The sequence below is a fragment of the Daucus carota genome, chromosome 5, assembly GCF_001625215.2.
Source record: "Daucus carota subsp. sativus chromosome 5, DH1 v3.0, whole genome shotgun sequence".
In the NCBI taxonomy this organism is placed as follows: domain Eukaryota; kingdom Viridiplantae; phylum Streptophyta; class Magnoliopsida; order Apiales; family Apiaceae; genus Daucus; species Daucus carota.
Window position 1 is genome coordinate 15678043 of NC_030385.2, and position 72089 is coordinate 15750131.

The window sequence follows — 72089 nt, forward strand, 5'->3', positions numbered from 1 at the left end:
TAACAAAAGTTGGACTCCTGATGTACTTTGGAGTTATTTCTTACTTATTTAGCTGAATATATTTAATACCACCTTGCTTGCTTTTAACTACTAACCCCTTTACTTCATTTCAAAAGTTTATCTTATCCTTTTATGGGGAGCATAAATGCAATAATGGGAAGATATTTTATTTTATTTTTTGCATAAATTAACATCATCATGAAGCTTTTGGAGTTGGCATATTTGGCATTACGCTGCTAGGATGAAGTAAGTGCTCTAGATTTTGTTATTTGTCTATAATTTTCATCATTTCAATCTGCAACAATCAACTACTTAACTGGATAGGGAATGAGTTGATTTGGGTTTTCAGCTTAGTACCTAGTTTTGAGTCCATCCTCCCCAACCTTGTAGTCATACTGCATGCCATGAAAGACAAGTATATGGCAAACCCATCTCATGCGACCTTCAATTTAAAGATACCTCCGTTTGCTGACATTATGTGATTCATTTTTACAATTTCTTATTCTGTCATTAAATTTTCATAAAACCTTCTATCTTATTATGTGAAAAATTGGGAGCTGTCATTAGCTTCAATTTGGAATCCTGTAATATTGTTAATGCTTGTAAACTTCTTAGTTTAAATTGTGACTGCTAAGGCGCAAACATATCTTAAAAAGTAGCAGGAGTAAGACTTGTGTAAGTCTAAATGTAAAGACAACCCTATCTGTTACATAGGGATGATAACTCAACAATAGAACGGGACAAGTAAATAACACTACGCCTGCACCGGAATTGGAAGATACGAAGACAAAGGTTGAAGAAGCCATCTACAGTCTTGAAGGAATAAGTTCACTGGAAGAAGTTCATTAATATGTTCATGCCTCAGTGAAGAATAAAGATTGAAGTATTCAAGATTGTGGAAGCAATGAAGATGTTGTCCAAGTACTCGAAAGATTTCAGTGCAACCCCTGAAGCAAGATATTTCTATATATCTTGGTTGGTTATTTATAATCAACAAACTGAAGCATAAACTAACCCGGAACCGACTGATCAATGTTTGCTGACAAAGACGGTACAATGTTTAACTTCAGTGTTAGTCGCTTGTGAACCAGACCAGTGCACTAAGCGTCAGCACGTACGGAGCTTTGCAAAGTATTTATCGATCGAAGAATTGATCCAGTCATATCAAGTCATTTGTTCCACAGCCAAGCCAAGCCAAATGCCAGCTATGCCAAAGCTTACTGCTCAAATGCCATATGTCAAAGCTTCCACAGAAAGCCATATCAGGAAGTGACATTTTATATATATGTGCACTTATATATTTGTATATGTACAAATATAATTATATATGTATATATGTATATTTAATTAAATATAATATATATAATATATATGTATATATGTTTTTTTTAAACATATGTATATGTATATTTATATGTATATATATTTAAATAAATATATATGTATATAGTGTATATATTTATATTTTACATAAACATTTATATATTTAAGTGTATATATATATATATATATTATATTATGTGCATAAATATGTGTATATTTATATCTATAGATAATTATATATATATCCCTATATATATTTATATTTATATTTACATATAATTTTATGTATATTATATATATTTAAATATATGAGAATATATTTAAATATATGTATATATATATATTACTATATGTTTATATAAATATTATTTATATACATTTATATATATATCTTTATTTATACATATATTTATATAATATTATGAATATAATATAAATATATGGATGGAGCAAACTCAAGTCAATCTCAGTCAAAGGAGTGATAACAAGGAAAGCTCTTACTATGTGAGGAACAACATTTGACCGAAGTCAACAGCTCTTCCTCACTTAGAAAATTCTCTAAGTACATCACAGTGAAGACATAGCACTCTTGAGGCGCAACCTTTGACCAAAGTCAAAGTTCGTCCCCAAGAGATGAGAGATAACAGGGGAAGCATTACAATGGTGGAGCAAGTTCATATTTGCCTTAGAATTTCTCTAAGTCACCATATACCTCTTGCACACTCTATGGCGCAACATTTGACCAAGGCGCAAGGTTTGACCCGGGCGCAACATTTGACCCAGGCGCAACATTTGACTCGGGCGCAACATTTGACCGGTCAAATGTTGCTCCTCTACTAACAACTCTTGGCACTAACCCTTTGTGACTTAGAATAATTTCTAAGTCACAACTCTACACTGGAATGCACTGAGGAGGCGCAACCTTTGACCGTAAGTCAAAGCGCAATGTTTGACTTCTCCACTGGACAATATTGGCGCAAGTTTCTTTTGGCGAAAATATTCTAAGTGCTTACAGTGGATCTTCTGTGATGGGGCGCCAAGTTTGACTGGGACAGGGGCGCCAACTTTGACCTGGCAAATAGCTCAAGATATTACTTAGAATAATTCTTAGTAATACACACCACTACACTGTATGGCGCCATGTTTGACCAAAGGAGGCGCAAGGTTTGACCACAGCTTACAAGCGCAACTTTGAGTTTCTTTTGGAGTTAGTTTATTTCTGGACAATTTAATTTAACTACAGTTAAATTGAATTCGTCCAGGACGAACTCAAGTCGTCCAGGACGAACTCGTTAACCATGGTTAGTTTATGAAAAGCCTATAAATACCCATGGATTTTGTTCTCATTTGTAACACTCTCCACCACCTTTATGGTGGAATGGCTTTGTGCCTTGCACACTACTACACACAAATAAATCATAGCTTAGTTTTGTATTATATATATATTTAGAAGCTAGGGTTTGTGAGTGTAAGTAGTAGTAGCCATTGTAGCCAACCTTCGGGTTTGGATTTATAGCACCCTTCGAGGTATTTATCAATATACAGATATACCTTGGAAAATATTGTGTGTTGGTTTAATATTTTCATATCCTCAGAAACCGACCCAATAAATATCCGGAACACGAAACCCATTACAGAACTGCAATTTGTTTATCCGCAAGATTCGAAAGAATTTTAAATTGTAGTGAGTATCGTATTCAACCCCCCCCTTCTACGATACTTTGGACCTAACAATTGGTATCAGAGCAGGCTGATTGATATACAAATCAAGATCCTTATCGTACGGATAATCAAGAACCTAGCTTTTGATATTTGATTAGGGGAAATGTTCTTCCGGTTTGTGTTGCTGAATTTGTCCGTAGGCCTAAGCAAGGATTATCTGTCGGATACTGAACTTTGGACTGGGACTTATAAATTTATATTTTAAATTTTAATAAGTTTATTTTATAAATTTGATTTAATTTATTTTAAACTTATTAATTGAGTTTATTATGAATTAATTAAATTTATCTTATAAACTTAATTAAATTTACTTTATAAACTTTACTAAATTCATTTAATAAATTTGAATAAATTTATTTTAGACTTGTAAAGTTTACTCTTAGACTTTATTAAGTTTATCATAAATTTTATAAATTTATTATTTAAATTTTTATAGTTTGTGATTTAAATTTAAGTTAAAATATAAAATATAAATTTAAGAGGATTTAACTGATTATGGATATAAGTTCAAGTTCAAGGGTTCAATTTAGTTTGTTCTGGAAGCTATGATTTAACTGGAGACGAGACACTTGAATATTTTCAAAAATTAAATTTATACAATAAATTTTAATATATTTACTAAATGAATTTGAAATAAATTTATTCTAAACTTATTCAGTTTATTATGAATTTATTTGAATTTATTTTTTAAATATAATTAAATTTATTTTATAGATTTGACTAAGTTTATTTTATACTTTATTTTCTTTCATCTTTTAAAACTTATTTTTAAATTTATTTTCTTTATAATTTAAACTTAGTTTAAATAATCAAGTGTCCCGTAACCTTTTTAATTATTCTACTTCAAGACAAATCAGATTGACATTTAGTTGAGACAGATCAGGCTGACAGATTACAAGACAAACACCGGGCTTTCAAATACCAGATTCTCAGAACCGATAATGGAAGTACATTGATGACCCAATCCAATTGATTACTCAAAGGATTATTAGAAGCAGTTTTCTATGTTCGACAAAGATGATTGTGATTCGAAGAAGATTCCATTGAAGACTGATTGGACACTACTGACAGTGAATTTTGAAGAAGGTACTTCAGGCCTTGTTCTGAGTAATTACTCCTATTTGATTATCAGATCACCAGATCAGGATGGGAATTTGCTACATCTGCAGTGAAGCATCTTTCCAGGGCTCGAAATGTCAACTTTGAATGGCACCACTGGTAGTAGGAAAAGAGAAGTTTTTACGGACGAATCTTCAAGGGATTTCAATCTAACTCAGTGATTCGGGGATATACAATTACACAGTGAATTGTAGAAATGCTAAATCCATCCAGAATCAACTGAATCAAAGACAGAGAACTGTGGAGGTTTAAGGATATAATTATCGAGTTACTACCGCACCAAATCAGTTTCGTGCATTTATGTCAGAACCTTAGAATTGAACAGAAGAGTTTGTAACTGCTGAATTTGAGGAAGCTCAAGTCGACGAAAGTTAACACTTTTGAAGAATGTGAGGAAAGAACTTCAAGGATTAGCATAACACTGTCTGAGAAGTTTTAGTCATGTCAGATTCAGACGGAATTCATTGGTTTTAAGTGGTGACTCTTCGGGGTTTAGTTCGACAGGTTGTTTGAAAACTGAGTTGGTCAGCGCACACAATATTTTTGGTATCTTTAGCAAAAGAAGGTTGCTATACATATTGAAGCCTCGACAAACAAGGATGATAGGGCTTGTATAAAATTCAAGTGGATGTTTTGAAAGAAGCATCACAACAAGTTCTTATGCTATTTTAGGAAAGGTGTGAGATGGATCAATTGCTGATGAGAAGGATGATTATGGTTATCTGGCTATCCTAGCATTCTCTGAAGATGACTCACCTCGCACTTCTCAAGTACGAATTCTTTCTAACTATGCAATAATTATTTCTTTATATTCAAAGCATGTTATAAATCTCTGAGTAGAACTGTTTAACACACAAGCACAAGCATGATAGCATCACAATTGATAATGTTAAACTAGTATGCTAGATCACTGTTCTGGTAACTAGGATTGATGATAATCTTGTGCATGTGTCTTTAGCAGATTCTTAACATGTGTATGAATATTTAGGATTTGATTATTTGCAATGGTGAGATTAGAAGCTTTCCTTTGGAACACAACTCTTAGTTTTAGGGGTTATGATCCTAGCATGTATAACTTTGTTAAAACACTTACTTTCAGATTCCCTAGTACAATTAGATTTGCTTATCTAATCTGAATTGTTTGTTAAGGATTTTATGTTGTTCTATGATGGAATGTCTACCTTGTGTCAGTAGAACTTTTAGAACTTCATGTTAGATCTAAAACTGACTTAGGTAATAGAGATAGTATAATGCCATATAGCAATAGAGTGGGATTAGTATGAATTGATAATGTGATTATTAATTTGTCTATGATCATTATGCTTTTAGGGGATTATTGAATATCTGTAATTCTGCTTTCTACCTGTTACACTTGTGTTAATTGGTTTAAGTAGAGAGTACTGAATCTTCTGAATTGCATAACTGCCTATCTTGCTCTTGTCTTATCTTTGATTGTTTGCCATGTGTATTCAACATCATGTCTGCTTATTTTCATGTCATGAATGCATGTCTTTGTACTTGCATTGATTTTAGAAAATCATGTTTGAGAATCACATTGGGGCAATGTCTAAATAAGAATTAGCATGTTAAGGTTGCTTCTGTTGTTACCACTGTTAAAGAAAAATCTCTAATCCATCCGGACCCAGTTATGATTGGGGACCATAGAACTCTTTCCATTTGTGATTGCAGGTTACATATGTTCCATATGATTTTTGGTGCACTCTGTTTGCTGAGTAGCTGAAATCATATGATTCACAAAAAGTACCCTGTTAGCAAATGTGATCATGTGAGCAGTTCCGTCAATAATCTTTGGAAGATGACAACAAAGATTCTCTTATGGAACATGCTCCTTTTATGAAAATGTCATCATGGAAGTATATCTTTCTTGGAAGAGTCAAAGCACACAAATTCTGAGTATCAGACTGTTCTCTGACAAAGGACATTATGTCAGTTCATGGAATAGTGCTTTATCTCAAATCAGGAAAGATGTGAATCTGCTCGTAGCTAATATGGAACTTCAACTGAAGATGAAGTGAGCTATTTCGATAGTAAAGCTTCATCGGATGAGTGTTAGCTATGGAACATGAAGCTCTCACACTTGTATGTCAAAACAAGGAGCTCTTTTTATTCGTAAGAAGAGAATTAGTGAGAGGACTACCTCATCTGGGATTCTATATGGATGAAGCTTATGAGGTATGTCAATAGGGAAGTCGAAGGAGCATCACAAAGAAGCAAAGATATGATCAACATTTCTGAGCCGCTTCAGATGATACATATGGATTTCTACGGATCAGTTAATGTTATATCTACAACAAAGCCAGATATCTTTTTGTGATGATCGTTGACTACTCTAGAGTCTTTTGTGTTGTTCATATGTGTTCGAAGGACAAGATGTCACAAATGAAGGTTGATCAAGATGAACCCTGATCATTGATAAATCCAGAAAGACACCATTCTTTCCAGTGGCCAATCAGAAGCAAACACTAACTCTTGGTATGTGTTTGGAGGAAAATGCCTCTTTGCAAGTCTTGCATCTAAAGCTCAAAGAATATTTTCCTTGGCTACTCAATGAAGTCTACAGTCTACAGGGTGATTGTGATTAATCAACAGAAGGTGATTGTAAGTCTGGACAAGAGATTGAACGACACTTTGCTCCAAGCTGTTAAAGGTGATATTATTGGTTTAATAATGATTCAGATCCAAGCAGAATCTCTTTGCAAGGATAAGGATTATTAAAGAAATCCCAGCAACAGCTTAGGGGGAGCATTTGGTGGATCCACTAGTCAAACTCAACACCACATTGAAGATGAACAAGACATATGAAGAACGTATCTGCTTAGACAAAGGGTTTGAAGTCAATATCATTCCCGGTTCTAGTTCTTAAATGTTCCTAATGGTGAAGTGAAGACTGGGAGAGCTATTGTGAAAGGATGTTGTTTCTTTGGGTTTCAATCTGACGTGAAACTTGAGGAAGATTCAGAAGCTCTTAAAGGGATCCAGATTGAGTGATTGCACAACAATATGATCTCAATCAAGTTGTAAAGCAGATTGTGCGGATTCTGATACCCTGACCTAAAGACAATTTGGTACATAGTACTTGTCGGGTATTCAGATTCCAACTGGATAATTTTGGCTCTGTTACGAGGGACAAGCCAATTTGGTTGCTTAGAGTTACTACAAAGGAGAAGGTTATGAAGATGATGGAAACAGAATCTTCAAGTTCAGGACTCTACATCTTAGGGGACTCAACGACCTTCATGATTAAACTAAAGCACCATTGACGAGACTTTGGTTCAGGATATTACAGTGAGCTAGAAGATAAAGCTTCATACAACATTTCAAGGACTTTCTTCATCAGCTCTCATTGAGTTGCTATCCAAGACCTAAGGATCGTCACGGACATGATTAGTGATATGATGAGTTTGTTGGAAAGTTGCAATTCTTTATGGTCTACTAGTTAGCCTAAAGAATGATGGCAATAAAAAGAAGTCAAGGATCTTTTAAATATGCACATTTTGGAAGATTCTAGACATGCCAAGACTTATGCCAACAACCACTGGACTTGATCAGTACAAGAAAGATACATCAACTGAAATGTCAAGTCTCAGAGGTATTCAACTTATCACTTTACTTAACTGCAAGTAGATCACATACTATATTTTACATAAGGTATTATTTCATTCATGAGCATGTCTATCGTATTTCTTGAATGAATTCATGAGTATTAAATTGTCTATACATAGGACTTGTGAATTTATTTAAAATCCAATACCTCGTGCTTTTTGCTATTCTATGTGATTGCCATGTTTATTGCTTTGCATGCTTAGATGGTGATTATATGTTTTAGCATGAGTGTTTGTTATCTCAATTATTTAAATTGTGTTGCATGACAATTAAGTGACTTATTTGTTCATGATTTAAATGATTAGGGATGACATGGAGCATGACTTAATTATGTTATTTTTTCTTGATCTATACCTCTTCAACAATTGGTATCTAGTAGAGAAATTTAGCATAATCTAGTTGTGATATATCTGTATATGTGAACATACTTAGGATGATTCTCTAGGTTGAATTCACTTATATTGATATATAATCGGTTGCATGACTTATTTGTTTCTAGACTTATGACTTGTATCAGTAATTGGTATCTAGTTTGAATCTATTTAGAATTTAGTCATGATATACTAGTATTTGTGGAGTTACTTAGATTCTCTCTAGGCTGAATCCATTTATATTAGTGTATATACTTGAAGCATAACTATTTGTGCTAGATATTTGATGATTTATTAATTGATATTTTATTTCATGTCTAACTGTATATAGTTGTGATACTTTTAGTGTTAGTGATATTTTTGCATGCTTATTTGTAGATCACTAATATTGATTGTCAATATTTTCTGCGAGGAGTTGTGTGAGTCCACTTGTGTTTAATGATTATTTGTATAAGACTCGTGAACTTTTCTTCAACTTTCCCTCGGGCTTGCGTATATCTTTGTATGATTGTCATGATTTTAGTTGTTATATGCTGATATGATAATTATATGATATTGCGTAGGTAATTATTATTTTATCTTAGTTAAATTGTGGTCCATGACAATTATATGCTTATTTGTTTCATGATTGACTTTGATAGAATAATAGAAGCATGATTAATTCATTTTTGAAATATTTAATTGGTATCTCATTTTGATGCTTTATTGATATTTTATTTGTGAATTGACTGTGATGTATTGGCACTGGTGAAATATTGTTGCATATTTCTTAAAACCACTAGTGCTAATATATTTTAGGTGTTTAATATTCTGAGTACAAGGGAGACAACCAAAATCTTTATTCCGTCTCATATTTATGTTCTAGAGTGGTGAGTTTCTTTAAAGAAATTTTCTTATCATTTGATTTCAACAATTGGTATCCACTACTCTATTTCATAAATACTTCTTAGAATATTTTGCATCTATACATGAAGCGTCCTAAGACGAGACATTGATTATCTTGTATTTGTGTACTTGGTAATCTTTGTCACTTGCAGCGTCTGTTTTGACGATGTGCTAGTATGAGGCCTTTTCACTTATTAGTGTGGCGAGTGCTTTATACACTGTAGCGCATAAATTTTCTTGTTTCCTTTTTAAATTGAAGTGAGAAACAGGAGTCTGTGTTTTTTTTTTTTTAAAGACAAGTTCATTTAAACCTTTTATGCATAGATTCAGACTCTCGTACTCAAACCAGTTTTTAATGGAAAACTTTGATTCTTTCATCGGTTGTGATTGTCATTCATTATGAAAATCATTTTTATAATCACAACTGATTCATTTTTCCTCAAAAGATTAAATGCAATTGCTTTCATTCAAAATCATAGATTTTCTAAAGTGCATTTATATCTCATTCTGTTCTTCGGAACTTAATCAGCCTCTTGGCTTTCCTAGATAGTCATAAGGTTGAAAACCAACAATCTTTATCCCAGACTATAAAACCAAATTCAGAACACATCCCAACTTTCCCCCTGGAGTAATAAGGAACTTTTCAAACAAAAAGTCAACGAGGGAGAAACTGTATTCGTTGCAGCAAATAAGGATGTGAGGGATAGTGTACCCACAGCTCTACCTCTCAAGGAAAAAAAGGTGTTTTCAAACTTGAGGTAACTGTTGCTCATCTGTATTCTCCCAAAAGAATATAGAGCTGAAAAGGCAATAAAACAGTCTCTGGAATCATTCTCTCAACAGGATGAGTCCATTGAAATTCGCTCGTCAGCCAGAGCATCTTGTATTGAGTCAAGCACATCATCAGTAATCACTCTGATGAAGAGCCTAAACAAAAATCTTAAGGACACAATACAAGAGAGTGCACAGTAAGGTTAAAGGTTTTGTTCCAGAAGCAACTTCTTCATTTACCATTTTACGGTAGATAAGATGGTTGATGCCTTTACAGGTGTAAGGAGGAAACGAGGATCTCAATTGCCAAATCTTCAGGATTCTCGTCTCCCTCCCCAGATAAGAACAGATCTGGATCCAATCGGAATGGATTTCCTATTTATAGGAGATCGGCAACTCTCTGACTATGAGTCAATTTATTGATGAGTCAGTTAAGGATCGGGGATTTACGAAACCCCATTGCACCGCCAGTGACCTCTCTTGAAGGGGCTATGGTGATTTTCTCATGCAGGTACAGAAGACCATACTTTGAGTGCTGAGAGAAACACTGTGAGCCAAACACTGAGAGTTAAACACTTGGTGAACCAGTGAGATATCAGAATGAGAAATATGTGAGCATGAGTGAGTGCAAACACATAGGATTTTGAGAAGAGTGAAACACTTGTGAGGTACATATAATAATAATTGGTATTGAATCACAAGTTGTTGAAAGAATTGACGGAAGCAACTATGGTTCATTCCATTTCACGGTGTGAACTTCTAGTTGATGATTCTCTTGAATCAAGTGTCTTCACAGACATTGAGGACGACTTAGGCCTTTGCCATGATTAAGCCTTTGTCTAACCTCCCAGAGCAAACAACTCTGGATCCTTAATTGGATAAGCCACTTAGTGGTTGGCAACTTGTGGACCATGATTCGGATTTATCTGATGAGTCTACAGGGACTGGGAATTACGAACTCCCATTGCACCACCGGTGACCCCCTTTAAGGGTGGCTAAGGTGATTTTCTTGCAGGTACTCAGCATTTTGGAAGCTTAGTATTTGTGTGGAGGGATACACTTACAGAACTCGTGAGTGACACCCTTACCCAAAAACCAAGAGAAAATTGAGTGTTGAGTGATACACCTGCAGAACATTTTAGTGAGACACCCTCTAATTACCAAATTTATACCTAAAGACAAAGTGGATGTTGTTACTGGAATGTCAGTTTTACTCATTACTTTTCCGTTTGGAACCTATTCTTTCAGCATAGGGACCAACCCAATCAAAGTAAACCCTTCTTCTGAACTCTTTCTTCGACCCCAGCTTTAGCGTTGTTTAGTTCTCTACGGGGATATTATCTTGTGGTACAGGATGTATTGGACACGTTCCTTGACCATATTTGATACCACATATCCTCGGAGGATTCCACAACTAAGGGGGAGAATATATTTAGGGGAAGAATATATGAAAGGGGGAAGAAAAAGTAAGTTAGCTTTCTTCTACTGTCTACAACTAAGGGGGAGTAAACTACTCTTTAGTGGTGTACTACTGAGGGGAGATTCATCTTTCAACTAAGGAGGAGGATTGATCTTTCATCTAAGGGGAGACAACTACTTATCACTAAGGGGAACCTGATCAAGGTAACGGGAGGAGAAGTATAAGGTGATACATCTATTCTTCAGTAAGTGGTAGACAGGAACTTATTCATTACCACTGAAGAATTCAATGAAGCTGCTGATTGTTCTTTGCATAATGGAATGTTTTGAATTCTCTTCAAGACAGACTATGAGGATTATCTGACAGGTAAGCAAGAACCAAGGAAATACAGGTGATATGCACATCTGTTGTTTCTATTCATGAAATCTGGAAATGTATTATATGATCCAGAAACGTTGTAGCATTATTTACTAGTCCAGGACTTTACTTTTTCTAGTGTTAGTTGAGTTATCCTCCAGAGGATTTGCTTGTTATGATTAACAAACAAATAGGGGGAGATTGTAAGTCTAAATGTAAAGACAACCCTATCTGTTACATAGGGATGATAACTCAACAATAGAACGGGACAAGTAAATAACACTACGCCTGCACCGGAATTGGAAGATACGAAGACAAAGGTTGAAGAAGCCATCTACAGTCTTGAAGGAATAAGTTCACTGGAAGAAGTTCATTAATATGTTCATGCCTCAGTGAAGAATAAAGATTGAAGTATTCAAGATTGTGGAAGCAATGAAGATGTTGTCCAAGTACTCGAAAGATTTCAGTGCAACCCCTGAAGCAAGATATTTCTATATATCTTGGTTGGTTATTTATAATCAACAAACTGAAGCATAAACTAACCCGGAACCGACTGATCAATGTTTGCTGACAAAGACGGTACAATGTTTAACTTCAGTGTTAGTCGCTTGTGAACCAGACCAGTGCACTAAGCGTCAGCACGTACGGAGCTTTGCAAAGTATTTATCGATCGAAGAATTGATCCAGTCATATCAAGTCATTTGTTCCACAGCCAAGCCAAGCCAAATGCCAGCTATGCCAAAGCTTACTGCTCAAATGCCATATGTCAAAGCTTCCACAGAAAGCCATATCAGGAAGTGACATTTTATATATATGTGCACTTATATATTTGTATATGTACAAATATAATTATATATGTATATATGTATATTTAATTAAATATAATATATATAATATATATGTATATATGTTTTTTTTAAACATATGTATATGTATATTTATATGTATATATATTTAAATAAATATATATGTATATAGTGTATATATTTATATTTTACATAAACATTTATATATTTAAGTGTATATATATATATATATATTATATTATGTGCATAAATATGTGTATATTTATATCTATAGATAATTATATATATATCCCTATATATATTTATATTTATATTTACATATAATTTTATGTATATTATATATATTTAAATATATGAGAATATATTTAAATATATGTATATATATATATTACTATATGTTTATATAAATATTATTTATATACATTTATATATATATCTTTATTTATACATATATTTATATAATATTATGAATATAATATAAATATATGGATGGAGCAAACTCAAGTCAATCTCAGTCAAAGGAGTGATAACAAGGAAAGCTCTTACTATGTGAGGAACAACATTTGACCGAAGTCAACAGCTCTTCCTCACTTAGAAAATTCTCTAAGTACATCACAGTGAAGACATAGCACTCTTGAGGCGCAACCTTTGACCAAAGTCAAAGTTCGTCCCCAAGAGATGAGAGATAACAGGGGAAGCATTACAATGGTGGAGCAAGTTCATATTTGCCTTAGAATTTCTCTAAGTCACCATATACCTCTTGCACACTCTATGGCGCAACATTTGACCAAGGCGCAAGGTTTGACCCGGGCGCAACATTTGACCCAGGCGCAACATTTGACTCGGGCGCAACATTTGACCGGTCAAATGTTGCTCCTCTACTAACAACTCTTGGCACTAACCCTTTGTGACTTAGAATAATTTCTAAGTCACAACTCTACACTGGAATGCACTGAGGAGGCGCAACCTTTGACCGTAAGTCAAAGCGCAATGTTTGACTTCTCCACTGGACAATATTGGCGCAAGTTTCTTTTGGCGAAAATATTCTAAGTGCTTACAGTGGATCTTCTGTGATGGGGCGCCAAGTTTGACTGGGACAGGGGCGCCAACTTTGACCTGGCAAATAGCTCAAGATATTACTTAGAATAATTCTTAGTAATACACACCACTACACTGTATGGCGCCATGTTTGACCAAAGGAGGCGCAAGGTTTGACCACAGCTTACAAGCGCAACTTTGAGTTTCTTTTGGAGTTAGTTTATTTCTGGACAATTTAATTTAACTACAGTTAAATTGAATTCGTCCAGGACGAACTCAAGTCGTCCAGGACGAACTCGTTAACCATGGTTAGTTTATGAAAAGCCTATAAATACCCATGGATTTTGTTCTCATTTGTAACACTCTCCACCACCTTTATGGTGGAATGGCTTTGTGCCTTGCACACTACTACACACAAATAAATCATAGCTTAGTTTTGTATTATATATATATTTAGAAGCTAGGGTTTGTGAGTGTAAGTAGTAGTAGCCATTGTAGCCAACCTTCGGGTTTGGATTTATAGCACCCTTCGAGGTATTTATCAATATACAGATATACCTTGGAAAATATTGTGTGTTGGTTTAATATTTTCATATCCTCAGAAACCGACCCAATAAATATCCGGAACACGAAACCCATTACAGAACTGCAATTTGTTTATCCGCAAGATTCGAAAGAATTTTAAATTGTAGTGAGTATCGTATTCAACCCCCCCCTTCTACGATACTTTGGACCTAACAACTTGGCTCGAATGATAGCGTATAAACTTCTAGATGGATCTAGGAAGTAGTGCTTGAGAATTTAAGCGACCCCATTTGGGCGCATCAATTGAAAGTAGCCAAAGCTTTATCTGCACAAGATTTACCTTAAATATTTGTATAGAAAGTGCAGAATTTGCTTATCAAACAAGACCTTGTAATGTAAGCTTTATCACAGGTGCTTTATCTACTTCATACTTTTCATAATATTTGGAAATCTTTTAATCCAGAAACCATAATTGTTGATTAAGTTTGTGATTAGTAGTGATTGTTGGTTTAATAATTTGTGATTGATACTACAATTATTAGTGATTGGTGGTGTATAAAACTGTGATTATTGCTTCTACTTGTAGTGATTACTGATTTGCACCTGTGATTTTCTGAATTTAGTGCATATGCGATTTCTGAATTTGTGGACCAATTTGGAATTCCTTTCTGGGAGTTTTTTATGGCTACATTGGTTGGAAATTTACCTTTCCCTTTTACATATGATATAAGATTTTTATCCTTGCACATTATAACTTATCAATAAGATTGAGTTCCTTTCCTTATTTCCATCTTTATGAAAGAAACATAGAGCAATCATTTAAGTGTTCTCTAAAACCATTTAATTTCTGAATTACGAATCCCTGGGCAAGCAAGACTCATGGAGAGAGATTTTTGATGTTGTGATTGCAAAAGCTAATAAACCTGACTTCTACATGTCTGAACATCCATTCCGATAGTTTTCCTTGGCTTTTCAAAAAGGTAAATTCATAATATTAACAAATAAAATGCTATAGTTTTTGTGTACTTCTCTATTATATGAAGCTCTGAATATAGCGGAACTCATGTTGGGCACATATAACTAATTAAGCATTGTTTTTTCATATACATTCAGATACCATGGTGGAAACTGGAAAGGCTTTCCATGGAGTACAGACATAATGAACCTGGGTAAAATTCAGAAGCATTTCACTTATAAGCAGGTTTTATTCTGTATCTTTAAGGTGTAACACCACTTTCTCCGAACCTACAACTTCGTGAACTTTTTCCTTGCATGTTTTAAAGTAACACGTCATCTGTATCAACAAAATATTTAGAACCTGAGTCAAATTGAAAGGCTCCTTAACAGATCTGAAGGGTCTTGACCTGCACACAGGCTCATTTACTTTGCGGTAGATAAAATTTTATGGACAATCGATGAGGCTACTAACGTCTATTTTGACATGTAAATCGTGTCGTTTACTAAATTATCATGTCTGGCTTTGTCCTTAATCAGTTAAATATTTTTATCTTTGACATAATTGAACAAAACCAGTAGTAATTATTGCTGGTTATATTAATATTATAACCTAATTACTTCTGGTTTTGTTCAATTATGTCAAAGATAAAAATATTTAACTGATTACGGACAAATCCAGACATGATAATTTAGTAAACGACACGATTTACATGTCAAAATAGACGTTAGTAGCCTCGTGGATTGTCCATAAAATCTTATCTACTGCAAAGTAAATGAGCCTGTGTGCCAGTCAAGACCCTTCAAATCTGTTACGGAGCCTTTCAAGTTATGTAACGTCGTTCAAAACTTATGACCACTTCAATTTGACTCAGGTTCTAAATATTTACTGATACAGATGACGTGTTACTTTAAAACATGCAAGGTTAAACTTCACAAAGTTGTAGGTTCGAAGAAAGTGGTGTTACACCTTAAAGATACAGAATAAAAACTGCTTATAAGTGAAATGCTTCTAAATTTTACCTAGGTTCAATCTGTCTTTACTCCGTGGAAAGCCTTTCCACCATAATATCTGAATGTATATAAAAAAACAATGGTCAATTAGTTATATGTGCCCAACATGAGTTCCGCTATATTCAGAGCTTCATATAATAGAGAAGTACACAAAAACTATAGCATTTTTCTTGTTAATTATGAATTTACCTTTATAAAAGCCAAGGAAAATTATCAGAATGGATGTTTAGACATGTAGAATTCAGGTTTATTTTCTTTTGCAATCACAACATCAAAAAGCTCTCTCCACGAGTCTTGCTTGCCAAGGGATTCCTAATTCAGAAATTAAATGGTTTTAGAGAACACTTAAATGATTGCTCTATGTTTCTTTCATAAAGATGGAAATAAGGAAAGGAACTCAATCTAACTGATTAGTTATAATGTGCAAGGATACAAATCTTATATCATCTGTAAAGGGGAAAGGTAAATTCCAACCAATGTATCCAGAAAAAACTCCCAGAAAGGAATTCGAAATTGGTCCACACATTCAGAAAATCACATTTGCACTAAATTCAGAAAATCACAGGTGCAAATCAGTAATCACTACAAGTAGAAGCAATAATCACAGTTATATACACCACCAATCACTAATAATTGTAGTATCAATCAAAAATTAATAAACCAACAATCAGTACTACAAACTTAATCAACAATTATGGTTTCTGGATCAAAAGATTTCCAAATAGTATGAAAAGTATGAAGTAGATAAAGCACCTGTGATAAAGCTTACATTGCAAGGTCTTGTTTGATAAGCAAATTCTGCACTTTCTTGACAAATATTTAAGGTAAATATTGTGCAGATAAATCTTTGGCTACTTTCAATTGATGTGCCCAAATGGGGTCGCTTAAATTCCCCAGCGCTACTTCATAGATCTATCTAGAAGTTTATTCGCTATCATTCGAGGTCCCTGCAGCTTTGAAAATGTGATTTGAAGCAGCCAAGTCTTACTCCTACGGCTTCTTAAGATATCTTTGCGCATTAACAGTCACAATTTGAACTAAGAAGTTTACAAGCATTAACAATATTACAGTATTCCAAATTGAAGCTAATGACAGATCCCACTTTTTCACCTAATAAGATCAAAGGTTTTATGAAAATTTAATGACAGAATAAGAAATTGTAAAAATGAATCTCATAATGTCAGCAAACGGAGGTATCTTTAAATTAGAGGTCGCATGAGATGGGTTTGCCATATACTTGTCTTTCATGGCATGTAGTTTGGCTATAAGGTTTGGGGAGGATGGACTCAAAACTGGGTACGAAGCTGAAAACCCAAATCAACTCATTCTCTATCTAGTTAAGTAGTTGATTGTTGCAGACTGAAATGATGAAAATTACAAACAAATAACAAAATCTAGAGCACTTACTTTATCCCAGCAGCGTATGCCAACTCCAAAAGCTTCATAATGATGTTAATTTATGCAAAAAAAAAAAAAAAATCTTCCCATTATTTCATTTATGCTCCCCATAAAAGGATAAGATAAACTTTTGAAATGAAGTAAAGGGGTTAGAAGTTAAAAGAAAGCAAGGCATTTAATATATTTTTAGCTAAATAAGTAAGAAATTAACTCCAAAGTACATCAGGGGTCCAACTTTTGTGAAGAAAAGACATTCACAAACCTGTAAGTGAGTTTTAATAATTGCTTTTCCAACCATGTAGCCAGAAAAAACTCTCAGAAAGGAATTCCAAATTGTCCACACATTATACCAGAAAGGTCGAACAGAGGATTTGGTGCCCACCAAAGTCATCTAAATTAGTCCACACAATACTTGCTGAAAAACTTCCAGACAAATACTCCAATATAAGAGCCAGCGCTCTACAATTTATTTCATGTGTATAAGATGTATGATCATGTATCTATATATAAACTGGTATGACTCTGCAAGATTGACAAAGAGAAAGCTATTTTATATAGAAGCCTTTTCAAATAACAAATGAGAATGAGAATATCAAAACTATAGTTGGTTTACAGCTTTCTTCCTAATAATGTCGTTCCTTTAATCTAGTTAAAAGCACTAATTCCTAATAAACATATAGCATTAAGTACTAATCACTAAATTATATATAAATATAAATTTTAATTTACAAGCTCAGTAGTAATGACTAAATCTTATATAAATATTAATATATAATCACTTATATATAAAGCATTAACTACTAATGTATAAAGCTATAATCACTAATATATAAAGTTAATTGACACCTCTGAAGTATGTAAGCCCTGTTTGATTAAATGTCAAATCTCAAATTTATTTTATCATTTTGAGCACATATTTAGTTATTTTGAATTTCTCTAGTAAATGGATTATACAAAATAAGTTTTGGATTGACTATATTATACTATACTATAATGATAATAATGATTTTAGTGCTCCCTGTTAACAATTCAGCTGGTAAGTTGCTCAACTCAACGGTATTTGTTCCTTGTAGCTAGTTGATTTTGAACAAATATTCAGTTTAGTGTAACTTACTAGCCAAGGGTTGACACAACATTTCTCAAGCCAACTACTTTGGTAGTAATTGCAGGTACATTTCTCAAGCTTTCATTTTTCTTCTCTCCTCCACCCACAATGCCTACCAATTGATGACAACATTCCCACCCTCATTACCATTAGTAATCAATTGCAGAGTGCTTCTGCAAGTCTTGTTCTGCCGCTGCTCAACTTCTCGAAACCACCTACTTCTATCCTCTCATGATGCCACACAAGTCCCCCCTGACAACTGAATAATTCTTCTTAATGGATCCAATTTCTTAAATTCTAGTATTATTGTTAGACACCCCCTCCCCCTCTCAACCAAGTATATACTATACTATACTATATACTATACTATTAAATCATCAAAAAGTGACACTAGATCACTAACACTACTAAATCAGGACAAATGCTAATCATTAACACTTATTAGCGACTCATTTCTTAATGACAATCACTTTGAACTGAAGCCAATTAGTAAAAATCATAAACAATCCAAATCAGAACTAATAATAACTAAAAATCACAAGCACTAACGACTAGATCACCACAAAATCACTAATTAGCACTAAATAACCACAAATTGACTTGAAATCATTAACACTAATCAGTAATCAACATTAGAAGCAGTAATAACTAATTGTAGGTATATTATCATAAAATTTAACATATAAATTTGTAATTTGAAAATGCAATTTAGGGGAAAAATAGTTTAAGAGCAGAAATTTATGAAAATAAAAATGAAAAATTATAGATACCTAAATAACATACCTTCTTTAGTCCTGGCCATAATTTTTTGCTTTCACAGTGTTATTTAGACAACTAGTTGTTGCTATGAGAAGACGTAAACATAATTTGTTAGTTTTAAATAAGATTTATAACTAAAACCCTGAAAAAATTGACGCTCACCAATATGCATTCACAAAATAACAGTTTTCCAACTATAATACGAGGTTCGGAATGTAGTACGGTACCTATTTGAAGAATTTGAAGGTGATCTCCTTCCGTTTTAGTAGGATGTTGATCTTCACTACGAATTTCCCGAGTTTCTGCAAAATTTGTTCAAAACGAAGGAGTTTAGCTTGTAAAAGTTGCAGAAACTGCGAGAAATCGAAGAATACAAGAAAGTGAGTAGAGCTTTTGGTGATTATACTTGTGTTTGAGAGAGATGAAACAGCTTGAGAAGCGATAATTGTTTTGTATCTATATGTGTGTATATTTTGTTTGTTTTTCTTATTTCAAACTAGTCGTGCTGTATTGTATTTGGGTAGTTAGGAATTGGGCCAAGCTCTAATTTTTTGGGTTGGGGGTTGGTTTGTAGTTTGTACGATAAAATAGTTTGTACAGGAATAACACCCTATATATATATATAGGGTCCTGCTCCAATACAAACTACTAATATACGAACTAAATACAAACCGACGCGATTAAGTAGAATGGTAAAGATTTTGGGACCTGGGATGGACCCCGAGATGGGCCTAGACGGGGTCTAAGTGGGGCCTAGTAGGGGCTGGGCGGGTCTAGTGGGACCATGGTGGGGCCAAGTTTTGGCTCTTTAAGGCTGTCTGGAGCCAGTCCAGGGGCTGTGAGGAGCCATGACAAGGCCCTAGCGGGCCCCGGGTGGATTAAGTGGGGGCGAGGGTGGGCCCCAGGTGGGTGATGACAAATAGGGGGTGGGTGATGATATATAGGGGGTGGGTGATGTCATTTAGGTATAGTTTATCTTGGTTTGTATTTTAGTTTTTATTTTAGTGGTTTGTATTTGAACAGTTGCCTATATATATTTAGCGATTAGCAGTTTTTAGTGTTACTAAACTTTAACAACCCCATCTTCACCAAGCCCACCTCTGCCTCCACCTCCTTCAGCTCCGCTTCCGCCGTCACCTTTGTCATCCCCACACCTCCACCTCCATGCCGCCCGCCCCCTCCATAACCACCACCTCCATGTCCACCTCCATTATTTCTATCACCACCAAATTCACTCCTACCTCTACCATCCCCTCTCCAGCCTCACCTCCGTCACCTCCAGCCTCACATCCGTCGCCTGAAGACACAGCCACATCTCGTTGTCACTGTCACCAGGTTCTGTTCTGTACCAGCTATTTCACCAATTTCTAACGTGACAATCACAAATTATACAGCACAAATCACTAATTTGCAAAGCGAAAATCACTAAAGTATATAGTATGAGGTGTAAACAGCGGACTTGTGGAGACGCGACAGTGGGTGAATTCGCTTCTTCCTCTGCCACTACCATTGCACCACCACCGTTGACACTTCATCACCAACATCACCACTACCAAAACGTGACATCATCAAACACCAAAAGCACCGCAACTTTATTGTTAAATTATATCTACATGTGTGTATCTATCTCAATGGGAACAAAATTCAGTTGTAGCAAACTATAATGATTTACAACGGGACAAGTTGAGAGAAAGACGGAGGAGAGAGAGAGTAGATCTGAGTAAAGAAAGAAAGAATTGATCACTGTGTATGAGTTTTATTATTTTTATATATGATTTGTAATTTGTATTTTAAGATTGGTTTGTATTTGAGCACTCTCCTATATATATATATATATATATATATATACATATATATATATATATATATATATATATAGTGCTCTCGACCTCACAAAAATGATTTGTACTCCCGCAAAATGTCTACATAATCCTTTATATTGGGGATCAAGCACAGTGTAAATTTTTATTCATCAAAACTTAATGACTTGTCCACTAATTAAGTCACGTTTTCTCATGTATATATCCTCTAAGAATATGTCTCCAGTAGATAACCTCCACCCAAACACTAATTTCATAGTGTTTGGGGAGCTTCTAGAATCCTTACAAAGCTAGAACTGTGAACTTCAGAATCCTGTATGAAGACAGCTTCTAGTCTTCAAGTATATCTTGAATTCCTAAGAGTTAGAATATCCTGAGAATCGTGTTCCTAAAGGTCAGGAAGCCGCCTCGCCTCCTTCTCCTATTAAAAGTCTGTCAACAGCTTCTTTCCCAGCAATAAGCATTTTCCCGTGTACCTCCTATCTCTCAACCGAATTACTAGACCTCCCAAGTCCCAATTGACCACATGGAGCTTGATCATTAATCTCATATATTCATCACAAGATATGAGATGACATCTTCACGATCGAACCTAAACAGGTTCTCAAGCTAGTAGGAACCACCTACAACTTCACCAGAGGTGCATACCTCCGAGCTACTTTCATAGAGTTTCACTAATGAGCTTTCACAACCCTTCTACGAGCTCCCTAGATTTGACCATCACCTTATCCTTCATACAGGTGCCTTGTCAACCAAGAATCTCCTTGTTGAAACTGTTCTATTAGCTATTAGCATAAAACAACTTTATTATCAACTCAAAGTCCATCATCGCATAGTGGATTGGGTCATCATCAAATTATCAGCCTTCAATATTGTCATTCATGAGATATCTTTAATGTTAATTTTCGTTAATCAAATGTCATATTTTGAATGTTATTTGGAGAAGTCAATTTTAGAAGGATGTCATTGATAGTTTCTCTTAAATATATTACTCTAAATTTTTTAATTCTATTATTTTGAAAATTAAACATATACGTATACTAAATATCAGTTGTTAAAATCGGAGTTAGGTTATAATCAAGTGAAATTGGGATAATCAATTTAAATTTAATTAGGATTTAAGAATTGAGTGTCATCTCCAACAAAATAACAAAAATCTTATTCATTTAAATCCAAATGCATCATTTCATTCCTCTATTTATCATCGATCTCTTGCTTTTTTCTGAATCAAAATTGCAGGGATGGAGCTTCTCGTTGAGTTAGAACACAAGTAAATAAAATGAAAGTATCGGTTGACACAATTATTTTTGGGGAGCATTTGTGCAAGTGACTTTGGCATGATGGCTAGAAACTTAGAAGGTCAACTAGTTTACACTAAAACAGGCACCTTCTGGCACATATTTACTCCAAAAATGGCTGAAGTTATGGCAATAAAGGAGGCGGTAAGTTGGTCCAAGACAGGGGGAGAGGTAGAGATGGAATCAGTTTGTTTAGGAATAATTCAGGCGATAAGTTGTAGTGTTCATACGGTGTTGCCAACGAGATTAGTTATCGAAAAAGTCGAGTCCTTCTCAGAAGGTTAAACAAAGTCAATTTATTCTTCGTTAAACGGTATGTTAATATGGTTGGTCATTCTCTAGCACGAGCATCATATTCTTCTCCCGACTGAGTGTTAGCAGGGATGGTCTTGTTGAAATTTAGGATTGTATTTATTGATTTATCCATCTAATGAAATATTTTGATTTACAAAAAAAGTTATATGATTAAATAAAGTATCTGCGAACCTGTTTTAATTGATCATTTACTGAAATTAAGTAACTCATAAAGTTATAATCCAAAACTTTTAAATAAAAACACTTTTTTTTCCCGAATACTACTCCCTTGAAATTCCCTTGAAATTTCAAGTCATGCCGAAACATAATTGTGGTGTACTCTTTTTACGCTAGTCAAGGGCAGGGTTTAAGCAGCAGCGGGGCAGGGGTTTTAACCAAGTCCACTAAAAAAAAACTATTCATATAAGAGCATCTACAACGGTACTTCTAAATCATTCTCTAGACAATAATATAAAATGTGGCTCCTAGTAAGTTAATACACCGGAAAACGTGAGAAATCCAATACTACTCTTTATATTTGGCTCCTTATTCATATTTTATATTTATTTTATATAAATGAGAGGAAAAAGTTAACTAAAAGAGAGAGAAGATTGAAGAAAAAATTATTTAATATTGAGTTTGGAAGATTGAAGAAAAAATAATATAATATTGAGTTAGGAGCTACTTAGATGCTCTTTAAAAGAAAGGAGAGAGAGCATGCTTCTAAATTTTTAAAGAGCATCTAGAAGCCGATTGGAGCACTAAATTTTGATTTGCTCCTAAATTTTAGACTTAGGAGCTTGTTTAGAGATCGCTCTAAAACTGCTTTCTTTTCCTGCAAGTTCATCCATGGCGTTTTACACATTTTTTTAATCTTTCTTTGCTGAATTAAATCATCCCACATAAAATCCTTAATTTCTTTCTCCAAAAGTTTCAATTTTTCTCCAACCCATGTTGAAAACTTTGAAATCTACTTGTGTGCAAGCTCGATTGCATGGCTTTACGACGCCGTTTCAGTCTCATTTGAGATATGGGTCGTCTCAGATCACCTCTCCATTGCTGAGAATGGTGAATTCTGTTGGGAATTTGAACCCTAGTTTGAATAAAAGGGTTTATTTCTGCACGGATTCAAGTGATGGGTCGAGTGTAGTGATGGAGAGTAAAGGGGTTGAAGAGGGTGCTGCAGAACCTGATTCAAAGTCTTCGTCTGCCATGGTGCCCACTGTTTTTAGGCCAGAAGATTATCTCACTGTGAGCTCTCTCTCGCCCCCCCCCCCCCCCCCCCCCCAAAAAAAAAAAAAAAGAATTACTTACAATTGTATATCATTATGTATTTGTGAATTGCAGTTTTGCTAAAAAGTTGAAACCTTTTTAACTTCTGTACATTTTAAAGTTTTTTTTTTAGCTTTTTGCTATGTTGTGTTTGCCTATCATTTATTCTCTCCCCATTTTTAGAAATAAATGAAATTGTGTGTTTCTATCATGCAATGCTTAAATTGAATTACTGTATTATCTATGTTCTTATTTAAGTTTTGTGGTATGTGATATTTGCTTTTGTTTTTTGATTTGTATACATTCCATTTATATATTGATGGATTTTGATTGGAATTGAGAAATACATATAAAGGTGTTGACTTGGTGCAGTATCACAACTCATATATAGAATCAGTTATGTGGCTTATAAGTAATTTTATTCTAGACGGGCATGAGTAAATGATTAGCTCTTGCTCAAAAGTCGAGAAGGTTTAATGTTGTATTGTTAGTAAAACACTGTAACATGCATGTTATGCAATTATCATATATATCTTTTTGCAATTTGAAGAAATTAGAAGGTGTTTGCTAATGCATATGTAAAGACCATGGACGCTATGGTGGAGTTTTATTTTGATATCTTGAGTTTAGTTGACTAATCACGAAAAGGGGTTGACTGATGTTTTAAAGTCCGTAGGTAGATATTTGATTTGTCAGAATCTGTCTTTGATAATTGCGTTTAGTTACGTCTTTTAGAATTGTGTAAATTATAATAAACGCCTGACAAGAAGTAAATAATAAGACTAAGTCTAATGCATAGCTATAGTTAGTCTTATATCTATATATATGACCAAAATTATAAAAACTTAACTCCAATGCATGTAGTTGGTCATATAAGTATATAAGTGGATACTTGGTCTTATTTTTATAAAAAGGCGCAAGTCCAATGCATAGCTATAGTCAGTCTCTATAGCTATATATAGGACCAAATTATAAAACTTTACTCCAATGCATAGCTATAGTTAGTCTTATAAGTGTATAATTGGATACTTGGTCTTATATTTATAAAAAGCCTTGCTTATGTTGTATAGATCACTATCTAAATCTATCCATTTTGTAAGACCTTTACAATAAATATATTGAAGTTTATACTAGAAAAAAAATGGAACAATGTGTTTGCTCCTTGAAAATTATAATCCCAATGTAAATTTTGTCACAACCAGATAATGAGAGTTTCAGAGGTAACATGTTCATGTGCAATCTTTATATTTTCAAGGACTACTCACTATTGTTTTTATAATTTACCTCCCAAGTACCTAAGGGGCGTAGACAGAAAACGAAATAATTGGGGTCAAATATTTTTAATATATTTTTATGGGAAAGTAACTAAACAAAAAAATAATTAAAGAGCTGTATTTACAGTTTCGTAACTGTCCTTTACGACTTTTCGTATTTTGAATACGTTGAATACTGGATTTAAAACTGGGAAGTTGAGCTTTGTTTTGCTTTAATTATTGAATATGGGGTCAATTTCTATATTTTATATGGGTTCACAATTTATTTTAATTATATGTGTGTGTGTGTGTGTGTAAAATTTCAATGGTTCAAGTGACCCCTTATAGTTACATGTAGCTACGCCCCTGCAAGTACAGTTATGTTTTTTGGTGATGTATATGCATGCAGCAAGACTAAGAGCATCACCAACAAGCTCCTCACTACACTCCTAAGTCATATTTTTAGGGAGAATGTGTTCAAATTTCACTCCAACAATCTCCTAAGTCTTCCTCAAATTGTTAGGAGCTTCAAAATCCTCCTCATACTTAAGATTCTCTCTCCTCTCCTCATTTCATTCTTTATTAATATATATCAAAGTTGGCCAACTTTTACTACTATCACATTTCTTTATTCAAATACTACAAGCCTATTTAATAATATATAATAGTCTAGGAGACATGGATAAGGAGATTGTTGGAGAAGAATCATATGAAAGTGTCCTAAATAGTTAGGATTCAATAATTTATATTATTTTTGAGGAGGATGTTAGGAGATTGTTGGAGTTGCTCTAATAATACCTATTAACTATATTAACCTTTGCCTCCCAAGTACCTTTCATTTCTCTAGTGATGTATAATGTATATGCTTGCCAGCAGGACTAATAATACCCGTTAACTTTCTAAAGACCGAGTATATTAATATTGAAGATTATTTAGACAGTTCTTTGTTCTGTGCAGGTTATTGCGCTTCCATTGCCGCATAGACCACTATTCCCAGGCTTTTATATGCCTATATACGTAAAGGTATGACAGCTTAATGTTATGTAAAACTTGACCTAGTTATAAATATACACTGTTTTCTAGTCCTATGTGAACTTAATTAGAAAAAAATTAGAATTTTGGACAGTCTTTAATCAATCTCTCATAATAATTCACTTACATGGCCAAAGCAGGCCATATGATTGTTGCACTTAAGGCAATGCTGATGCCCCCTCATATGTTTTCGAGTGAAGTGAGTGAATTACTACTTTACACTTGTTATTTTACAGGATCCTAAATTACTAGCTGCTTTAGTCGAAAGTAGGAAACGACATGCCCCATACGCTGGTGCTTTCCTTATTAAAGATGAACCAGGAACTGACTCCAGTGTGACATCTGGGTCGGATACTGAGAAGAGCATATATGAGCTTAAAGGAAAGGAATTGCTTGATCGTCTTCATGAAGTTGGAACATTGGCTCAGGTCTGAATTTAAGCAGATGCCTAATCTTCTTTGCTTTGATATTTTATTGTCCAAGCATATATGTTCTTTACCTGTGATGATTATGATTTTGTCACTAGATAACAAGCATCCAGGGAGACCAGGTGGTTCTTATTGGCCATCGGCGTCTTCGAATTACAGAGATGGTGAGTGAAAGAGCTGATGATATCCTTAAGAGATTTTCTTGGGTCATATTTGAACTGCTTATTGATGCAAAGATTAATAGACTTATATCAATTCACCATTCGCAGGTCAGTGAAGATCCTCTTACAGTCAAAATTGATCATCTTAAGGTATTTATAGATTATTTTATTAATATTTTGTTCTTAAAGTCGTCATGTGTGCTTGTAGTTTTTACTATATTACGCTTTCTTGTTACTACAATTATGTTTCAGGATAAGCCATATAACAAGGATGACGATGTTATAAAAGCTACATCATTTGAGGTTATATCAACTCTGAGAGATGTTCTGAAGACGAGTTCTCTTTGGAGAGATATGTTCAAACTTATACTCAGGTGCACAAGCTCACTTATCATGCCATATTTGGTCTATTGTGATGTACTCTTGTAACTATTGCTAATGCTTACCACTTGCTGGAGTTGCTCCATGCAATTGCTTTACTTTTTAGAACTGCTTAAGATTTTTGAATTGGTCTATATGTATTATTCTAACCATTTACTAAATCTTTGCTATAGTCATCTCTTTGTTCGTATCTTATTTTTCTCTCTTGCTAGTTGATAGTGATAAGCAGGATTCTTCTTGTCAAATAAAAAGGAGCAGGATTCTTGTTTCTTAGTAAATACTCCCTCTGTTTTCAAATACTTGACGTTTGACTTTTTGGCACACAATTCTAAGAGCTTTGACTGCATACTTAAAATTATTATTTTTTTAAATTTTCTTTTTCTGAATAAAAATATTAATCTTATACTTTAATTCACAAAAAGAAAATTTTAAAAATATTAATTCTAGCTATGTGGTCAATGCACCTAAAGATGTGTGCACAAAAGTTAAACGTCAAGTATTTGAAAACAGAGGGAGTAATATTTAAGAGTAATCCTAAATGAAAGAGAAATAAGTAGAGAATGAAGGAAAGTGGAAGGATGTAGGTTGCTTTGTATATTGACACTAACGAACTTGAAAGATACGCAAGTAAGAAAAAAATCGACTAACATGTTACAGATATGTTTTCTATATTATGATAAGAATGAATCTTAGTGAAAGAAGCTTGTATTTCTTGGTTTCCATAAAACAAAAATGTACAGTTGTCAGTCTAAACAAGCGTGCACAGCTATTACTTTGACATTGTACAGTTGCAACTGTCTGGTACATCCACCTCACTCATACGACATAGGGTGCTATCACTGGTTTGGTACTCTTTGAATGTGCATCAGCTTATTAAAATCTCAATTTCTCAAAATTGATTTGACTGTATTGAAAGCATAAGGAGTCCTTTTTGTCTACTAGTTTGCAGATCCATGCCAGTTAATACACTAAGTAGTCTTTTGATAGTACCAATAGTCTTTTAACTACATTATGCATCTAATCTTCTGAATATGTATGCAGCATATTGGTGCTAATTTGCAGATATACCATGCTAGTCTATTCACCAAATAGTCTTTTGATAGTACATTCTTGTAACTACACTATGCATATAATCTCCTGAATATCTATGCAGCATATCGGTGATTTCAATTATCCACGATTAGCAGATTTTGGAGCTGCAATATCTGGTGCAAACAAATCACAATGCCAGGAAGTGCTTGAAGAGTTAGATGTAAGTATCATCAAAACATACTAGCAAAAGAAAAGGCATTGTCAAAGCATCCTGAAATTCTTGCATGTTGCCCTTCAGATTCTTGTTCCAGTATTGCATATGGCATACTGCAGTCGAACCATTTTACATAGTGCTCAAATAATTGAAAAGATCGGTAAAAGCAAGTAATATAATAAAGTAGAAGAAACAGAGACAGCTTTCAAATGAGAGCAGTACATGTAAACAATGTTATCGAAGTATAAGTAGCAGCTGCTCTTTCTTCTTTGTAATATCACATTTTAATTTATACTCCGTCCATCCCATTTTACTTGACCCGTTTGAAAAAAAAAATCCAAATTAGTTGGCCCTCTCCTTTTTCGATGTATATTTATCAACAATTTTGCAAAATTGCCCTTTGTGATTTGTCATTTTCTATGTAGCCGCCTTCTAATTTTTTAATAAATTAATATATTAAATGTGTGCAGATATGGACAAAGTTATGAGTTAAACTTGTTAATATGTGTGAAATTTGTAAAAGGGTCATCTAAAGTGGGATTACTTCCAATATTAATATTGGAGACTCTCATAGATGAAAATATTAACTGGTGATTTCTGAAGAGCTTTAGTCAGTATTGGGAATTGCCACTGTCCTTCAATAAACTTGTCATTTAAATGTCCTGCTATCATCAATCTGGTGGCTTTATACATATATTAAGGTTTACAAAAGATTGAAGCTTACTTTGGAATTGGTGAAGAAAGAGATGGAGATTAGTAAGATTCAGGTAAACTACTTTACGCTGTTTCTAGTTTTTTCTTTGTAGCATTGACATTCCCATCTTAATTCTTTGTTTCTGTTATATTCTAGGAATCAATAGCGAAAGCAATTGAAGAAAAAATTAGTGGCGAGCAGCGGCGTTACTTGTTGAACGAACAACTTAAGGCCATTAAGAAGGTAAATCATTGTACTCCATATTTTTCTCCATGCGGAGATAATATTCTTCTTCATATGGGATGTGTTTATAATTGCTCAGAACTCAATTAATCGGCCTTTCTTCAGCTTCAAATCTGATGTTTTACCATTATGCAGGAATTGGGACTAGAGGCTGATGACAAAACAGCACTCTCTGGTTAGTTTTGTTTCAGCTAATATTGAAATTTACTGAAAGATGTTTAGTACAGTTGGAAGTCTTGCATCTCTTAATTGTCTAGCCGGTGCTACTGTGGGATCGTGCTACCTGAGCTAGGGAATGTTGCAAAAAATAAAAAATTGATCAAGTCCTCTAAGTGGGTATTGATATCTAGTATCATATTGCAGGCTAAGCTTTTAGTTAATTGGTTTGTCAGAAGTTAAAAGAGGACAAAGTACTTGAGATTAAAAAAATGATGAAATATGGTCCAATAAAGTGTCATGATTGAGCCCATATAATAAATAAAAATTGTGATTCAAAGCAAACTAGAACCATAGTTGAATATCTTGTATTGAGCCAAAATTAAATATGTTTTAGGTTTTTGCGGTTTAGGTCCTTTAATGCCAATCGTAACTCTTAGAAACTATCTCTTTTGTATGTAGCTGTTTGGAAGAGGGTTGCCTTTGATGACATAGTACTTGTATCTCCGATCACCTTCCCTTCTAACTCAGTCCTTGATCTTTGTTGTCGAGTATTTTTAAGAGTATCGTTCGCAGGGAAGGACTGATATCAATATCAATCTCAAGTCTTTTATCTCTTGTAATTCAGAAGTGTAGAGAAGAATTTGGTGGGCTTTATCTATCAACTAATTAATATAATAAATCAATAAATATAAAGAAATATGAGAGAAAACAACCCAAGAATTAGAGTTCTTCAATGGCTACCATGAATGCCTAATTTGTGTCTCTTGATTGCTAAAAACAATCCTTCTAATATTTATAAAATCCTCTCCCAAGGTAGATTATAATGCCTACAATAATCCCCTAAAAGCCACTCCCATGGTCAATCAAAGTATAATTGTAAACTATTAAGAACCAAGGATTTTAAGTTTCACAATTCTCATATCAATCTCCCGATCTAATACTCAAATTGTGTCCATCATATCATGTACTAGAATTATAACTCCTCTCCCGATTCGTTATGACTCCTAGAGATTCGATTACAAGTTAGCTACTCCTGTAATTGTATAAAGCGCTCCATGACAGATTAACAAATCAAGAGAAAGCACAATCCAACTAAACAAACATAATAAGCCAAAGAATACTACCCAACTCTTGGATCAAGGGATTAGCTACTCATGATAAGATGAAACAAATAAATATTTATACTACAAACCATGAGTATAGGAATTAAAGTACGAAGAATACAACTTGAAGAAAGTGCTCGAAGTCCGGATGAATCCCTTCACTCCTTCCAATATCTCTCACAAGTGCTTCTCTCCCTTTTCTCTCTGGAAGGCTATCTCTATACTATTCTATATGATACAACATACTCTACTATCTCTACCAAAACCCTAATATATAAGAGTTTTAATGATTTACAAGAAAATAAAATAATATCCTAAAACGAGTTGGATTTAGATGCTGAAATTCGTAGGCTGCTGTTCAGGCCTGATTCTGGGCTGATCCAATTGAATTTTGACTGTTGGTCCACTTTAAACTTGTAGAAAATTCCAATATCTTCGCGTGGGCTGTTGAATCGCCCGATTTTGATGTTCAGAACTCAAGTTATGGCCCAAACAAGATTTGTTTGGCAGACTATCCATAAAATCCGAATTTCCATCTGATTAAGCCCAAATAAGCTTGATTTAATCCAACTTTTGGAATATTTATTTTCCTGCCATTAAACACTTAAAATCCATTAGAAATAACTTGATTGTTTACAAAATACTAAAATTATGGGAATAAAATCATATAAAAGCATATATAAATATATGCTCTATCAATCTTCACTCTGTGCAAGCCAAGATACAAACTCTAGAGCAGCAATCGTTAATTACTAATTAGCATTACATATAAGATCCTTACATTAGACAACTTTCATGGTCTATAATTTCAATTCCTGAATTTCCAAGACTAAACTGGGCACCTTCCTCGCCTGAGTTTCCAGGTTACGATCAACCTTGAACAATTTTGATGAATTTTATTTCCAACACACATTGTATACACTATCCAAAGTTAACTGACTACGTTCTCAAAATCTTGTCCTGTGAAACAGTATGTTGTGTGGAAAAATTGTTCTCATGTTGAATAAATTATAATTCTATATAATTGAGGATCCAAAGAGATTAAGAGACAACTTAACCAGTGTATATATTAAGATATCTTGAAAAACAAGCTATGAAAAACAGTGGCATACTATGGTATTTGGACTTATTCTATGTACTGAATGTTATATTACCTCATGTAACTGTATATGGTCATGATTACTAGTTTAATTTGCTCTTATGGGCTTGGGACCGGTTTATAGTCATACTTTAGAAACTTGTTTGTATCCTTTTTAAACTTGAAGTATTGTTCTCGCGACTAATGACTTGTCTGTGCTTCAGCAAAGTTTAGAGAAAGACTCGAGCCAAATAAGGAGAAATGTCCACCCCATGTTCTTCAAGTTATTGATGAAGAACTGACTAAACTACAGTTGTTAGAAGCTAGTTCAAGCGAATTTAATGTAACACGTAATTATCATGATTGGTTGACTGCTCTGCCTTGGGGTAATTACAGGTAGATAAATTGTCTTGCTTATATATTTTGATATATATTCTACGGCTTTGATACTATATGCAATATAAATTGCTGTTAATTAGTTTATCATTTGTTTCTTAGGAAAGAATGTCTATTTGTTGGCGGTGTAATAAAGCATGTTTGTTTATTTTATTACTTACACATTGACTTATGAGTTCTTTTAGCTGGTTTATTCAGTGGGACTCGATAAATGAGCTCCAAATTTTACCATTTAAGCTCCACTTGTTGACCTTATGGGAGTGGTACATCATGCATATAATATCGTACCATTTATATCAAAATTTAATACATCATGGACATGATATTGTACTGGAGCTTAATAGTAAATTGTGGAGTGCATTTTGTCGTCTCCCTTTATCCATGTCTGCAGGCATGACGACTAGTCATTTGGGGATTAGTTGTTTTGAAAACGTTATATGTTTTTTGTTCTACATCTTTCCTTAATTATCGTCCAATTTATGTGTTATTTTTGTTTTATGCGTACCTCATCGGGTCCTTTTTCCAGTACTTACTATAATTGTTTTAGCTTACAAGTTGTTATGGAACACTTATTATATACCTCATTTCTCACCTTCAAATTAAAGAGGTGTTGAACACACTTATCTGTATTAACTTATGTCTTGTAGCTTAGAATATTATAAGCTACTTTTAAGTTGGCTTTGCTGGGTTCCACTTTGTGTCTTTTCAAGTACTTCTATTCTTTTTATTGTGGGACGAATTGCTTTGAACTTTGTACTTTCTTCTATAAAAATGCCAAAGCGGGTTTTGCTGATGATCTTTATTTTCGGGTCCATTTGATAATGCCTGAATGGAGCTAAACAGAAATTCAGTTGTTAATCTGTCAGTATTTTTTAACTGATTAGAACTGAACAGCTGAAGTTTAGTTAAACAGTGACTTGTCATAAGTAATTGAAGTGGACCTAAATGCGCTGAATCGGTCTGCTTCGAAATCTTACTTGGACATTTAGGGAGATAGGATGGATAAGAGTTTTATACAGTGCATCTGCACTAATGAACCTTGATTACCTGTTTATTTAATTCCTTAATCATTTGAAATTAATAATACTACAATAATGATAAATAGTATACCATGTGACTGATAATTTATTTTTAGCTTAATATATAGCATACAATGTTTTTACTATAGAATTATTCTATAAAGTCTGGAAAATTAAAGTTTAAAATTTTGAATTATTATTTAAAATATGTTTTTATTAAACGATATTGTTGCTTCTATTTAGTACTCATTTCCAATATTTTGATAGTACATATAACAATTGATATTGTAGTTCAGAAACTAGCATATTATAATTATATAAGAAGTTTAATGAAATCAAATTTACTGACCATCTAATTATAGATTGTAAATGCTTAAATTTATTTTAGTTGACATTCAGTTTTTAATCTCATTATAATTAATATAATACATTCAGTCAAGATATTAGACATTGTTGTGTTTTTTGGTACTTCAACCATATTTGCAGTACTTGTCACGACATACTTGTCTTGATTGTTGTTACTATTTTAGTCTTTTACTTTGTTCTGACCTTTGGCATTTATGATAGTGTGGTTAGCACTCAAAATTTAGTCTTTTGGAGTGGTCTTAAGTTCCTAGCCTCTTTCTTATTTTTTATATTATTTTTTTTCTGTAACCTCTAATTCACTTTTGGAACTTGCATTAAACACCTCTATGACTTGAGTTAACATACTTCTTTTGTTCTATATGCAGTGATGAAAATTTTGACGTAATACATGCACAAAAGATTCTTGACGAGGACCATTATGGACTAAGTGATGTCAAGGAACGAATACTGGAATTTATAGTGTGGGAAAACTAAGAGGAATTTCTCAAGGTTTGGTTTACTGGAGTTTTTTGATTATGATAGAATGAGTTTCTTCGTTATTATAATAATTATTATTTTCAGAAGACGATATGAGCTAGTAATACTGTCTATGGATTTAAGAATGTATGATCTAGAGTAACTATAAAATATAAGTATTTCTCAGTGAATCTGAGTTGTGCTCATATAGCAGCATGTACTTTTATCTGCATTTCATTTGGTATGTCCACACAATTTCACAACCATAACCGAGTTCAGATATCTGGACTTGTACTTCACTCATTTAAGAGTCCACGTGATACGGTTGCAAACAAAAGTTTTTAGAATTGTTCAATTCCTATTTTGTACCATTTGATTTATAAGAACTTTTTCTTTTGTGACAGGGAAAATCATCTGTCTCTCTGGCCCTCCTGGAGTGGGTAAGACAAGCATTGGTCGTTCAATTGCGCGTGCTTTGAATCGTAAGTTTTACCGATTTTCTGTTGGAGGGCTGTCTGATGTGGCTGAAATCAAGGGACATTGTAGAACCTATATTGGTGCAATGCCAGGAAAAATGGTGCAATGTCTGAAGAGCGTGGGTACAGCAAACCCTCTTGTATTGATCGACGAAATTGACAAGTTGGGAAGGGGCCATGCGGGTGATCCGGCTAGTGCTATGTTGGAGCTGCTTGATCCTGAGCAGAATGCAAATTTCCTCGATCACTATCTTGATGTTCCAATTGACTTATCAAAGGTCTTATTTGTCTGCACGGCAAATGTTGTCGAAATGATACCCAATCCTCTCCTGGACAGAATGGAGATAATCTCTATTGTCGGTTATATTACTGATGAAAAAACACACATTGCAAGGGACTATCTAGAGAAAGCCACTCGTGAAGCATGTGGTATCAACCCCAAACAAGTTGAAGTGACGGATGCAGCTCTTCTTGCTCTAATAGAAAATTACTGTCGGGAAGCAGGAGTAAGAAATCTTCAAAAGCATATCGAGAAGATTTACCGCAAGATTGCTCTTCAACTTGTTCGACAAGGAGCGACATGTGATCCATCAACTGCTGCGAAATTGGAATCTAAAACTGATGGCACCACAGTTGGTGTTGATGAAAAGGTTCAAGAAGTTGTCTCAGAAATTGCTGAAGAAGCTGAAGTGGTTGAGGTGGTTCAATCAAATGAAAAGGAAGATATCTCTATCAATCAGGTTTCCGACTCCAAGGTATTTCGATGAACACTCTTTTCTGTCCTGGAATTAAACGTGTTAAAGTTTTAGAACATTATTCTGATATCTAACTATAAATATTAATCCTGATTATATAATTTGTTTTTTAGTGGTTATTAATGCAAATAAGAAACTTACTGAACAGAACTTAAATATATATATATATCATTGTTCAAAGTCACAAATTCGTTGCAATTTAGGGCACAATGTTTTTAGGTGTTAATTTTTCTTGATTAGAACAGTGAAATGTGAAATACATTGGTAATTGTCTTCTCAGGACCATGATGAAACAAAATTGGAACCAGAAGTCGAAGAAACAAAGCCTGTGGAGAAAGTGCTGGTTGAAGAATCAAATTTGTCAGACTTTGTAGGAAAACCTGTTTTCCATGCAGAGCGCATATACGAGAACACGCCAGTTGGAGTTGTGATGGGTCTTGCTTGGACGTCAATGGGTGGTTCTACATTGTATGTTGAAACCACTCATGTCGAGGAAGGTGAAGGAAAAGGCGCCCTCCAACTTACAGGACAACTGGGAGATGTGATGAAGGAAAGTGCCCAGATTGCTCACACAGTTGCCAGAGCAATATTAGCTGCAAAAGAACCTGGGAAATCCTTCTTTGCAAATACCAAGCTTCATCTCCATGTTCCTGCAGGTGCAATCCCTAAAGATGGACCCAGTGCTGGTTGTACCATGAATCCATGATCACATCATTGCTTTCTCTTGCCATGAACAAGCCAGTGAAGAAGGATATATCAATGACTGGTGAAGTGACTCTAACAGTGAGAATTCTTCCAATTGGTGGGGTATGATATTTGAACTATTTTCTACGTTTCTGATAATTAAGACTTTTCTTTTAGTATTAATTTTTATGATCCATCTGTTTCTGCTAATGTATTGTATATCTAGTCCTCTGAAGTCTGGACTAATGCAACTTTTTTGTATAAAAGGTCAAGGAGAAGACTATAGCAGCGAGGCGAAGTCAAGTAAAGACCCTTATATTTCCAGCAGCAAATAAAAGAGATTTTGACGAGCTTGCTTCAAATGTTAAGGAAGGACTTGAGGCGCATTTTGTAGACAATTACAACCAAATATTTGAATTAGCTTTTGAAGAGAAGCAGAAAGAACAGTGAGCTACTTACAATTATTAATGTCTTAACGATATTAATCCTCGAACATTTTTTTGCAATACGAAATCAAAGGGCAGAAGAGTCTAGGGTAGACAAATGCCTTCACGATAACTAGAAAGCCATGGTTAATTATTCTCAGTAATTTGATCTGTGTAAGATCATCAATTTTTATAATGTATGATGTTATTTAGTGAATTGCTAGTTTGAAGCTTGTGGCTACTTCAACCAAGTTGGATATTATACATATAATATTATTATTGATGATTGGCAAAAGAATAAGAAAAGAAGCAGCTTATTAATATAAAGCCTTCTGCATTCATTTGTGAATTATTTTCAAGGCATTTGTAGAACATGTTCTGAAATGTAAATTGTTGGACTACTTCGAGACATTTTTGTCATAATTAATAGTCTTATTTGCATTTTGCATCCTCTTAGTTTGGGTTAAATGCAAAATGGGTAACATAGTTGGACAAAATTCAGTTTGTGTCTCTAATTAATAGTCTTATTTGCATTTTGCATCCTCTTAGTTTGGGTTAAATGCAAAATGGGTAACATAGTTGGACAAAATTCAGTTTGTGTCTCTATATTTAACATCTCGTAACAGATTGAACCTTTTTCGTGTATTTTGACCTTTACAGTTAGTCAAACAAGGATACATCGCTAATTTCATTTGTGTTTTTAAGTTGTTATTTTGAAAAGTTAGTCAAACAAGAATAAATTACTAATTTCCATTTGTGTTTTTAAGTTGTTCTTGAGAATCAAATCAAATTTTAACATGTTATTGACATCCAATCTTTAAGTGTAAGTAACCAAATTAATCTGAACCCCTGTACTATTCATATCTATCATCAAAACCATATTACTAATAATCAATCAATTTTAAAATTTAATAATTGGGGTTTTATATTAAATTTTCAATTATTCGCTTTTAAATTTCTGATCAATAGTCGATTGTTTGATTATTTTGATGAAATAATGGGATTTCAAAGTGCCTTGCCCTTAGAAAAGCAGAGATGATAGTGAGCTAGCATGTATAGTTGACTCAGGGGAGGTCCATATGGTCAAGAATGAGTCATTTCATCTAATATCATGCTCCTCGGAGAAAGCTGAGTTTCGGAAGCCCATATTCGTCTAATCTAAGGCGGTGGTCCATCGCTAGAATCAAGGAATGAGAAACCTGTTTTGATTAGGTTACTTGTTTCCCAAAAACTACGTCTAACTTGATCCCTTTTCTTGACCTGTTTGTGTAAAGAAGCAGAAGAACTTTTAAGAAGTTGAGAATGCTAACTTCACACTCAGTGCTTCTACTTCTTTTCCAAACACTTTATCAACTTATTTACTTTTTTACTTTAAGTAAGAAATCACTTTTTTTAAACTTGTCCAAACGGCCCCATTGTTTGGGGATAAGTCATAACTCTTACGAGAACAATTACTCCATCTCGTGAAAAAGTTCCTAATTCCCCGAACGATCTCAGTCAAACCCAAAATCATCATCCCCACTTCGTTGTACACTATCATCGATCACCTAATTCTAACGACCCCAAATCTTGTTATCACCAGATTCCTCTGTTCAATAAGGATTTTAGATTATACTTAAAAATTCGATAATTGTGACGAGACTATTTAAAATTCATTAAAATATATTGTTATTCAAATACTTGTAGATTTTTTTGAATTTCATAAAATGATACATTTTGTGAGATTGTTAAGTGTATATCATGTTTTTTGAAATCCCACCGTGATTCATGAAATTTTGAAATAGTGTGTTTAAATCTCAAAAACTTTATCTTAATTACGTAACATTTTATCTAAAATTCACATAAAATCAAAATCAGATACGATTTATCATAAATTCATAATTATTATATATTATATATTAAAATCTGAGTTTAATACAAATCTGGAAATTGATATGGGTTAAATACATTGTTGAAAAGTACTATGTATTTTAATTTTTAAAGGTTGCACCGGAGTAATTATTGTGCAGAGCTTTTAGGTGGACAATAATGCCCTTTTTTCCTCTTCTTCCAACCCTCCGCCGGGTGACGGCCCTGAGAGTCACTATATTCAACCAGATGGCCCATAATGTCACGATTGGAGAGAAAGGCCACGGGATGTCACTTCAAAACGCCGCTTAAAGAAGCGTTTCAGGCAAAACGCCGCTCGAACAAGCGTTTTAACCAAAACGCAGTTGCGCTTAGCGTTTACGGTAAAACGCTAACAAAAAATATATATGTTAATATTTTTTTAAAGACATTAAAACGCCACTTAAAGAAACGTTATGGGCGTCAAAACGAAACTTGTAGTCACGTTTTGGTGTGTAAAACGTGACTTCGTAAAACGTTTAAAGTCTGTATCATAATTTTTAAAAATAACTAAAACGCCACCACGGATGGCGTTTAGGCACAAAACGTCTTTTAGGGTGCCGTTTTCGAGCTGGAAACGCTTCTTAGAGAGGCGTTTTCCTGTTTAAAACACTTCTTGAAGTTGCGGAGCAGGTCAGTAGCTCAGCTGCATGAATGTTTTATCAACACATACTCTGTTACCAACACTAAAATTAAAAAAAACAATATTCAACAGTTTTATCAACCCAAACCTTAAACTTGAAATAATAACGAACAAATGTCTCCAAATTTAACATCATTACATCTTAGAAGTACAAATAAAAGTCTTCAAATTTAATATCATTACATCACATGTCTTAAAATTGAAACTAAATGCATAAAAGAACTAGTTAAACAATTCAATTCTTTCCGCGAGGTGCTTGAAAATCCATTGCATTTTTAAATCTTGTGGACTTTCCCCTTCCTTTCTTCTTTGGAACCTCTTTATCATGTGTGACTTTTGGAAAACCCACAAGTCTTGGCCAACGAGCATCCCCTTTGCTTGGTATTGGTTCAAATATACCATTATACACATTCGCCAAATTCTCTAACTTATAGCAATCACCTACAAACTTCTCATGACCCAAATTCAAATAAGCACAACAAGCAATCACATGTGAACATGGAATCCGATAAGTTTGCCATTTACCACATGAACACATAGACTCGTTGATCCGGACGGTATGACTATTACCTCCCTTTTGACCAATCTTCCTAGTGACCACTTGAAACAACAACAAAGCTCGATCAAAAACTTGCACGCTATGACCACTACCACGATTGATTGACCGACTAAGCATCTTATTGGCATGCTTAGTAAACAATTGCCCTTTAGATAATTGGGATGCAATTTCCACCTGTCTTTGGTCAAAATAGTCCACCGTCTTCAAAAATATCTCCCTTATCAAAGAACTAATCGGAAGGCTCCTACCTTCAATAATTGCATTGTTCCAACTTTCGGCATGATTGTTGGTTATGATACCAAAACGTCTTCCCCCGTCATGCACTAGTGACCATTTCTCCAATGGTTTATCCTCAAACCATTTGGCCGCCCTAGGCTCAATAATCAAAAGTTGCTCCCATAACAAATCAAATTTGTTCTCTTGAACTTGATAATCCAACTCCACTATCCTATCTTTCAAACCCGGTCTCCTAAATGCCGTCACAAAGTTTGTAGCTAGGTGCCTAATACAGAATATGTGATGGTTACGTGGCTCACACCATCCCGGTTGCTCCATAGCTGCAATGATCCCGGCATGCCTGTCAGATATGACACAAATCCCGTGTCTCCTACCAACAACACTCTTCAACCTCTCCACAAACCACCCCCAGCTAGATAAATTCTCAGATTCAACAATTGTAAATGCAAGTGGAAGAATATGGCTGAAACCATCTACCGCTATAGCACTCAAAAGTACAAGGGGATATGGACCATATAGGTGAGACCCATCTATCTGAATAACTGGCATGCAATGATCAAAACCATCAATACACGGCTTAAAAGCCCAAAAAAGCCTCTTCAATGTTACTTCCTGTTACAAAAATTCAACAAACATTAGTAAAACAATTAATCTTGCACAAAAAATGTACTACTAGTTATAAGAAAGAAATATACCTCCACAACAACATCTTCTCCCGACTCATATTCCTTAAATAACCAATCAACCCGGGTTCCAACATTAAATGATTGCAACGCTTCCATCAAATGAGGGAGGTCCTCATATGACCCTTCCCAAGACCCATGCTCCTCATCCAATGCAAGCTTCTGGCATTTCTAATCTTCTTTCTACCCGGTTGGTAACCAAAGATATTCTTCACCGTCGCCATCAACACTTTTTCTTTAATCTTGGGATCGGCGACAATTTGATCCTTAATATGTTCAAGAATATCCGAAGAGCTCAAGTTAGGGTGATCTTGTGCAATGTTGACACCTATGCACGTATGTGGCCCCGAAGTTTCCATTATTTGGAATTTACCAAGAGATTTCCGCAACCTAGCCTTGAGCTTCCACTCACAACCATTATCTTTATACTTACAAGCCACATGCCAATTCAAACCACTAGACCTAGTGACTACAATCTCTTGATGACTCCGAACATGGAATTGTCTCACCGTATGCATCAAATCCTCTTTTGAACCAAATATCATCCCCTCCCTCAACTCCATAGGATTGGATGCATCATCTCTCATACTTACACTCGAATCCTCAACATTTAATGTTGATTTCTCAATCCTCAAGCCACTCTCAACAAAGTCACTACTCTCAATACCTCTACTACTACTACTAACATATCCACCAAAGTACATGTTGCCACTAGTTTGACCTTCAAATCCCCTACTACTACCATCAACCATTTGATTATTTGAAATTTTTTCCAAATAAATCTCTACAAAGAAAGGGGGTCCCTTAGAAATAACAACTCCAAACATTAATTCAACATCATCATTATCATCAACAGGGACGATACTAAATTTCCCATCATCCGAATTTTTACATCTAAAATACATTTTGAAACCATATTCATCCCTATCAATTCTCAACTTCAAATACAATATATCACATAAATTACTATAATTCATGCTAGAATCAAGTTTAATTTGTTTCGCAACAGGTTTATCATAGATATAGCCCTCTAACTGAGTTTGTAGAATGTTACCATTTATATATATCCACGCCACTACCGAACTTGATCTCGAACCGGAACCCGACGCCACTGAAGCTAGGTTTGTATGAATTAAATGATTGATATATAATTTTGTCTTTTGTATGATTTATTGATAGGTAATTTTGGTTTTTGTATGATTGTGGGTTTAGGGTTTATGCTAGTTTTGGGCTGCTGGATACAAAACACACGGGGACCAACTAGAGGGACGCTGTATGGACAAAAATTAAATAAAACGCCACTTTGTCAGGCGTTTCCAAAGGGAAAACGCCAATGCGTCTGGCGTTTCACTCATATTAATATATATTTTAAAATGTAAAACGCTATTTCGTCTTGCGTTTAGGTGTAAATTACAACAAGCCTTAAACGCCGGAAGCAATGACGTTTAGGGATCAAACGCCAGTCGAAGTTCCGTTTACAAGTAAAAACGCCCTCTGAAGAGGCGTTTTTAACTGTAAAACGCCTGTTAGAATAGCGTTTTGTCTGTTTATTCAAACATGCAGACTGCAGACTTAAACAAAACCCTGTATGACCATCAAAATTTAAAAAACCTACCAGCAAAATTTAAAAAACCTGTAAACAAAGACAAGTAACTTTAAAAAACATGAACACACGACAGCAAACAACATAATATGCATCACCTGATATGGAAATACAAGAAATATAAAACAAAAAATGCATAATACTACTAGAAATCTCAAACTCCAGTAAACTAATAGATTGCCAAATCTTTAATATTATCCAATTTACACATTATAGCCAAATACTACAGATAACTGATATCACTTCTTGGGGCGCTTTTCCCCATCAGTACCACATCTAGTTGGGATGACTTGTCTCTTTGACCTCCGAACATATGTTTGGGACGGTTCCTTATGCTTCTGCTGCGAACCCTGTGATGCATCAGTAGAGGTACCATCAACCGGACCGGGAAGAGTAATACCAAGATCAAAAGAAGGAGGAGTGATGTCCCTCGGTACCCTAGCAGTATACCCGTGAGAATGATGAAGAGGAGGAGGCTGCTGACTACCAGACTGATCAGAAGGATCCTGTGAATCTGGAGTAGGAGTCAAAAGATCAAATCGAGGTGCCTCAAGATCCCTAGGCTCCCTCTGACGACGTTGTCTAGTAGTAGTAGCAGGCTGCTCAGAAGGGGGATCTGTAGCAGTAGTAGCAGGCTGCTCAGAGGGGGGATCTGTAGAAGTAGTACCAGGCTGCTCAAGCAGAGGATGTGTAGTAGTAGTCTGCATACCAGTTGATGTCCCTGCTCCATCATCATGATCATCTCCAAGACGCGTGTCCTCAGGAACATCAACTGGATCTGCTGCATCAACAGGATCAACCACAGCAGCTGCTCGACCTCGAGCTCGTCCTCCAACATGCTTCGGGCGACGGCCAAGGTTTTGCCTCGCCTGTATCTCTATCGCTCTATGCTCCTGTAATGGCAGCGCATCAAACCAATGAAGGTTGAAATCTCGAACAAACTCAAAACCTCCAGTAGATAGCTTAAGCACATCAGCAGGCTCATGTGCCACATCAGTAATCCTCCGAAACAAATCACCCTGAAAATAGCAAAGAACAATATAATCATGTGTTACAAGAACATAAGACAGAGTGAATTAATTTTTCTACATACTAGAAAAGAGACGGTGCTAACTAAATGAAGGTACTTACAACATGATGCTGAAATGCACCCAGGCGAGAGATAAATCTCACAGTCCTCTGTAGGTACCAATCACTATACCCAGGAACAGTACTCTCACCAGCAATCAAGTCGGCCTGGAATATATGGTCCAGCCGAGTGTCCCAAATGGCAACGAATGGCTGATATAGCCGAGTCCATCTAATAACCTGATTTCCCTTCAAGCTCATCTTGTGGAGATCACTGGAATACTCCACAGCAGCTGGAATAGACTGCACCATACCAAACTGCCTCGCAACTCTGTCAGGCAGATGAGTCTCCACAATGAAGAAACATATGAGGGTCCCACAATAACGCCATATCTGTCGACCATCCAAACAGTAAGTAAACAACTGATCAAGGATCTCAGTGGTGTATGGCTCTCAGATAAAATGTGTAGGCGCAAGGCAATCCAGAACAGTACGTATAACAGAGATCGTACGACCAGAGACCTCCCGAAATGAATGTCCGACCAGCCACCTAAATAAAATTACAATCAATATATAAGTCAAAGCTAAACCCTAAATGTGAACGAGTATTAATGTATTTATTCTGCCGGCGTCTCGGCTTCATAGCCTTCGGCCCCTCAGCCTCGCAATAATTAGGGTTAAGGCTCGAGGGAGTAGGGCCTACCGGCCCTACACCCTCCATCCTAAACCCTAACGTTCGGCCAATTAATTTAAAGTACGAATTAATTATTCTGCAAGCCAAACCTAAACCCTAAACGTGAACGAGTGTGAATTTATTTATTTTGCCGGCGTCTCGGCTTCAGGGCCTTCGGCCCCTCAGCCTCGCAATAATTAGGGTTTAGGCTCGAGGGAGTAGGGCCTACCGGCCCTACACCCTCAATCCTAAACCCTAACGTTCGGCCAATTAATTTACAGTACGAATTAATTATTCTGCAAGCCAAACCTAAACCCTAAATGTGAACGAGTGTGAATTTATTTATTCTGCCGGCGTCTCGGCTTCAGGGCCTTCGGCCCCTTAGCCTCGCAATAATTAGGGTTTAGGCTCGAGGGAGTAGGGCCTACCGGCCCTACACCCTCAATCCTAAACCCTAACGTTATGCCAATTAATTTACAGTGCAAATTAATTATTCTACAAGCCAAACCTAAACCCTAAATGTGAACGAGTGTGAATTTATTTATTCTGCCAACGTCTCGGCTTCAGGGCCTTCGGCCCCTCAGCCTCGCAATAATTAAGGATTAGGCTCGAGGGAGTAGGGCCTACCGGCCCTACACCGTCAATTCTAAACCCTAACGTTCGGCCAATTAATTTGCAGTACTTAACAAATTAACTACTATCAAACAGAAACTGTTAATTTAAGACTCGTACCTCACTCCATATGGACCAGCAAGCTGCTCTTCCCACAAACTCATATCATGTAGTGGCACGTCCAGACGGATGGGAGCAAGAGTAGGGAACCTCTCCCATGCCCATAACTGAAGCAGTAACAAGCACCCAGCAAGCTCCTCCTTGTCTGGCTTGCAACACTTGCACAACTCCCTATATAAAAATGCAAGTACAGCTGCACCCCAAGCATACTCTCCACAACGATCTAGATCACGAAGGAACGGCAGGTACATGGGATGAATGGAACCTCCAGAATGATCTGTAAAGAGAATACCTCCAATAAGATCCACCAAATACACTCTCGTGTGCAGTTGCACCTCCTCTGCTGATGCATCATCGTCTAACCTCTGTGGAGTAAGGCCTCTGAAGAAACTCATCTGAATCCTAGACCCGTTCATTCGATTATCTTTAGGTTCTTGTCCAAAGATCGATCCAACAGTAGTCTTCCAGGACGTACCGCGCTCGGCAATGCAGTCTGATATAAGAGCATGACCATATATAGGAAGGCCTAAAAGAACAGCAACATCCTGGAGTGTCACTGTAACCTCTCCCATGGGTAGATGGAATGTATGAGTCTCCGGCCTCCACCTCTCAAGCAAAGCAGATAACAAACTTCAGTCAAGCTGTAACCCAGAAACCCGAGCAACATCATAAAAACCGGAAGACTGTAGATACGGGATCATCCGCTGGTCCAAAACAAACTCAAACTGGTTAGGGTTTCTGCGTCTAACTCTCATCGAATCACCACCACCTATCCTCCATATCTCTCCAGACCTATGCTCACGCTGTAAATGAAGGAGACTACCGTCAATAGGTCCAGGGTTGATATCCTGCAAATCAGAAAGTTGTACAAGGTTAAACAAGGTTATAAATCAATATATTCATCAAAAAATTTGCAAATCTATAATGTATACTAAAAATACCCAAAATTCAGAAGAAGCATCAGATGATAATGCTCAAACGACACATTCAAAAATCGACAAATAATTGCTATTGGTTAATATTACTATTCACAAACACACCAATATCAACTCAAGTTATAAAAAACACTTCAGTACACAGCATACACATGTACACAATATAACACAATATAGAAGATCAGTTGACTTGGAATGTCACTTGAAAATATGCATCACAGTTCCCTTCGGTACACAGTATAAAATGACATTAACCTGGAGAGTCTATATTTCATCAACTAATCTACAGTGTGACATGTTTCACAGCATAAAACGCAACAGATATGCTACTATTTAGTTGAGACAATTCATCAAACACCATGTATGCACAATTCAATATGCAACCAAGTTATATAACACACAAAAAATGCAACTTAAATAGCAGCTTAAAAATTCAAACCTGAAGATTCATGAGTGAAAGCACTTAATTCGCAACTTGAAACGACGTCCTCCTACTTGAATTCGAAGCTTGAAGTCGCGTTTTTCTCTCCAAAATCGCTACAGCCGACTACTGTTATGCGCTACTTCGGCTATTCTGAATTGGGTTTTGTTATATATTAAGTAGAAAACGTGGTTTCGGTTAGCGTTTTAAGGAGGGCGAAAGCGTAATTTAATAAAGCGAATGTAATATTGAATAATTGTTTTTGTAAACGCCGGCGAACCGGCGTTAAGGGGTTTGTTTTTTAAATAAGGAAGCGTGAAACGTGGCTGCGTGTAGCGTTTGCTGTTTATGAGATAAACGCATGTTAAAACCCCGTTTTTGAGTGACAGTGAGGGCCATTATTTTAAATCGTGACAATTGGGGCATTAAGCGCAAGAAAGAGGACACTGAGGGCCTTTTCTCCCCTCCGCCCTTGTTCCTCGATAATTTTGAGAAGTTTGTATATTTATCAATGGCCGATCAAGCCCATTTTAATTCACCAAAAACCCACTTAGAAATTGACCCCAAAAATGCAATTATTTACCCAGTGCCACTGTCCCCACCACTGCCATTGATATCAAAGGAGATTGAGCTGAGCAGAGCCATGACTGCTGCTTCAAAATCAAGCCTTTTTAGTCTCTCTAGAACCCATGTCTTGTTTGAAGATGATTGGTTGCTTGCTGTTTGTAAACCCCGAGGTGTTTATTGTGAAGCTGTGTTGGCTTCTGTACCCTCTTTACTCTCTGCTTCACTTCACTCGGATCAACTCGGTGAGTTTATGAATTTTTTTTCTTGATTGGGATATGATTTGTTAGAGAATTTTGATTATTTTTGAGATATCTATGATTTTACGTTCTATATAATCAAACATGTGCTGAAAATCCTGACAAAAAAAAAGTTCTGAAAATCGCAATGAGAATAATATCAAAACCCTTTTATCTTAATTACTAGAATTTTATTTCAGGATGTTGTATATTTAAGGATATTAGAGTTTGTAGTTGGATGTGGTTTTGACCGTTTTTAATTTTAATATTTTCAATGATCAGAATCCTAACTCGAGACCGGGATTTTAATATTCAGATGCCCAGGAAAAGCAGCCAGAGTTCCATCTTGCTAATAGACTTGATCGTGACACAAGTGGTGTAATGTTAATCACCAAGTCACATAAAGTTGCTGCTAAGCTTGTGAAAGCTTTTACTGACCACAAGGTTAGGAAAACTTACATTGCCTCTTGCACGGGAGCAGCTCCGAATTGGCAACGCATCGATATTGAGTCCGGTCATGGTCAATCGAAGTTTGGAGCTTGGCGTGTATATGCTACATCAGATGTAGGTAAAAAACTGCCAGGCGGATCTGTTGTTAGAGGCATGGCTACTACATTTGAAGTATTGTCTGTTAATGGACAATGTTGCACTAAAGATTCATCTCAACTAGAAGAAGTCAAATGTAAATTTATTGTTGAGGAGAAATCTGTAATTGATTCTGGGGAGGGAAAGGATGAGATTGTTGTAAGAGCATATCCTCGAAGTGGAAGGACGCATCAAATTCGCTTGCATTGCCAGTACCTTGGAATTTCTATAAGAGGGGATGTCAAGTATGAAGGTGTCTGTGAATGGAAGGGGAAGGTGTATGACCATCATGAGCTTCATGCAGAGAGTTTAACTTTTGAGCATCCAGTAACTGGTTTGTCCGTAGTGATTCATGCACCTTTGCCTTTGTGGGCAAGCGAAGCATTGTAACCTTGGCTTCCCAAGTGAGGGTCCCTCATCCTTGACGCATGACTTCAATACCCTTGAATATTTTGATTCTTAGTATTATGTTATCTATTATATTTGGAATTTGAGAATGTGCTGTGTATGTTTTTGGCTCGTTGGTGCTATGTATGCTTGGCTTCAGGTTCTAGTCCTTTTTACTTTGTTCTTTTTCTGATCAAACATGTGATTTCAATTTATAATAGAGGTTCAAATTTAATTTTGTAGATATTCTGTGAAGTGATTACACAAGTTATGTGAATTAATGAACTGATATGGAAACCTAGATTTAGTGGGATTTGTTAAACATTCTGAACGTTGAACTACAAGTCTAGTAGATTGTATTTTTATTTTTATTATTAGATATTTTTATCTGCATTTCTGATGAATAGTTTTATGTATGTAAATATTTTTGGATTCTATTATATATCTTATTTGTATGTTCAGTGATCTTTTCTTTATTAGAAATAGTCAAGATGTGATCAAGTCAACTGATTTTGCTTCCTCCATGCTTCATGTGTAAGGAACTTCATAGAATATAATGAAGTACTTTTTCCAAATGATTTGATCTTGAAGATGCTGAACATGTTCTAACTATTTGCGTTTGACCTGAATATAATGATATATTATATTGTATCCTTACCTTCATGTGTTTATATTATTAACATAAGGTCAAATTCAAGTCATTATTCTTTCTAAAACCTCTAATTAAACATCCTCAAAATGGTTAGCTTGATCTACATATTGTAAATTAGTGACACACAAAATTTTTGTATTCCTATTGACTTTGTTGTGACTCAAAGACTTGATGATGCTTCTGCTACTACATCCCTTCTATCTTATCACGTGCACGAGTTGGTCTCTGTACTAAGATTTATATAATGTTTTATACACTAAGAAAAGAGGAAGTTAACAACTAAGATTGCTGCATCTTAATAAGTTTTTTTTTTTTTTTTGTGCGAAGACTACATGTTAATCAGTTTAGACGAGAAAAATTAACAAATCTTGGTGTAATTATAGCTTGAGAAGAATCATAAGTTTTCTTTAGAAGAGTACATTACCTGGCATTTTCTGGTGAGGTATATATGTACTTTTTTATAAGATATGAGGGGCCGCCATTTTGTAATTCAAGTAAAGAATTAATTAATTGCATTGCACAAGCTATATCATGCGTGATTTGAGGGTTTTCAGGATTTCTGGTGCTGATATTTTTGCTTCTATATCAGTGTCGCCAAGACATCCCCTGCACAGACCTCTAGCAGGTTCTCAGGTTCCATATTTTCCAAATAATTATTCTGTCAGACTTGGAGAGGAGCTCAACAGTTTTTAGTTTCAAGCGAAGTTAGTAAAAGGTAGTTATTAGTTAATTAAATGGCAAAATGTAATGCTAGCATCTACGTCGTAATAATATTCAAAGTATGCAGTGATGGGGAGTTAATATTATGAATATCCGCTCCATAAACTTCTCACACTGTGTCCTAGGCCAGTATGATACGATCATAATATATAAGATATATCATAGACATGCCTTTATTACACGTTACTTTATATCCAAGGAATGATTATTCTTGAAACTTTTTACCTGCTTAAACTCTTACCTCCTAGATGTCTCGGAGTAGGAGTACATGGGTGTAGACATTGATGCCCGCTTTTCCGTTACTTGGTTGAAGATAACAATAAACATGAATATAATACACTACGAAGGTGATTCTACTATATTGTTATCTCCCTTCTGAAATGGAAATTATTTTTTTGCATATTGCTCAAGTAGGTGGTTCTTCTGTACTAGTCGACACTGTGTCTTACAAAGATGTCCGTGAACCGATTTTGTGGGTTTACATATTTTGAGAGTATATGAATGATATCACTGATTGTAATTTAGTTGTGTGCATGTTCTTTGTCAGGAGCCAGGAAACTTTGTCATCACCTTCCCCAGATCATATCACGGAGGTTTCAACTGTGGTAAGCTAAAGTGTTGCTACATGTAGGATGACAATTAAGGGAATTGATAATGTATTATGCTATGACCCCTAGTCTTTTGGATGTCAATTTGAGTCTTTGACCTTTTTACTTTGCAGGCTTAAATTGTGCAGAAGCAGTCAACTTTGCTCCTGCTGATTGGCTTCCTCATGGAGGTTCCGGTGCGGATCTTTATAAACTTTATCGTAAATCTCCTGTTTTATCTCACGAGGAGCTTATCTGTGTTGTAGCCAAGGCCTTTCCTCACTTTTTATATATTCTTTTTAGTTTACAGAGATAAATTGTGTGACCTTCAGTTCTCATTTTTTTTGAAAATTCCATATTTCAGTCATTTTATAACTGTTCACTGCAAGAATTATCATAGAGTAATAAGAAATGATTTATACTTTGTGCCTTTGAAATTTGGCTGCCTTGTTTAGATAATTATGGTTGGATCATAGTCCTTGATTACCAGTACCATTGCTTTTTTTGCACAAGGCTTAGTAGTATCAGTGTCTAACTGAAAAAATCCAATTGAAATCAGAGTTGAAGACTTCTTAATATCATACAAGTATACATCAAAGAGACCTAGCCATCTCCTGAAAGAATGGAGGCCCAATATATAGCAGAAATATCCTTTCCTGCTGTTAACAGAATGCATATGAGAAAATTTCAAGAATCCTGCCCTTTCTTGTGTATCAGTCAAGAGATGAGATAAGTGTGCTCAGATAAGATGTAATGACGGGATGAAGAGTGACAATTATTTGCAATCCAGTTAATCTGCTAGACCCCTTTCATTAATTCAAGCCTGTAGTCTGGACATAGAAGTCGGGACCTGGGGAATTTGTTAAAGTTATGAAAAGGAAATGTTTAGATCTAGAATACAACGAATGGAATAGTATGCAAAACGTAATCAGAGTAACAAGCTGAGTGTATTTTATTGAGGTTATGTCAAATGTGGCTTTATGGTTCTGGATGTATTTTCCCGGCCATTTCATATGTATGCTGTTGCCAAAAGTTAGGAAGGCAAAGGTTGATCAGTGGCATTGTATTTAGATTTTCTATTAATTTTGTTAGAAATTGATTGGTTCTACAACAGGTTACTTATCTATTACAAATATGTATTAAGTTCGTACCTATATGGGTACTTCTCTCATATTTTTTGGAAAATGGCCCTGTGTTCAAATTTGTCGTGTATTATCATTAAGGTGAAGGTGATGGTCAAAGTTGAATCTGATACGAGTCATATGACGAGCAGACTGTATGGAAGATAGCAGATTTTGTCGATGTTTTCTGGTTCATCAAGCAATTTAAAGATGAATTTGCAAGTGATAGTGTCGTGAATAATAAAATGGAAATTGGCTGATCGCTCCGCTTTTGACACACTTCTCATAACTAGCCATAAACTCCACTGCATCAGTCATCACCAACAACCAGCACTATCATTCTTTATAATCATGTTAGACACTGTAATTAGTTTTGTGGTTAAGGCATATGTTTGACCAATTTTATCTCGCTTGCAGACTGAATTTGATAGCAAAGTAACACCTTACCTAATGAAGGAATTGCTCCGTGTTTACAATAAAGAGAAAAGTTGGAGAGATGACTTTGGAGAAATGGCATTGTGCGGTCTTCCTTAATGTCGCCTCGGGAGCAGCCTCAGTATGTGGGTGTCGAAGAGGTATATTTGAAATAAGTTGCCTACCATTGGGTTTTAATTTTTTTAACAGAGCATCTAATTAATGAAAGTAGACCGCTGTAGGCCGTCTACTTTTGTGTGTCTTGAGGTCAGAGGCTTATCAATATTTGAATAATAATATTAATCTATAGATTTATTTTGATAAGTCATACTTCTTATTTCTTTCTCATAAAGAAATTGGTCTTCTTTTCCAATTAATGAAATAATATTCCTTTCAGGGTGATATTACTTGTCTAAAACTAATATAATACAAGTGTATCTATTATGCAGCACTGGAAGGACCTTTGTGAATGCAAAGCAAATAAACATTGCCTCCTTTACCGTCATTCACTAGCAGAGTTAAATAATTTAATTCTTAATGCTGCTGGGAGGGGTGACTACACAGAGGCTACCCAAAATAAAATTTACAGAAACAGCAACTCCATTTGCTTGATATTGGTACATTGTCAAAAAAGGTATCAATAAGTTCAAATGCATTCCAATTCACTTGCTTTTTCACCTTTATCATGCTCTTTCATTCATCATAATAGGCCAGCCTCTTTTACAATATATATAGTGTGTGTGTGTGTGTGTATAGGTCATGTTGTGCATATCAGAAGGATGCTGTCTTATGGATCTCCCGCTTTCAAAATGCTGTGCAAAATTCTGAACAATGTAATGATCTGGAGAATGTTGTTACTGAGTTGACACGCATCGTAAAAGATGGGACTTTTCTGAAATTTCAAGATCCAGTTTGAATATTACGATTAATTTTAATGATTTCTTGGAGAAAAATGATGAAACTTTTTTTTTTGTTTACTAATTAGTTATTGATGAATAATGAGATTGATACATGTATTTCGTGTGTATATATTGGTGTTCTCTATTAGAATTTATATAAAGGTGGTTCTCCATGGAGTGTGACTCGTATATATATGGAAGGAATCCAAGATAACAAGACTTTTGTTTTTATTCCCTCCATACATTTTTCTAAGCTTTTAACAAACGTCTGGAGATTATATTTTCTATCCAAAAGAGTTGGTGTTGCTTCTTAAAAGGACTTTTACTTCAAATTTATTAGACGCCAGTACTAATATCAAGCCAATCTGAAAAACCAGTCTAAAAGGAAACTGTCACCATGTCATGCCTGATTTATTACTGCTTAGTTTTAATTACTGCATTGACTCTGGTGGTTTCTTATGCATCGTTTATACTTGTTTGTTTTATATTGGATGTGGTAGCTGATAAGTTGGTTTTTCCAGGATTAAGGAGAGGGAAATACTTCTCCAAATCGTTGAAAAAACTGAATTATGCAGAACACGCTTAACAGAAGTAGCTGATAGAGTCTTGGCGCATGTTGACAAGGATCTCGATGTAGTGGCTGAAAAGCTTTCCACGGCATTAAAGGTATTAATTAATGATCTTCCATGCATAATCTGCAGCTGATATGCCTTATGCCTATGCGATTCTGACAGTATTGTCATAGCTCCTGAGCACTATGTTCTCCAACTTAAATCTCTTCTATTCCTGCCAAATCTATTTTACCCTCTTCGATATATGTTTTTGACCTTAACCATGAAAGGCTTATTACAATACTAATCGCTTCTACGAATGTAGTTCGCTAATAAATAGAGTGTGTGTGTGTGTGTGTATTATACAAGATATTTTTGCAACTTAAAAATTCTATATTTTCTTTGTCATTGTACTTGTAATCTCAATTTGGACTTTCATATAATCTGCATCACTAGTTAGAACATACGTGATACAACTATATAACATTTACTATCACATAATCTCACAGTTGGAAATGATATATTTGTTATGTAGGATTTAAGAATCTTTTAGTAGCAGCCGGGTATGTATGGGGTACTGGAATGTTGATAACAATTAAGCAGAAACTTATTGCGCACACTTGTAACTATACATTAAATTATGAACATGTATGTATGTTTGAGAATATATATGGGGAACTGCGAATGTCCTATCACTACATGGATGCCTGTTACCCCTTTACATCATTGTGGGGTCCAGTGATAATGGATGATCATGCACATAAAAGTTTTAATATTACCTTGTTGGGTTCATTTATATGGTTTCTTGTCCATTCTGCTAGTCTGTTGAAGCTTATGTATCTACTGTCTTCTGTGCGCAGGCAGTTGAAGCTGCAGGAGTGTATGACCATGATAGCAAGTGCAAATTTGAGATGGCTTTAGCAAGGAATTCATGGAGAGTCAGAGCCCAGAAACTGTTAGAATCTTCGCTGAAGCCTACAGTTCAACAGATTCAACGTCATTTAAAGGAGGTATTACACTTGGTCCTAAGTCCTTACTTATATAAGAGAAGTACACCATCATTATACCATTATGGTTATTTAAATCACATCTCTCTCTCTCTCTCTCTCTCACATCATTCCCCCCCCCCCCCCCCCCTCCCCCGCCCCGCCCGCCACACACATACAGCCATACAGGTAAAAAGGGTTTATGATATTGAGTATATGTTTCAGGGTTCTGCCATCAGCATACCATTGAAAGATTACTTCAGGGAGACACTTATTGAAGTGAAGCATCGCTCCGTGCAATGGGTCGATACGGCTAAGAAGGTTGAAGTTTATATAAGAGAAGTACACCATCATTATACCATTATGGTTATTTAAATCACATCTCTCCCTCTCACATCATCCCCCCCCCCCCCCCCCCCCCCCCCCCCCCCACACACACACACATACAGGTAAAAAGGGTTTATGATATTGAGTATATGTTTCAGGGTTCTGCCATCAGCATACCATTGAAAGATTACTTCAGGGAGACACTTATTGAAGTGAAGCATCGCTCCGTCCGTGCAATGGGTCGATACGGCCAAGAAGGTTGAAGTTGGTGTTCATTAATCGAACATATTTGATGTTCTTGTATTTTATGACACTTTGTTTGCATGTGAACAGGTTTTGGTGGATTCTGGGGAACTTGAGTTGGATAAAGTTTATGACCTAATAATGGAGGGGAATGATTTGCTTGTTGAAGTTGAAAAAGAACTCAAGGTAATGAACCAAAATTTTGTCTGATGGGTTGGTGCCATTTGTTTTCAACGTGACAAATAATTTGGTGTGACTGCAGCTATTGCAAGATAGAAGTATGCTCTACTGCATATGTCGAAAGCCCTATGATCAGAGAGCAATGATTGCTTGTGATAAATGGTATCATTTTGATTGCATCAAGTTAACTTCACCACCAAAGGTTTACACTTGCCCTGCATGTAAGCTGGACAATGAATATTTGTCTTCGTCACTATCATCATCGCAGGAGAGGTAAATCTATATTAAGTATTATATTTCTTGGACGAGATTGCTGTTGTTGGAGATTTTTCTTAACTGCTGTTGATATTTTTTTTGTTTTTGAGATTGTTGTGTAATGATTCTGACTTGAAGCTAGAATTGTAATTACAGTTAAGTAATATGATAAGCGTGTGTATTGCTTGTTTGGGTATTAATCTGCTTGTATGGGTGTTAATCTGCTATTCTAAGACATTGTATGTGCATTATATGAAACAATCTTGGAGTAGAAAATTTTTAGTGGGAAGTGAGTTTGATATTCATAAAGCAGAATCTTCGCAGAAACAACCGAAGGAGGCACCATCACTTGGCATGAGGAGAGATGAGCTATCTAGACAGCATGTCAGAGCTCTCAATACTCAGTTTGCGAGGTCCCTTTTTTTTTTTCTATTGCAGCATACCTACCTTCTGTTCAAGTCAGTGGTAGGCTGCATTAAATATTTGAATTAGTTTGTTTAGGAATTTTTTCGCAGTTGTAGCAATGCGTATATCCTTAAATATGTGATCTATATTACTTATTCAGTATGAGGCAAGTCATGGTAGTACTGAGCCTCCTTTGTTAGGTATGTGGCGTGTAATATTTTTCTTCAAATGTATAGATTTTGTTCTTTTAATTTCTTTAATATTATTGAAGATTGAATTAAGATGGGTTCTCGAATTGACCGTGATTGCACTATTGAGCTAAACTGGCGGATCTTAGTTCCTCAATTTTTTACTAGCGTACTCTGAGTCGTTTCCGTGAATTTGTATTATCTATTTTGTCATCTGTCATCCATGTTTACCTATGTGTCCTTAAACAGCTGGGTCCAAACACAGTTCCAAAATCACCCGGATGAGCTTTGGGAAGATGGAATCCAAGACTATATTAATCATGATTCATGCCTCAAACATAATGGTAGGTATTGAAATTCTAGTGTCTTGTACCAAGTCTATGCTGTCCAAACTCCAAGTGCTTGTAAAGTGCAGTTGTGTTTCTTAACCATTATTAACTCGCTTCCATGTTCTATATCTGTATTCTGTAGCAGGTAAAGTTTAGTGATGTTGTTGACTGGCTTAAGGTGAAGTCTGCTCCGGACACCCAAACTGCTCCAAATAAGCTTCTTAAAGAGAACAATAAGACTTCGTTCTTCGGGATTCCTCCGGCTAGTACAACTGCAAGCTTTGCTATGTCATGGAGCAATCCCAGTCAAAACAATATCGTTTCAGAGAGTAAGGATAATAACGAGATAAAGAAAATGCCAGAGAAACCTGGATTTGCTTCTTCTGGGGCTAGTGCAGGCTTCCCTGTGTCCTGGGGAAATCCGGTTCAGAACAAACTTTTTTCTGAAATTAAGGATACAAACCAGAGGGAATCATCGGAAAACACTGGGAGTAGCCCTGCTGCTGTCAGTTCAGCCTTTGGGATAACATGGGGGGCTCCTGTTTTAAATAAGCCTGCTTCCGAAGATATTAACGGTAATGGGGTGAAACTGTTCCTCGAGAAACCAGGAATCATTGCAGCCAGTGGTACAACTCCAAGTTTTGGAACTTGATGGAGCTCTGCACCTATCTTTGGTAGTCAGACTTCATTTTTATTTGGTATGTCTTGCCTAGTAAATTTTCTAATACAGTTTGCAGTTATCACTAGCTCATTGATTTGAGAAGTGAATACTGTTTATTCATCATTTGATACGAACTTCAACAACAAAAAGTTATACTTCATTATATACCAATTGTATTTCCTCTGTGCTCATAGAAGATGCATGTTAGGGACGAGGCTACATAGGGGCCAGAGGTGGCCATGCCCCCCACCACCACCACCGAGGGTTGTCACTATATTGGTATATGTCTATAATAATTCTAAATAAATAAATAAATATATTTTAGTCTTTATATTTATATAAATATAACACATGGCCCCTGTAAAATATTACAACTTGATTTTATTTTATGTGTCTTATCTGCTTGATTAAAGACTTCTTAGAACTATTGTGTGTGATTGACATGTTTGGCTAAAGTTCTGTTACTATTATTGTTAATTTGTTGCTTTTTAGTTACTTAGTTTGTTTGTAATTATTATATGTTAATGTACTGTTTTTGTTTACACTAATGGCTAAGCAAGTCAAAATTGATTCTATACTCAATTGTATGCTTATTTATATTGATAGAGAAATAGCAAAAAGTTTTAGTATTGACTCTATTATAGATGGGTTTAGTGATTTGAAGGAACATAGAGCTTTATTATAAATTTTGTACTAGTGTTTTTGTGTATTTGCTACATTGAATATTTAAAAGTGTTGATGGGAAAAAAAGTTTGGCCCCCTCTATATACATTTGCTGGCTTCGTCCCTGATGCATGTGATACACTCAGAGTTCATTTTTTTGTGGTTAATAGTATCCGTGAGCTAATTTTCTAAAGGATATTTTTATCCAATAAATTTATGCTTTTCAAACTGTTCTTGATATTATTGTTTTGTAGTCATATGTCATGTTTATACTTTATTCATCAATTTAATAATAAAGGTCTTTTTCCCTTTAGAAGTAAAAAAGCTATGTGAACCAATTAGTCATCTGAGTATAAATATTTAATACATTACTAGCCATTGTTGCAACCTGCAACAACATATAGGACAGCGAACATGTGCAGTCCAGCTTTATTAAGATCAATGTTGTTGACGTAATTGTTTTTAATTATGTTTTTCTTACATTCTTTTTATCAGGAAATCAAAACCCAGCTCCTGTAAACCATAATATTTCAAATGACATTGAGGGCGGCGGCGAGATATAAATCCTTTCTAATAGCACTTTTTCGTATTTATATCAGTGTATCAATGTTGAGTTTATTAATTGTAAGCATGTTGCATTTTCTATTTGTTCACAAGCCCTATCCGTGTAAAGTTATACAGATGTATCATGTATGTGACCTACTTCTTCCCAAGAGGTCGCTTCAATAATCTGAGTCTATGAATGGCTGATATCAATCTGGGTTCTGTTAGAGGCCCCTTTTTCTCCTGGGAAATTTTTAAAAAGTCCCCTCCTGATCTGGGGGGTGCTGATGCCTTTGACGTATAACTAAGCTTCTACAAGTGAATGTGTATGGCTGCAGATAAAGTAAAAAGTAAAAACCTAATTTACTGAAACAGTGAAGCACTTTGCCTGTTTAACGGCCTTTTGATTGAACAAACACCATGATAATGACTATTAATATCCTCAAGTTATTAAAACTTTTTAGTTGGGAGGCCAGTAGATAGCAATATTACTACTTAAGCTTGTACTATGTCTTGAGTTGTCTAGCAATTAGTCATTGGTTTACTAATATCATGTGGGTATTACATAAAATCAGTAGAAGACATGAAACACACAAGATATGGCACTTTGGAATTAGTTTAACTTTCTTTGTGTGTTCTCAATTTTATCATACAAACTCACAATGTTACTCATAGATCCGAGTCTCTGGCTTCTCTGCGGACTTGTTTTGGGGGTCCAATATATCGTATATAACCATACACACTTAAAGTTATAGTTGTTAACATGTATATGTACTGAATACGGATACGGTAGTCATCTTATACGTGGTTTCAGTTTTCCCATGCTGTACTTCATGTGAGCTAATCCGAGAACAAATAAGAAGGCAATGTGATATTTGTTTGGAATCTGTTGTTTTTATTTTGATATAAAATTCCTTTTTCACCAGATCATTTGATGTTTTACACTGTCATGGGCTTTATAATATAAAATATCACTTTGCAGATGATGAAGTTGAGCAGCCAGCCATCGGTGAAAAAAAGCGAAGAGAAGGGTGTTACTGTGGTACATGAAATGAAATGCAAGCTTTATGTGAAGGTATCTACCCAATTGTTCTCTGAAATACCATACATACCTAATAGGATCCTAATGCTATGTTAATTGAGGGAAAGAAAATAAATTAATGAAAATAGAACATAATATTTGTTACTTACTATCATGGTGCTTGTTCGTATATTCCACCTGTGTGATTGATAGAATCTGAACAGCTAAGATCAACTTTTTGTGATGGTACCATTGAGTAGTTTCTTTAACAACGCCGGCATTGTACCTGCATTGATGCTTCAAATTGAATAGCTGAGGTTAGGTTTCTAAGCTCATCTAGTACCTGCATTGATGCTTCAAATTGAATAGCTGAGGTTAGGTTTCTAAGCTCATCTATTTGAACAGTGTCATTGACAGAGTAAGCATCCTTGATAAACAGGACTATATGATTCACAAAAGCTAAATATGCATGATAGTGTTCATAGTTGGCTGATAAAACAATTCTTCATGTCTCTGAGTTTTGTTTCAATATCTTATTTGTTTGATATAAGTTATTATTTCAGTTAAGTCTCCATATATTGTTTACATGATAGATTAATATCTATAAATTAATTATTTACGTAAATAAATTTAAAATTGAAAAAGAATATGAATAATCGGGTTCGAGCCATGATTCAGATTTCTAAAAATAGATATAATTCATATTCGAATAAAAATGAACGAATTCAAACCTAACTTAGTAGTTTGACGAGCACCGATCCAATATTATAGAAATTTTAAGTCATGAATGTGAGAAATAAGCACATAAACTGAGGTTTAAGCGATCATCTTTTAAAGGAAAAATTGATGGGCTTTCAACATGGACTATGTCATATTAATTTCTTTTATTATAAAAGGCGATTTATAAATATATTACAATATTTTGGAGAACACGAAATAAGACTAAATCTTTTTTTAAAAAAACTATAGATATAAGAATAGTGACAATACATCAAATTTGGTGTCAGAAAATATATTTAAATGATGTAATTTTGATGATATATGTATTTGAAATAGTATAACTTGTGATATGAAGGTGAATTTAAGGAAATTCTATATTATTAATCAAAGTCAACCATATAATAATAAAATGCGTTTACGAGAACTACTAAAAAGATTTGAATTATAAACTTTACCTGGTTAAATAAAATAACACAGAGTAATAAGTTATATATATTAAAGTCTTAAAATTATAATTTTTAATATGACATCATTCAATATATAACATATCAGTTAAATAAAATGATTCAAACTACAATTAAATTAATCATTTACAAATTAAACTAATAAAATATAATTAATTCTGAACCGGATAATCTGACACGATACGGTGAAAACTAATATCTGATTAAACGAGACTAGAACAAGAATAGTTCTAAAGACGTATGATTCGTTTGAATCAATAATAATTTCGCTTTTTATCCTTTTTGTGCATGAAAAAGAAAAAAAGGCAGTTTCAAAAACAATATAGGACTCTGATGATGTAGTAATGTCGCATTATTTCGATATCTCAAGTACTAGTACCAACTTTTTGGAAGAACAAAACTTAAAATTTAGAGCTAAAAGGTTGCACAGAAATTTAGAGCTAAAAGGCTTTTTTCTGATACTTTTGCAGTTTTGTACGCAACAATTGTAAAAAAACTAAAAAATATGTATATTCTTCTTTATCATTATTATAAATAGAAAAACAGAAGGTATATATATATATTCTCCATTATCATCAAGGTGTGTATATTCTTTGTTACTGTTTACATTTCTTAAATAACAAACTGAGTCAGCCTCGAGTGGAATTATTTTCGGTATAAAGATATTTACATTTATAAATAATATAGTAAATAAGGCTCAAATAAAAGCATATTTTTCTCATGAATTATATTTTTATATATTACTTGTATTAAGTATAATCTATAAAAAAATAATTTTTATCAAAATTACATTATTTAGATATATTTTATAACATCAAATTTGATGTCTTTCTCACTATTCTTATATCTATAATTTTTTTTAGAAAAGATTTAGTTACATGTGGAATTCTGAATACATAAGTTTAATATAAAAAGTAATCTAAATAAGAATATTCTTTCAGTTACCTGTTAATCAGACAATGCAAACAACAAGTTAGATTATAGAAGGGGGGGCTGCTTACAAAAGAATGAAGAGCAGAAGCTTACAATTTCTTGCTAAGTTTCTCTACTGCTTTGCTCTTCAGTTCTTGGTGTTTGATACTTTGAAATTGTAAATTACAAAGTGTATATATACTACTACAAACAAAAACTAGTCTGTAAAAGTATTGTCCTTCCTATCTTCTAGCCAAAACAAATATAGAATTTCTTGGACTTGATACAGCATTTGGCAGCTTGAAATTCTTGTCGTTTTGCCAGAAATGGAAGGCTTCGAGGTTCTCAATATTGACTAAACTGCTTTGAGTTTAGCTACCAAAACTGGTGCAGCATCTGTCACATCAACCCATGTGCTATTTGTCTTATTCTGATTTGTAACTGTCAACTGATAAACATCAACTGCTAATTTTGCTGATATTTGAACTATCGATTGATAGTCATCTTTGGATTATCGATTGATAGCTTTCTTGATTTATCGATTGATAGTCTTCATTGAATTATCCATTGATGGGTTGAGGTAGCGATTGATAAGCTCTTTTGATTAGCCGTTGACACTTTGTGACTAGCAATCGATCTTCACTTCATTTGAACAGATTACATGACTTCAAATATTTACAATTATGTCACCCTATCCATACATCCATTGATAGATCAACTGCTAATTTACAAGCATACTATACTACTAAATATCAATCGCTAAGATGCTCTAACTTTGTTACAGTACCACATCATCCATTGATGGGTTAATCTGATCAATTGATACTAACTAAGCATGCTATCAATTGATCAGCTACATTCAAAAATTAACTTTCATCAATTTGTATCATCAAGCATCACATATTCCTAACAATCTCCCCCTATTTATATCTGTAAGAATTTCAGATATAAATTTGAGGTGCTTGATGATTACAAAACACACAACATGAAAAACAAATATCTTTGAATTAAAAAGGAGAATGAAATAACTTAAAGATAAGAGTTTTACAATGATTGGATTTGCTCCTCTAGACTGAGCAGATGTTTGCTAATGATTTCTCTTTTGCTTAGACAGTTTCTTGTTAATCTCCCTCTGCAAGTCTTCAATGAACTTAGCCTCTTCTGTAATCTTGAAATCAAGCTTTTTCTGCCTAGCCCTCAAGGTGTCCACATCAGCATTCCCATCATGATCTTTTAATCTGAAGAACCTTTTAATGCCCTGATCATCTCTGAATGTCATCAGCCTTGAGGGATGATTATGAATGCAACTGCCAGTTTCAGGAAGAGATAATCTCAAAGGAAAATCTGAAGATTCATTCCATTTCTTCCTTATGTCTTCAATCTTCTTGAGAATTTCACTTCTGATTGTGAGAGCAAATGATGATCTGGTATCAAGCTTCATGTAAACTGTCTTCAAGATGTTGTAGTCTTGATCCAAGATTCTTTCAAGTGGCCATGGAATTCTTGCCTGAGAGGAGTAGTGGAACTCTAGCCTTTCTGAATATCTCTTTGTTCTTGTCAAGGCCTTTACAGATACAAGTTCATCTAGGTACAACTCTATTGGAGGTTGTTCACTAATATGAAATGCATAGGCATAAGTGGATTTGGGTACCTTGACAATTTCTGGCACTGGAGGAACCACTACTTCTCTTGAAGGAGATTGAACTTGAACTGGTCCAACTGGATCATGCCTTCTAGGATTTCCTCCTTTCTTTTTGATGTTTCCAGGCATGTGCTTTGTTTTGCTTCCAGCTTTCCTTCTCCTTGGCCTTGAAGAATCTGACATCTCATCCTCTTTAGTAAAGAAGAATTTTGGAAAAACCATGGATGAGATGTCAAAATCTATTGGTTCCTCTTTCAGCTCCTCTGGATTGATGATTGTTTCAGCTTGAACAGTAGAAGTAGGGGGTGGAGATTTGGCCTTTTCTGCTTCATCCACAATAGTCAAATTTGACCCTTTTCTTTTCACACCAGCCCTAGTCTTTTTTCTTGCTTTCTTCTCTAGATTTTTCTTAGCTTCATCAAGAATTTGTTGTTGAATAGCAATGTTGGATTCTTCATCAATCATCTCACCAATCTCTTCATTTAGTTCATCCATGAACTGAGCTGCAACTTCTTCAATGTCAGCATCAGGTCCTTGGCTTCTTTGTTGTTCTTCTCTAGCCCTAGTGTACAAGGGGTGTCCAGGTGGCACACAGATTATCTCATTGTTCCTTGTAATGTAGGCAAATTCAGATCTCCATATTGCATCTTGATCTAATTTGCCTACAACTAGCTTTGGCTTCACAGGAATGCCCTCTGCAATGTCTCTTCTTTCTTGTTGCTCTCTTTCTTTTTCTGCTTTCTCCCTTTCTCTCTTCTCTTCTTCTGATTCCTCCCACTTCTTGCCAAATTTTCCCATGTGAATGGCAAGACCAAGTAACTTTGATTTGTCTGATTTAGGCATTGGAAAATCTTCAGCTAACTTGTTCTTACCATGTGGCTTTTTTGGTGATGGAGGATCAATCAGGCAGGGCTTGAACTCATTCACAGCTGAGGACTCACCTTGGCATTTTATGCTCTTGACTGTTACAGTCTTAGCCTTCTTAGGTTGTCTCTTACTCTTTGCAGCAGAAGGGGATTTGGATTTAGAACTAAGAGCAAGTTGCTCCCCCTTAGATAGTGACTCCCCCTCAGCTGTAGGCACTTGATCTGAAGAAGTTAAAGGAACACTTGATGGTGCAGTAGAAGCTGCAATTGCAGGAGTAGATGATGGCATTGAGGCAGAAGAAGTTGTGGCAGTGGTGGTAGCATTGACAGTGGTGGTGGCATTACCAGTTTGCTTCTCCCCCTTTTTGGGATCATCAAGCAACTCAGGGATAGGAATGTTCTGTGCTCTGAGAAGAGTAATGAGCAACTGCTGTTGTTGATATTGATTTAGAAGAATTTGATCCACATTCTTTTCAACAGCAGAAATTCTATGTTCAAGATGATCAATGGAGGCAGATAGAGGAGAGTCTTGATGAAGCTTGGCTCTAATGTTGGCCATGGTGTCATAGGAGATTCTAGCTTCCAGATTCTTCTTGTTGTCTTCTTTGACACCAGACACAGCATTTTGAAGATCCCCAACCTGTTGTCTGAGGTGAGTAAGATGAGAGTTGGGGAGTCTCAAATTATCCTTCACAAACATAGAGAGAGTTTTCTTGATGGGGTCTTCATTTTCTTCCCACTCCATGGCCCTCTTGTACTGCCTTAAGATTTCCATCTTGGTGTCTCCAAAATTGAAGTTTGAACTGAACACCCAATCTGGTACTTCAGAAGGCCCAGCTACCTCTTCATCTGCAACATCATCTTCATCAGCCATAGAATCATCAAACTGAGAATCACCTTCGGTAGAGAGAATGCCCTTAGGAACAGCAGCGTGAGCAATTTGTGCTCTCTTCAATGCTTCAGATGTGTGCAACAGCCCCAAAGTCTCCTCTGCTTGGACATTGGATTGGCCAGCCATGACTTGATAGGCTGGCATTGGATGAACAAATTGAGAAGCATCCAAGAGGTCCACAGCAGGCTCCACCCTTATTTCTTCTGTACCTGCTTTTCTCTCATGATCTCTCTGTTCTTGCATCAGGGTCTCACCCTGGCTCACCACACACTCACCTTCACCTTCTAAGGTGGTACCCACAAGCTCTCCTTTTTGCCTGGGAGGAAGAAATTCCCAGCCCCTCACTCACAGCCTCTCCTTTTGCCTGCTCTGAAGGCAGCCTCTCCTCAATCTCACCATCTCTCAATCCTAAGAGTGCAGTAACAATAATGAGTTCTTCACTAGCAGCCCTTGTGACAGCAAGGTGATCTAATTGAGTTTCAGCTGCTAGTGGAACTTCTTCTATCAATGGCTGAGAAATAGCCATTGATGGCACATTGTCATTTATCAATGGATAATTGCTGTTAAGCATATCCATCGATGGAACTGCACTTATCGATTGATGAGGGATATTGATCGATGAAGTAGAAAGAATAGCAGTTGATGGAGTTGTAGAAACTACTAGAGAATCTGTGAAGAGTGATGTTGTAAATTCCACAGATTCACTAGTATTTCTTGAAAGAAATGACTGATGACCCAACAAATCTCTAGAGAGATGGTCATCAGTTTCAGAAATTGGCTTCTCCAAGACCAAAGATGGAGAATTCGGTTTGGGGAAATTGTAAAGTAAATCAATATCCCCAATTTGGAAGTCTGAGTCCAGAAACTATGTTTCAAAGTGAAGGGACTGTGACTCCACATTTGTTGGAATCACATCAAACTGAATTTGAGAAATTTGTACTGGCACAGAATCAGAGATTGTGGCCTGTACTGTAGTGTGTGATTCTAGTGCCCTTCTCTTGGTTCTTCTGAAAAAGGCTTTGGGAGGTGTTTGGTCTGTGTCCCTTCCCCTTTTGTTCTGTGCTCTTGGAGGAGAGCTCTTTTCAATAGTGGCATCTTTTTGGGAAGATGTCACCAGAGATGTGTTTAAATCCTTGTTAATCACCGCATCTTTTTGGGAATATGTGGGATGGCTTGGCTGGTTCACAAATTCCTCACCTTCCTTATTCTGGGGGCTTCTTTGATGTTCTCCCCTCCCCTCACCACTTACCACCATCACACTCCCCTCAGGTTGTGTGGTAGATATTACAACTGGTGCCTTTTGAGAGACACCAGAGGTGGATTTCTTAGATTTGGATTTAGAAATTTTCTTTGGTTTGGCAGCCTGGGTAGGAAGTTGGAGGTGTTCAACTTCCATGGCTACGCTTGAAGCAGAAGAAATAGGAGGATTGGAAGAGATATCAGGAATAGAAGATACCTGCATGAGTGATGGTAATGATAAGGGTACTTGATCATTGGCAAGTATCCTCATCAAATCACCACACACTCTCTTGCTTTGCACCCAGCAATGGAGAATGTTATCTGGCTGTGCAATTACTAAATCTTTGACAAGATGATTAGCAATAATCATCAAAAATATAGCAAAATAGATATTTTTGGGCCTCCCTTCATGAGGACCCAATTTAGCAACAATTTCAAATAAAATTAAGTCACCAATATTAAAGTATTCATCATTCAGCAGCATATGAAATAGAGTTTGCATAGACATGGTAAATGCATCATAATTAGACACTTTACCAGATAATACTTTAATAAAAGAGTCACAAAGAAAGCTCCATTCTTTGCGCATATGGCGCCTAAGTATCTGTCCTAAATTAGACAAGTCACCATTATAGTGCATAAATCTAAGCATGCTTGTAATTTCACTATCATTGGGTTCCCTATCAGTAGAATTTCTAGGTAAATTCAAAGCAGCCCTAACAATTTCACCAGTAATATCATAATTCACATTATTAATTGAGACTGATAAAATTTTAGAGTCTGGATTGTACCTAGCAGAGGTCCATATTTCCTCAACAACTTCACAGAAGATTGTTGGAGCATGGAGCATAGCATATGAGCACTTGCACTCTTTGATGAAGTCCATCATAGTGTGAAAGGCATCAGTCTTCTTCGCTTCCTTGTCCACATAAGCGACATGGTTGTTCTGTTCATAAATGAACCCAGTGTTGCTAGTGATTTTGACAACAGGCGCCATTGAAATGAAAGAGCTTGAGAAAAGATTAGTGCTAGAAAATGGTTGAGAAGAGAAAGTGAGAGATAAAGAGTTTGCAGATGCAGGTAAAAAGTGAAATAAACTTAAGTACGAACTATTTATACTCTCAGTAGAAATAAATGAAGTGACCGTTCAAAAGTAAGCCAAGTGTCATCGATTGATATATATATACATATGTACGTATATATCGATCGATAAAACCGTAAAGTGCTGTCGATTGGAATATTAATATATCGATGGCTAATTAGAGAAAAATAGCCATTGATGTATTAAGGTCATTTTCATTTATTGCTAGACAAAATATCAGTCGATAGAGAGAATTTTGACTTAGACAAAAATAGAAGCTATTTTGTTACATATCACAGGCTGCATAAAAAGAAAATAAATTTAACTGGAGAAATTCAACATACCAAGTTCACTTACTAATCTTGAGAATGTGGATTCATCAAGTGGCTTGGTAAAGATATCTGCCAGTTGCTTTTCACTAGGAACAAAATGAAGTTCAATTGTTCCATTCATCACATGTTCCCTAATGAAGTGATATCTGATGTCAATTGCTTTGTTCTTGAGTGCTGGACTGGATTCTCAGTTATTGCAATGGCACTTGTGTTGTCACAAAAGATAGGAATCTTGGTAACTTTTATACCATAATCCACTAATTGATTTTTCATCCATAAGATTTGTGCACAACAACTTCCAGTAGCAATATATTCAGCTTCTGCAGTTGATGTGGAAACTGAATTTTGCTTTTTGCTAAATCAAGAAACCAATTTATTTCCTAGGAATTGACAGGTGCCAGTTGTGCTTTTTCTATCAATTCCGCACCCTGCATAATCAGCATCTCAAAAACCAATTAGATCAAAACCAGAATCTCTAGGATACTAAATGCCAAGATTTGGAGTACCCTTGAGATATCTGAAAATCCTTTTAATTGCTATCAAATGAGATTCCCTAGGACAGCTTGGAATCTAGCACAAAGACAAGTGGCAAACATTATATCAGGTCTACTTGCAGTTAAATACAAGAGAGAGCCAACCATGCCTCTATAGCTTGAAATGTCCACTTTCTTTTCCTCAGTATTCAATTCAAGTTTAGTGGCAGTGGCCATGGGAGTTTTAGCAGTGGAGCAATTTACTAGATCAAACTTCTTCAATAAGTCATAGACATATTTAGTTTGACTAATAAATATACCATTACTAACTTGTTTGACTTATTTACTTTGCATAGGCTTGGCAAACTTCTTGCAAAGTACCTCATCTGTAGACCCAAATATAATATCATCCACATAAATTTGAACAAGTATACTAGAGCCATTAACATTTCTATAAAATAGAGTTTTATCCACAGTACCTCTTGTGAAGTGATTCTCAAGAAGAAACTGTGAAAGAGTGTCATACCAGGCCCTAGGTGCTTGCTTTAGTCCGTAGAGAGCTTTCAAGAGAAGATACACAAATTCTGGAAAATTTGGATCTTCAAAACCAGGTGGCTGACATACATAGACTTCTTCTTCTAGCTCACCATTTAGAAAGGCACTCTTGACATCCATTTGATAGACTTTGAAATTTGCATGTGCAGCATAAGCAAGAAAAATTCTAATAGCTTCAAGTCTGGCTACAGGAGCAAATGTCTCATCATAAACTATTCCTTCTTCTTGAGAATACCCCTTTGCAACCAGTCTGGCCTTATTCCTTGTCACAATGCCATTTTCATCCATCTTGTTTCCGAATACCCACTTTGTACCAACAACAGTTCTATCTTTTGGTCCGGGTACCAGCTTCCATACTTTGTTTCTTTCAAACTGATTTAGCTCTTCTTGCATAGCTAATATCCAGTCTAGATCAAGAAGAGCTTCCTCAACCTTCTTAGGTTCTTCCCGTGACAGAAAGCTACTATACAAACATTCATCCATAGTGGCTCTTCTTCTCTTAACACCTACAGCTGCATCTCCAATTATAAGTTCAAATGGATGATCCCTTGTCCATTTTCTTTGGGGAGGAAGATTTGATCTCGATGAGCTAGCTTCATTTGTAAGGATGTGTTCATTTTGAGAAGCTCCCCCTGAGTTAATGGACCTTGAATTGTTAGCCATTGATGAGTTATCAGATAGTGGATTATTATCCATTGATGAAGATTGAGTTACATCAACTGCTGTTCTAGCCATTGATGTATTATTAGCAATTGATGGAGGAGTGACACCAGCAATTACATTTTCTGTATCTTCATCTTCATCACTTTCCAGCTCAATTGAATTGATAGACTCATTTTCAAATTGAAGGACATCATGGAATCCTTCATCATCTAGGCCTTGAATTTTCTTGTCATCAAACATCACATGCACAGATTCCATAACAATGTTTAGTCTAAGATTATAGACTCTATAGGCCTTTCCAGCTGCATATCCAACAAAAATTCCCTCATCAGCCTTTGCTTCAAACTTGCCAAGATTTTCACCCTGATTCCTCAATATGAAACACTTGCAACCAAAGACATGAAGAAAATTCAGTGTTGGCTTCTTTCCTTTAAACAGTTGATAGGGTGTCATTCCTTGAGCTTTATTTATCAAAGAGATGTTTTGAGTATAGCATGCTGTGTTGACAGCTTCAGCCCAGAAATATGTTGGGAGTTTCGATTCTTGCAGCAGAGAACTCATGATGGATCCCTTTTTCTTCACAGAAACTCTTCATTGTAGAGTTCTTGAACTCACTTCCATTATCACTTATGATTCTTGAGACTTTCCTCATAGGATCAATATTGTCAACTATCTTAATATGATTGATGATGATTTCAACTACTTCATCCTTGGCATGAAGAAAATAAGTCCAAGTAAATCTTGTAAAATCATCTACAATCACAAGACAGTATTTCTTCCTTGAGATAGACATGATGTTGACTGGTCCAAACAAATCCATGTGAAGAAGCTGTAGAGGTCTGTCAATTGAGGATTTCAGTTTGCTCTTGAAAGAAGACTTTCTTTGCTTTCCAATTTGACAAGCATCACACAGACCATCTTTGACAAATTCCACTTTTGGAAGTCCTCTAACAAGGTCTTTTCTCGCAAGATTATTCATAGACTTGAAGTTCAAGTGAGATAGCTTCTTGTGCCATAACCAACTGTCATCCAAACTTGCTTTACTGAACAAGCAAGTAAGGGAATCAGAACTGACAGAATTAAAGTCAGCTATGTAGACATTTCCTTTTCTGTTTCCAGTTAAGACCACTTTGTTATCTTTCTTGTCAGAGATAACACAGGCTTCTGTTGAGAACCAAACTTGATGTCCTCTGTCACAAAGTTGACTGATGCTTAGCAAATTATGCTTAAGACCTTTCACCAATGCAACATTATCAATGATGACATTTCCTTTTGAAATCAAGCCATATCCCAGAGTAAATCCTTTGCTGTCATCTCCAAAGGTGATACTAGGGCCAGCTCTTTCCTCAAAATTGCTGAGCAGGGTAGAATCTCCAGTCATGTGTCTTGAGCATCCACTGTCAAGATACCAAAGATTTTTTTTTTCTTCCCTGCACAGATCCACAACAAATTAAGTTGATTTTGGTACCCAAGCAGTCTTGGATCCAGATTTGTTAGAAACAACCTTTGGTTTAGAAACATTATTTTCTTTGGACTTAGAAGGTTTAGAGACAACTTCATCCTCAGAATTATGCTTCTTGACCTTAGGTAACACAGCAGAATTAGAAGAACCAACATTGGTAGAGTTCACAGAGAATTGATTGGCAAACATGTGATTCATATTATCATGATGAACAGGCATGGCAGACATGTTGAAAGCACTAAAGTAAGGATTAGGTATGAATGGCATGTTAGCATATTGAATATGAGCATTTGGAAACATAGGCATGTAGGGTAAGTGAGCATTCATCATAGGATTAGGCATGTAGTGATCAATTAAAGCATTTTTGCAGTTAATAGCAAGATGATTAACACTACCACATTTAGAACAAGTTTTTCTGACAGCATTCTTGTCAGGTGTGTAATCATTCTTTTTATTGACCCCAACTTTGCCATTTCTGGAGCTCTTCTTCTTTCCTTTTACAGCTTCCATTCCCTCTCCATTGTGACCAATTCCTTCTTTCTCATTCTTCTTGGAACTACTCGATTCTTTCACAAAATTCTTGTTGATGGGCCCATATTTCTTATCCAGTTTCTTGAGTTTACTCTCATCAACTGCTGTTTGATCCTTTGATGGATAGCTTTCATCCATTGATGGAATATCTGTCGATGGATGATCACTATCCACTAAGAGATCACAGTCATTTAACAACTTTTTATTCTTCTTCCAGGAATTCTTGGTTGATTCTTCAAGAATTTGAGTAGAACACATGTTCTCAAGAACATTCCTGGAATCCTTCCATTTAGCAATTATCTCTTGTTCCCTTTTCAATTGCTTCTTGAGAATTTCCTCTCCTTTTAGAACAACCAACAATTCATCCTTGGCAATCTCAATAGACTTTTTGAACTTATCCATTTGGATTAATTCAGTCTCTAGTTTTCCATTTCTCTCAACAAGCAAATCATTAGTACTCTTAATTCTAACATTTTCTTTTGTTAGAGATTTTAGAGACACTCTAAGATTATAAATTTCATTAGACATATCATCAATGATTTGTTTGCATTCAGACTTAGTAAGATCAGATGTGTTGGTGGTTTTTACCTGCCCATTGCTGTTAGAAGTTGAGTCTGCTTCATCACCAATTGCCATCAGGGCAAGGTTGACATGCTCTTCATTATCAGACTCCTCACCATCAGCTGCCCAGTCTCCATCCTCAGTTATGAATGCCCTTTCTTTGTTTTGCTTGAGTAGATCAAAGTACTTCTTTCTATAATCCACATTATCAGATGAAGACCCTTTCTTCTCAACAGATGGCCTTCTGCATTCATTAGAGAAATGTCCAGCTAGACCACAGTTATAGCATTTGAATTTTGATCTATCAACCATACCAGATGGTTTGGATTGATTCCCTCTGTTGAAAGGTCTAGAGCTAGCAGCATTCCTTTTGAACTTGAGCTTGGAGAATTTTCTTGCAAGAAAAGCTAGATGCTCATCAAGATCATCAAGCTCATCTTGAGTAGATGGTTCATCAGTTTCTTCCACAGCTTTACCTTTGTTCTTTCCTTCACTTGCACTTACAGGTTTTGATGGTTTCTCTTCTTCTTCTTCTTCCTTTTCAGCTACCAAGGCCACAGATTTTTCCTTTTTGGAATTCTTCTCCAACACTTCATCCTGCTCTATTTCAAGCTCATATGTTTTAAGAATACCATATAGTTTGTCCAAAGAGTATTCATTAAAATTTTGAGCTTGTCTCAAGGCCACAGTCATTGGCTTCCAATCTCTGGGTAAAGCTCTTAGAAACTTGAGATTTGAGTCTTTAACCATGTAGATTCTTCCATATAATTTTAATCCATTTAATAGCTTTTGAAATCTATTAAATAAGTCATTCAGAGATTCTCCAGATTTGGAGTGGAAGCTCTCATATTGTTGGACAAACAACTGCATCTTGTTTTCTCTGACTTGATCAGTGCCTTCACATAGAGTTTGAATGGTGTCCCATACATCTTTTGCAGTAGGACAGTTGATGACACTATCAAACATGTCATCATCAATCCCATTGAAAAGAATGTTCATGGCCTTCTTATCTTTATGAACTTCCTTCTCATCTTCCTCTGTGAACTCAGAGGGATTCTTAGGAACCTCTATATCTTCACCTTCACTTCCATCAAGTCTTAAGACAGTGTTGATTTTGACAGGAACATGTGGACCTTTTTCAATGCAATTGATGTAGCTTGAATCTATGGAAAGAAGATGCATCATCATCTTTACTTTCCAGTGAAAGTAGTGCTCCTTAACCAGAAAGGGAATCTTCACACCTTCATCTCTTTTTCCCATTGTTGATTGTCTGTAGGATCTTTTCTTCTTGTATGTTAGAACCTGGCTCTGATACCAATTATTAATAAGACAATGCAAACAACAAGTTAGATTGTAGAAGGGGGGGGGGGTTGAATACAATCTACAAAAATTTACCAAACTTTTGTCTAGAAGATTATATTCAAAACACAAGAGATAAATAAAACTAAGACAAAAATTTAAAGAATAAGGATCTTAAAAATTTCAGGTGGATTGTTTGATCCACC

The 72089-nt window shown here is 35.4% G+C and overlaps 3 protein-coding genes and 1 pseudogene across 15 annotated transcripts; 2 read left to right on the forward strand and 2 right to left on the reverse strand.

Moving 5' to 3' along the window:
• The first annotated feature begins 23418 nt into the window (after nt 1-23418).
• LOC108223744 (lon protease homolog 1, mitochondrial-like) lies at nt 23419-36447 on the forward strand (annotated as a pseudogene).
• A 2548-nt stretch (nt 36448-38995) lies between these two features.
• On the reverse strand, nt 38996-40338 carry LOC108221404 (uncharacterized). The gene is made up of 2 exons (XM_017395285.1): nt 40252-40338; nt 38996-40168 (listed from the first exon to the last, which is right to left on the reverse strand). The coding sequence occupies exons 1-2, from the start codon at nt 40336-40338 to the stop codon at nt 38996-38998; spliced, it is 1260 nt and encodes a 419-aa protein (XP_017250774.1).
• Nucleotides 40339-42054: 1716 nt separating this feature from the next.
• LOC135152548 (uncharacterized) lies at nt 42055-43451 on the reverse strand. Its single transcript, XM_064092777.1, has 2 exons — nt 42974-43451; nt 42055-42861 (listed from the first exon to the last, which is right to left on the reverse strand). Exons 1-2 carry the CDS (start codon nt 43220-43222, stop codon nt 42082-42084), a joined length of 1029 nt encoding a protein of 342 aa, XP_063948847.1. The 5' UTR covers nt 43223-43451; the 3' UTR covers nt 42055-42081.
• Nucleotides 43452-46182: 2731 nt separating this feature from the next.
• On the forward strand, nt 46183-57414 carry LOC108223600 (RNA pseudouridine synthase 1). Of its 13 annotated transcripts, none has more exons than XM_064093340.1 (15): nt 47441-47463; nt 48688-48813; nt 49366-49423; nt 49540-49602; nt 50944-51101; nt 51390-51574; nt 52361-52505; nt 53251-53400; nt 53602-53697; nt 54037-54132; nt 54209-54399; nt 54695-54794; nt 55224-55318; nt 55446-56001; nt 57123-57414. In XM_064093340.1, the coding sequence occupies exons 5-12, from the start codon at nt 51060-51062 to the stop codon at nt 54747-54749; spliced, it is 960 nt and encodes a 319-aa protein (XP_063949410.1). In that variant the 5' UTR covers nt 47441-47463; nt 48688-48813; nt 49366-49423; nt 49540-49602; nt 50944-51059; the 3' UTR covers nt 54750-54794; nt 55224-55318; nt 55446-56001; nt 57123-57414. The 13 variants fall into 13 exon arrangements, with proteins under 13 accessions (XP_017253413.1, XP_063949412.1, XP_017253414.1 ...); XM_064093341.1 differs by having other exon boundaries at nt 55449-56001; XM_064093345.1 differs by having other exon boundaries at nt 54706-54794.
• The last annotated feature ends 14675 nt before the right edge of the window (nt 57415-72089 follow it).

What these genes read in the sequence shown, in the direction of transcription:
- LOC135152548 (XM_064092777.1), bottom strand. Translation starts at nt 43,222, where the DNA reads ATGGTGCAGTCTATTCCAGCTGCTGTGGAGTATTCCAGTGATCTCCAC. An exon ending in GTGCATTTCAGCATCATGTT is followed by an intron (nt 42,862 to 42,973) that starts GTAAGTACCTTC and finishes TGCTATTTTCAG; the next exon opens with GGTGATTTGTTTCGGAGGAT.
- LOC108221404 (XM_017395285.1), bottom strand. Translation starts at nt 40,338, where the DNA reads ATGGAAGCGTTGCAATCATTTAATGTTGGAACCCGGGTTGATTGGTTA. An exon ending in GAGAAGATGTTGTTGTGGAG is followed by an intron (nt 40,169 to 40,251) that starts GTATATTTCTTT and finishes TTTTTGTAACAG; the next exon opens with GAAGTAACATTGAAGAGGCT.
- LOC108223600 (XM_064093335.1), top strand. Translation starts at nt 51,060, where the DNA reads ATGTCGCCTCGGGAGCAGCCTCAGTATGTGGGTGTCGAAGAG. An exon ending in TTGGTACATTGTCAAAAAAG is followed by an intron (nt 51,575 to 52,360) that starts GTATCAATAAGT and finishes TGGTTTTTCCAG; the next exon opens with GATTAAGGAGAGGGAAATAC. An exon ending in AGCTTTCCACGGCATTAAAG is followed by an intron (nt 52,506 to 53,250) that starts GTATTAATTAAT and finishes TTCTGTGCGCAG; the next exon opens with GCAGTTGAAGCTGCAGGAGT.